The 61,087-nt window shown below is 57.1% G+C and overlaps 3 protein-coding genes across 3 annotated transcripts; all 3 read right to left on the bottom strand.

The window, feature by feature from the left end:
- Window positions 1-3,166: 3,166 nt before the first annotated feature.
- On the bottom strand, window positions 3,167-8,001 carry TRIB3 (tribbles pseudokinase 3). Its single transcript, XM_065414478.1, is given in 5 exon segments — window positions 3,167-3,659; window positions 4,445-4,737; window positions 5,500-5,784; window positions 7,644-7,943; window positions 7,945-8,001. Coding segments are annotated over 5 exon segments (1,428 nt in total).
- A 26,715-nt stretch (window positions 8,002-34,716) lies between these two features.
- NRSN2 (neurensin 2) lies at window positions 34,717-37,345 on the bottom strand. The gene is made up of 2 exons (XM_065415032.1): window positions 37,160-37,345; window positions 34,717-35,166 (listed from the first exon to the last, which is right to left on the bottom strand). The coding sequence occupies exons 1-2, from the start codon at window positions 37,343-37,345 to the stop codon at window positions 34,717-34,719; spliced, it is 636 nt and encodes a 211-aa protein (XP_065271104.1).
- A 16,762-nt stretch (window positions 37,346-54,107) lies between these two features.
- On the bottom strand, window positions 54,108-55,109 carry SOX12 (SRY-box transcription factor 12). The gene has a single exon (XM_065414907.1). The coding sequence runs from the start codon at window positions 55,107-55,109 to the stop codon at window positions 54,108-54,110; it is 1,002 nt and encodes a 333-aa protein (XP_065270979.1).
- Window positions 55,110-61,087: the final 5,978 nt, after the last annotated feature.

Below are 61,087 nucleotides of genomic sequence, written 5' to 3'. Positions count from 1 at the left end.
CCCCACGCACCCAGGCCCTGGCCTGGCACGAAAACAGCCTCGCGGGAAGCGGCGTCTCCTCAGCGCTCTGGGGAAAGGATTAGACCAGCCGAGGGGTGAGTGGAATTACCTTCTGCAGCTTTCACAGCCTGCTCCTCCCCACTGGACAGCGTGTGAAAACTGACTGAGCTGTCTGCTGCAGACGGGAAGACCACTCTCTGGGGCAGAGTAGAGGGACAGAGGGGTCTAAGCACAGCCCTCCATTCGCCCCCCCGTGCTCTCCTGCGCCTGACCCCAGAACCAGCTCTGCCTGCCCAGACATGCCAGGGTGCAAGGGACACTGGCCATCCTGCTGAAGCAGTCAGGCCTGGTGCTGGCAGGGGGCAGGTTGTTAGACTCACAAAGAGGTCTCTTCCGGGGTGGGGGCATTCCTCTCTTCCTGGCTCCATGGGGAGGCAGCTGGCTAGTCATCCACATAGGCCCACGGCCCACCTTGGGTGGAGATCAGCTGGCTGTTGCTACTGAAGAGGGAGTGTTAGATTGGCGATGGAAGGAACATGCTCTTGTACTACAAACACTGGAATTGCCATAGGATCAGGACAATGGTCCACTGGGTCCTTTCTCCAGCAGCAGCCAGTCCTAGCTACCGGAGGAAGGGGTCAGCCCTCCCCTGGTGGATAGCTACAGGCTAACCTGTCCCTGGGGAAGTTTCTTCCTGAGCTCTGCCGCTTTGGGGCTGACGTGCCCTGTAGCACAAGGGTTATGTCCCTATGAATAGCGATCCGCTCTGATGTAACTGCAGCTGTTTCCGCTGTCAATATCAATGCTTAATCCCTTTTCCAGGCCTGAGAAATCCTTGGACTTGGTAACTGTCTAGTAGCAGGGAGTTCCACATGCTAATCATACATAGTATTTAAAATATTTCCTTTTAGCGGTTTGAAATGCGTCGCCTTATTTATTCAGATAGCCCCTGTTCATGGGTTGTGCTACAGGATAACTAGAAGCATCCACTTTCTCTTCTCAACCTGGTTCATTATTGGATATTTCCTTTCTTATTCAACTCTTCTCTCAAATGACACACTCCTAATCTCTCCTCCCTTAGGCGGCTTTCCGACTGTTCCTGCTGCCCTTCGCCAGCTGCTCGACATGTGCCTACACAGTGGGTGAGATGCAGAAAGGCAGGTAGGTGATCCGAATGGCACATGCTATCCCTGGACAGGAGGATTTGGACAATGACATTACAATATTTGCAGGATTATTCTCAATCCCTTTCTACTTACATTCAAACGTCTTGTTTGATTTTTTACCCCCTGCCATTCATTGAGCAGATGTTTTTACTGACCTGATCACAAGGATGGCCAGGCCTTTTTTCTGAGCAGCTACAGTTAATTCAGATCCTGGCCACGTGGATGACTTAATCTGAATACAAGTCCTAGAGGTGCCAGACCAGGAACACTTTATCCAAATCCCCTTGAGCTGCATGGGCTGGGTTCACACGGAGTCAGGAGCCTTTGCAAAGCCAAACCAGAGCCCATCTCTGCTGCACCCGGGGCGCAGAAGTTCCAAGCAGCGCACAGGTGAGGAGCCAGTGGTACAAACCTTTTATTTGTCAAAGGACAGAAAAAGAGACACATGGTGCTGTGTACAAACGAGTCCTGGGCTGGGCCCTGTAGTGTCGACACATGGTTGGGGTACAAAACGCATGCTACGAAGGCCCAGCTCCGGGAGAGGCGAGGCGAGGCCCCGGGCCTGCGCTGGGAGAGCGGCAGGTGCCTGGCTGGGCTAAGTGGGATGGAGCAGGCCGGTCCATTCTGCGCACGCCGGCCGCTCCCCAGAAACCAGCTGCCTCACAACTCCCTGAGATACGTATGGTCAAAGTTCTTCTGGGCTGCTGCCGGCCCCCCGCCCCCTGGCCTGAAGGGATGGTGCAGGGCTGGCCTGGCGCAGGCTCCTGGGGTGGAGCAGAGGGCAGGGTCCCCAGTGGGCAGGTTAGAGAGCCAAGGCAGCCTGCTGCAGTCACAGCACAAGATGGGGCGGGGAGGGGGGGGGGGGAGGCTACATGGCACGATAGTGCAGAGACCTCATAGTGCCCCCCACGCCAGCCAGGGCTCACTCTCTGCCCCACCGGGAACAGCTTGGGCATGGGCTTTATTTGCTCATTGCCAGGAGCCCAAGGGCCATGCCTGGCAAATGGGGCAGGCCGTAGTCGCCCTCCCTACTAGCATAGACCTGTGCCCCACCCCAGCATAGTGTGTCCCCTTCCCCTCTGCTTCAGGGTGAGCACTGCATGCTGGGACTTGTAGTCTGTACAGGCTACAGCTACAAAGGGAAGGGGAGGTGGCCCACAGGGCTACACAGGCTGCATCCAGCTCTTGGGCTCTGCTTTGACGTGACCTTGGACCCCTCCCCCCCCCCCCCCCGTCTTGTTCACGCTCCCACCCAGCTGCATCCCCCTCTCCCTTCTCTGCTCTGCCCATTAACGTCTCTACCCTCCAAGCCCCACGGAGCCGCTGCCCTGGCTGCAGCAAAGCTCACAGTTCCCAGGTGACAAGACACGGAGCTCCTCAAACACCCTCCCATGCCCGCTGTCCTGTGCCCTCTGGGAAAGGGCCCCCCCAACACCCCCACTTCAGGAAGCTGGTATCAGAGCTCAGCCCCCTCTGCACCCATCCTGCTTCTACGTGGCCACAGGGACTGGTGCAGAACCCGGAGACGCCAGGGCCTGCCTCGGTTCCCTGGCTGCTCCCTGCCTCCGGAGCCCCATGTCTGGGAATGGGAAACGCACCATCCCTCTGGGAGGGCGCTGCTGGTGATCAGAGTTTGAACAAGTTCTTTGGCACGAGTAAGTGGGAGCCCCCTAGACCAGGGCTCGCTCGGGGCTCACTCCCGTTTAGTCCCGTCCGCCCTGAATCACCGTGTCAGAGGCTAAGGCACTTTCCCGCTCTGCAGGATTCAGACACGCGCCTGGACAACCACAGCTCCCACTCTGAGGCACTTGGGTTTGCAAGTCCTGGCTCTGGGCCCTGCTGGTGCCGACACAGCCACAGCGTTATCCCGATCTGAGCAGCAGCCCCCCTTAGACAAACAGTCACCAGCCCCAGCTCGCCTGAGGCATCCGACAGTCTAAGGTTCCCTGGGGGCATGGAAGGCCCCTTTTGTAATGCATCCTTGGGGATCCTCTGAATGCTTAACTGTGCAGATCTTCCTCCTCCTCGTCCTCCTCGTCCTTTTGGCTCCAGGTGTCTGGCACAACTTGCTCCATCCCCTGCTCCCCAGAGGGGTTTGTGCAGGAGTCCTCGGAGCCAGCACCACCGCTCGCTAGCCAGGGGTGGAGCAAAATCTCCTGGGCCGTCAGTCTCTCAGCCGGGGTCTTGCGCAGGAGGCATCGGATGAGGCACCTGGCCTTGGGGGAGAGGCCGTCCGGGATGGAGAAGACGCCCCGGCGGATCTTGCTGAAGAGCATGGCAGGCTGAGTGTCCTGGAAGGGGTATCGCCCCACCAGCATGGTGTAGAGCACCACGCCCAGGCTCCACACGTCAGCCGCCTTCCCTGAGTAAGAGTTCTTGGAGCTGAGGATCTCCGGGCCCACGTACGCCGGGCAGCCGTGCTTGTCCGACAGAGAGTCATCCGGGCCGCTCAGAAGACAGGCGTCCTCCAGGTTCTCCAACACCAGCTTTGTGCTGCAGAGAAAGAGGGAAAGTGCCAGTAAATCAGCCTGTCGACAGCTGCTGCAGTCCAACCGTGCTAGGGAGGTAGGCCACAGAGCTAGACCCCAGGAGTCCTGACTCCCAGACGGCAGCTCTCAGCACGAGACAATGGTGCCACCCCAGAAAACTAGGTGGGAACTAACTTCTTAAGTGACCAAGACAGGGATTGGAGGGAGGCGCCATCGGAGGAGGCTTTAGCGCGAAGCCCTGGCGGCTCTGGAAGGATACAAAGGTCTGAATTCCCTGCGGCACAAGCAGACCTCTGTGGAGCTATGCAAGGAATAGGGCCCAGAGCGAAAGCTGAAGCCAGAATGACCCTGAGCTATACTCTAGGGGTCTGCTAGCTCACTGCCATGCCGCTGTGACCAGGGGCCCCGGGGAAACAAAACATGAGGCCCCAGGAGCATCTGCAACATGCAGGGGGCCCGTGGGCTCAGCCTGGCTGGAGAAGCAGGTTTCGAATGGAAGTGAGGCTCCTGCTACGCCCAGGAACCCCTCCCTCCACTAGCACTGATAAGCTGCTGTCTCTCCCTTCCTCTGGCTTTCCTGGGGTCAGACAGCCTGTGTCCCAGCAAGGCTGCTGCAGCCGCACGCAGGGCGAGCTCATTCCAGAGCCTCGGCTGGGCTCTGCACAACGATCGTATGGACGAGGAAAATGGCCCTGGGCTCCCATGCACTGGACCCCGGAGTCCTGCTCCCCATCCAGTCCGCTGCGGGGCCCCTGATGCTGAAGGGTTCAGCTGGACGCCAGCCCTCACCTCTCCCTGTCTACAAAGAGGAACTTGCGGAGTTTGAGGTCTCGGAGGATGACCCCGTGGTCGTGGCAGTGGGCAACCGCCTCGGCCATCTGTCGGAAGAGCCCAGCGGCCTCTCTCTCGGGCAGGCGCTTGCACCGGCGGACGTGGCTGTGCATGTCACCTCCGCCGGGCTGGAAGAAGACGTAGACGTTCTGGTCCCCTTGGATCACCTCGGTAACCTGGGCCACATTGGGGTGGGGCGAGAGGTGCCCGTAAGGGGCTATCGTCTCTGGGTAACTCCTTGCCGGATAAACCTAAAAGAGAAACGACACTGGGCATGAGGAAAAGCAGCCCGGAAAGAAAGGCAGGGGGCTGGTGCGGTCCGGGCCGTGCACAGGCCTCAGGGCAATCGTTCCCTCTTGTCTACAGTCCTGCTGCCGCAAGGGATCTAGGGCTCTGTCTAAGTGGGGGCAGGGGGTCTGCGAGCTGCAGTATCGTACCTCACTCTTGTGTGCCATGCTGTCCAAGGGATCTTAAATTTCACAATGTAGCCACCAGGGGGCAGCACTGCTTGGAGGAATGTGAGGCGCAAGGAGAGGGGACCCATGGACCAGGAACCCACCAGCCCCAGCGTGGGTCTCGTATCTTCCCTGCCCAGCATCAGAGGACCCATGTCCGTCCATCCCCTGTCCGCTCATGGAAGGACGTGGGCGAGAATTGGACAACAGGCTGGAAAGGGGAGTTGATAAACCTGAGGGGGACCCCAGCTGGGAATGGAGAAACTTTCCAAACAACCCCCTTGCCAATGCTGTTCTCTGCAGCCACAGCCCATACTGGCCCTGAGGCCCACCTGCCCCCTTTGCCAGTCTAACAGAGCAGTGCCAGGGGGGCTGGCGCAGGTGTCCTCAGAGAGCTGCCCCCAGGGACATCTCCACCAGGGCATGAAGTGCCGTGGCATTTTCCCATAAACAATCTGAAGCCCACAGACTTCCCCAGGGCACGTACTCTCCAGTAAGACCAGGCTCTGAGTTCCTTGTAGGGGGGAGCAGAGACTGGCACCAGAAACCCTGCTGTACCTTGCAGCTGTACTCCGCCTCTGTGTGCCTGTGCACAGCCCTGTAGGAGCGGCCCCCTTCCCTGGGCTCCAGAAGGATGTACGGTCCAATCTGCAAGACCCTGGAGTCCTGTTCCACGGCACAAGGGGACCGCACAAGGGGCTGCAGGCATGGGGTGAGTCCTGACACGGGACCCAACCGTGGGCGCTTGGGCTTTGAGGGCTCGGAGTCAGGGGTATCCTCGAAGTCCAGCCGTTTCTTCCTCAGTGGAGACGCTACAGGGATCACCTGCACGTTTAGACTCATCTGCAGAACAAGACGATGGAAGGGTTACATCAAGCTGCAGCGCGAAACTAGTCGCTTCAAGAAAGAAAACCCAGGAAATCCCTGCTCTGCCGGGTCTTCTATCTCCTTCCTACAGAGCCACTCTGGGAACCCAGGTTTGTTTTCTAGCATGCTGCGAGCACCCCCAGCTCCTGGTCCATACAGACATGTACTGGGTGCGGCAACTATCTGCCATGCGTTGTCTTTAGCACTCCATTTCCAATTGTACAGCCTTAAGTATTCCGTTTGCATCAGATGCAGTGTTAACATGACAGTCTGCAAAAACCTGAGCCAAAAGCACCTGCTTCAACGCCCCGAGAAGGTTATTTGTGCCACCCTGCTACCCAGGAAGACCTAGGCACTCAGAACAGCTGCTCTGAGTAACTAGAATTACTACAGTGAAGGGAAGAAAGACCCAAGTTAAACATGAGTTCATCCAAAGCCAACTGAGAAGTATTTCTGTCGAAAACTTGCCACCCACTGATGTCCTGTCCAAAGTAGTAAAGGCTCCAGCCAGCCAGCGCCAGCGGGTACGTGTCTGAGGAGGATGTGTGTGTGCATTCACGTCTGATGATGTAATGATACTGTCTCATAGTGTAATAATGGTGAGTGTGTGTCATGATAGCATGGGTTTGTCTCTTCCATAGTGTAACAATAGTGAGTGCATGTGTGTCTCACAGTGTAAGAATGATGGGTGAGTGTGTGTGTCAGTGTCATGACAGTGTGTCTCGGTGTGTAATGAGGATGAGTGTGTGTGTTTAATAGGGCAATAAGGGGGGGTGAGTGAATGTGTGTGTGTCTCCATGTGATAATGGTGGTGAGTGCGTGTGTCAGTGTCATGATAGTGAGTGTGTCTCATAGTGTAACAATGGTGGTGAGTGTGTGTCTGCTGATGGTGGGGGGTGAGCCTGCAGGACAGGTACAGAACAGAGCCCCCGGCCCAGCTGTGAGCTCCCACAGCAGCCAGGTGAGGCCGGCAGCCTGCACTGGGCCTTGCCTGCTCTAGGGGGCAGCCTGGTGCTGTTCTCCACCCTCCCAGCCAGTGCTGCACCATCCTGCTGCGGCTGCCGCTGAGTCACTGCTACACAACGGCTGCCAACAGGGGTGGGGGTGCTGGGCACCCCCCTTCCCCGCAGCACCGGCCACCCCCAGCCTGGCACCCCCCTTCCCCGCAGCACCGGGCACCCCCAGCCTGGCACCCCCCTTCCCCACAGCACCGGGCACCCCCAGCCTGGCACCCCCCTTCCCCGCAGCACCGGGCACCCCCAGCCTGGCACCCCCCCTTCCCCGCAGCACCGGCCACCCCCAGCCTGGCACCCCCCTTCCCCGCAGCACCGGGCACCCCCCTGGCATCCCCCTTCCCCACAACACCGGGCACCCCACCCCACCCCGCCCTCCCAGCCTGGGCCAGGCCAGCCAAACACACCCTCACTCCTACCCAGTGCGCGCTGCCCCGGGGCCGGGGCACCCACGGGCGGCGCTCGCCTTCGGCCGCCAGCAGAGTGGCCCCGCTTGCCGGCCCGATCCCGGGGGGCTCCCCCAGAGCCCGGGCGGGTGGAACCGGAGCGCGCCCCGAGGGGACCCCCGCCCCGGGGAGCAGGGTGCCCTACCTTCGGGGGGGGGAGAGGCGCGGGGCTGGCTGCCGCTCCGGAGCGATCCCCGCAGGCCGATCCCGGAGTCTCAGACACCCCGACCCGCCATTGTCCCGGGCTGCTCCGTTCCGGGGGTCCTGCCCCGGCCGGGGGCGATCGATGGGCAGCGCGGGGCTGCGGCTCGTCTCGGCGGGCGCTTTGTTCGCGGGGCTGGCTCCGCTTGGCTGCGCGCAGCCGGGGGAGGCTCACATCGCCCGGCCCCCTGGCTCCGAGCCCCAGATCCCGGCGGATGATGTAAACCCGAGCTAATCGGGGCTACCCCACCCCCGTGCCGCTCCGCCGCCGCTCGCCTCCCCTCCGGCGCCCGGCGCGGCTGACGCTGAACTCACTCCGGATTGCAACATGCCCCGGCTACAGCGCCGCCCCCTCCGCTTTCCCTGCCGTGACGACACGCGGAGGTTCACCCTCGCAATAACCCCTGCCTCGGCCGAGTGGGATTGCGCCACTCCCGGGCTCGAATTACTCAAACCCGCGGCCGGATTGCAGCAGGCTGACACAGCCCCACCCCCGGCTCCGAGAATGGGGGGTGCCCCCAGCTCTGCTGCATTGTGTCTCCAGCACCGCGTGCCCGCCCGCTGCCCGGGCTCGAGTGGGTTGGTGCCTGGTTTCAAAGCAAAATATCCGGGGTGGGTGCTAGAAAACTCTGTGCCGGGGGAGGGGGGAGACAGGGCCATGTCTGCCCACAGCACTGCCCTATATACAGGCAGAATCAGGATATTACAGCCCAGAAATTCAGTAGTGATCCCTGCTCTGCCCCTCCTCCTGCACCTGTGCAAAATGAGCTGAAATGTGAATGCCCCTCCCCCCCCCGCCTGCTTCCCCATAATAATGTAATAAAAATACTGTAATGATCAATAATAATTAATAATAAATAGCGTGTAATAAGCATGTCATAAAAACAAATTTTATATTTCCAAGATCACTGCTTTTATCTTTTATACTCAGGTAAAGGAGAAAATCCCTGGAAATCTTCATTTTTAGGAGGGGGTTCGCGAGACTTGACATTTTAGTGAAAGGGGTTCACAGGTTGTTAAAGTTTGGGAACCACTGCCCTAGCCACTGGATGTTGGCAGGGTGGACTCAGGGACCGCTCATGTCACCCCCGCAGGTGAAACAGGGAATCATAGAATCATAGAATATCGGGGTTGGAAGGGACCTCAGGAGGTCATCTAGTCCAACCCCCTGCTCAAAGCAGGACCAATTCCCAACTAATCATCCCAGCCAGGGCTTTGTCAAGCCGGGCCTTAAAAACCTCCAAAGAAGGAGACTCCACTACCTCCCTAGGGAACCCATTCCAGTGCTTCACCACCCTCCTAGTGAAAAAGTTTTTCCTAATATCCAACCTAGACCTCCCCCACTGCAACTTGAGACCATTGCTCCTTGTTCTGTCATCTGCCACCACTGAGAACAGCCGAGCTCCATCCTCTTTGGAATCCCCCCTCAGGTAGTTGAAAGCAGCTATCAAATCCCCCCTCATTCTTCTCTTCTGGAGACTAAACAATCCCAGTTCCCTCAGCCTCTCCTCATAAGTCATGTGCCCCAGACCCCTAATCATTTTTGTTGCCCTCCGCTGGACTCTTTCCAATTTTTCAACATCCTTCTTGTAGTGTGGGGCCCAAAACTGGACACAGTACTCCAGATGAGGCCTCACCAATGTCGAATAGAGGGGAACGTTCATGTTCCTCGATCTGCTGGCAATGCCCCTACTTATACAGCCCAAAATGCCGTTAGCCTTCTTGGCAACAAGAGCACACTGTTGACTCATATCCAGCTTCTCGTCCACTGTGACCCCTAGGTCCTTTTCTGCAGAACTGCTACCCAGCCATTCGGTCCCTAGTCTGTAGCAGTGCATGGGATTCTTCCGTCCTAAGTGCAGGACTCTGCACTTGTCCTTGTTGAACCTCATCAGGTTTTTTTTGGCCCAATCCTCTAATTTGTCTAGGTCCCTCTGTATCCGATCCCTACCCTCTAGTGTATCTACCACGCCTCCCAGTTTAGTATGCATCCGAAGAAGTGGGCTGTAGCCCACGAAAGCTTATGCTCTAATAAATTTGTTAGTCTCTAAGGTGCCACAAGTACTCCTGTTCTTTTTCCCAGTTTAGTGTCATCTGCAAACTTGCTGAGAGTGCAGTCCACACCATCCTCCAGATCATTAATAAAGATATTAAACAAAACCGGCCCCAGGACTGACCCTTGGGGCACTCCGCTTGAAACCGGCTGCCAACTAGACATGGAGCCATTGATCACTACCCGTTGAGCCCGACGATCTAGCCAGCTTTCTATCCACCTTACAGTCCATTCATCCAGCCCATACTTCTTTAACTTGGCGGCAAGAATACTGTGGGAGACCGTATCAAAAGCTTTGCTAAAGTCAAGGAATAACACATCCACTGCTTTCCCCTCATCCACAGAGCCAGTTATCTCATCATAGAAGGCAATTAGGTTAGTCAGGCATGACTTGCCCTTGGTGAATCCATGCTGACTGTTCCTGATCACTTTCCTCTCCTCTAAGTGTTTCATAATTGATTCCTTGAGGACCTGCTCCATGATTTTTCCAGGGACTGAGGTGAGGCTGACTGGCCTGTAGTTCCCCGGATCCTCCTTCTTCCCTTTTTTAAAGATGGGCACTACATTAGCCTTTTTCCAGTCATCCGGGACCTCCCCCGATCGCCATGAGTTTTCAAAAATAATAGCTAATGGCTCTGCAATCTCATCCGTCAACTCCTTTAGCACCCTCGGATGCAGCGCATCCGGCCCCATGGACTTGTGCACGTCCAGTTTTTCTAAATAGTCCCAAACCACTTCTTTCTCCACAGAGGGCTGGTCACCTTCTCCCCATACTGTGCTGCTCAGTGCAGTAGTCTGGGAGCTGACCTTGTTCGTGAAGACAGAGGCAAAAAAATCATTGAGTACATTAGCTTTTTCCACATCCTCTGTCACTAGGTTGCCTCCCTCATTCAGTAAGGGGCCCACACTTTCCTTGACTTTCTTCTTGTTGCTAACATACCTGAAGAAACCCTTCTTGTTACTCTTAACATCTCTTGCTAGCTGCAACTCCAAGTGCGATTTGGCCTTCCTGATTTCACTCCTGCATGCCTGAGCAATATTTTTATACTCCTCCCTGGTCATTTGTCCCATCTTCCACTTCTTGTAAGCTTCTTTTTTGCGTTTAAGATCAGCAAGGATTTCACTGTTTAGCCAAGCTGGTCGCCTGCCATATTTACTATTCTTTCTACACATCGGGATGGTTTGTTCCTGCAACCGCAATAAGGATTCTTTAAAATACAGCCGGCTCTCCTGGACCCCTTTGCCCTTCATGTTATTCTCCCAGGGGATCCTGCCCATCTGTTCCCTGAGGGAGGGAGTGAGCAGTGGCGTTATCCGGCCAGCAGCGCACCGGGCTGAGTATAAGGTGAAGGGGAGGCCTAGCTCCATGGCTGCACAATTAGTGCCACAGCGCAGAGCAGCTGAAGGTGAATCAGAGCAGGCACGTCCCGCCAGGCCCCCTGTCTTTGTCTTTCCCTTTCTAAATATTTTCCATGCTTGCCACCCGGCAAAGCCACCGGAGCCCTGAGCTTCCGCTCCCAGCCAGTGTCCCAGATCCCAGCCTTCCGCTTTAGTTGTGCTGACACGTCATAATCCCCGTGGTGAGCCGGCCCGGTGCAAATCACTGTTTATGGCACTACATTAGGACATAGGTTGCTGAAATTTGTTCATGGCCAGTTTATCCCAGTTGTTCTTGTGCCAGCATTGCCCTTTAGCTTAAACGGCTCTTCTCCCTCCTGGTGTTTAGCCCAGTTGTGTTTGTAGAGAGCGGTCAGATCCCCGCTCGGCCTTCGTTTTGCTAGGCAAACCAAGCCAAGCTCAGACCATAGGCCCCCGATCCCCTGACCATCCCAGGAGCCCTTCTCTGCACCTGCCCCAGACTGAAATCGTCTTGCTTGAACACTGGGGCCCAGGATTGTAGCTGAGGCAGAATGCATCAACCCGGGTTGGAATCTGCCAGAATGCCAGGGCAAACCCTCTGACTTTTGTTGAGAGTCTTGTTGGGAGGGAACCCTAAATGCTCAGCGCCTTGGGTTTACATCTCATGTCAAGGCAAGATCAAACTGAATTGGCGGAAGGAGAGACTCCTATCCTCTGCTGACAGCAACCTTGTTTCTCTTTTGATATCTCACGCCAAGGCGAAGCTGTCACGTCTGTTACCAGGCACCCTGCCATGAGAGGTGCAGAAGTCACTCCCAGGGGAGGAACTGGCAGCTCGTTCTCAGAGGCTGCTGCACTTGCCCTATCGGATGAGCTTTGTTATGATCTTTCTTTGTAGAATGCCAAGTAAACGCAAGGCACTTTGACCCAGCCCAGAGCTGCCCAGCCCAGCCAAGCACGATGGGGAACACTGGGGGTTAGTGTCGTCAGGCCCTGGACACCCGCTGGAATCTAGCAGAAGGAGTTTGCTGTGATCATGGAATCACAGACGGAGCAGGACGAGACGACTGGGGAGCCAGAGGAAGCATTTCCTTTCATTGTGCAGAGTAGATCTTTGTAGGTTTCATTCTGACTGTGCCACAATGGGAGGGAGACCCCATCTTTGTTTCCGAGTCCCATTCACTTATTCCCTGGGACAGCAGGAGCTAGGGGCAGATGAGGAGAGAGAGCACATCTCAGCAACCATGCCAGCCGATTACAGGATGACACGGCTGGGTTCCCAAGGGAGCCCTAGCCAGTGCTCCTGGGTTGGGGGGCTGCGGTGCTGTGCATAGAAAGTAGAGGGATGCAGTGTGTGTTTGGGGATCCGCAAAGCCCTGCCAACATTATGGAAAAACCTTCCAGGGTAGATTTAAAATACGCCCAGTGGAAGAGCCGTGCAAGGCACTTCCCTGACGTGGGGGCCGTGGGATCTTTGAGCGTTTCCTATATTGTGCAGTTCCTTTCAGAGGAATTTTGCCTCCATCCTGTACGGTTTGTTGTGATGAGCTGCAGCAAATGGCTGTGTTTCCTTCCGGAAATGTTCCCTTGAATACACGCTGAAAAATAGCAAGCATAATTGGCAAGAGCTGAGCTGATCCCTTAGACAGTTTCAGCGCAGGGGTCAGTTTCCATCGTGATCAAAGTGCCACAAGGTTTCCTACGAGGACGACTGGTGTTGGTTATGTGGTTTGTTCATGAAGCGGGAAAGGGGGGAGCAGTGTGGTGGCAACATATGCAGATGACCCAAAATGATTTAGCTTAGACAAGATCCAAGAAGGTAGCGAGTTCCAGAGGAACAGGAAAGGAGCCAGCATATTCCCAGTGAGGTAAGAAAGAACTGAGGGAGATTCATCTTTAAAAGAGAGGGTACATACGGTAGTGTGCAAGAATTGGGCAGTGTCCCTTTAAATAGTTGGTGAGCCTTCTAGTGGCCGAGAGCGTCCAGAGACCAGGCAGACAGCAGGACGCCTGTTTGCATATATTCAGTGAACCCAGCTATTTGGGACCCAGCTGTGCCCGGCTGGGTTCTCCAGGTTGATTTGATTGTGCAAAGAGCAGGGCAGCACATGACCAAGGCCCTGCCATACAAAAGGCAGCCTGCTCTGTTCAGGGATGTCTCTAGGGGCGGGTGGATGACTCGCCCTGTGGGTGCTGGAGGCTGGTTGGGGACCTGGGGGAGCTCGCTTTGGGGGTGGGGGGGTAATCGTTGGGTGTTTCTGAGAGGCACCTCAGCAGTGTCTGTCTGTCTGTCTTACGCTGTGCCCATCATTGTGGTCTCGGAGCAGATTCCAGGCTCTGCTGGGTTTGGCTGACAGATGAGTGCTTTGGGGGCCTTGGCACCAAGTGCCACCCCAGCAACCTGAAAGTGTCCCCTCTCCTGCTGCTGAGGGGCCTATTGCTGTGCCCACCCCCTCCTCTGGCACTGCCAGTGCCACTGGTGCTCTGCCCTCCACCTGTCCCTCCCTGTGAGCACCGCCCGTCCCGTCAGGCCCCTGTTTGCCTTTGTCCTGCACAGGCTTGGCAAGATTCCAGCAGTTATCGCTGTAAATGGCTGACACCAGCTGTTAACCGATGACACGTGGATTTAGCTCTTATCTGGGGGCAGTTGCCGTGGGGTTCCAAAAGGGCATCGAGCTGTAATGCCGCCCCCCGGCCTTGGGGGAGAAGCAGGGGGGAGATATTAGCACTAAAGTCTAAGGGAAAGTGTCCTGCTTGAGTCGAGCGAGGTGTGACACGGAGAATAGCTCGTGACCACTAACTAGGGTGAAATCTCTCAAGCAACTCTTCTAGGGACGAGAGCAATTATCTGCCGGCCAGAGCTGGTCACCAACGAAAAGCTGAGCATACTTACAGTGGGAGCTTTATTTTAGCACAATCCCTTACTACCATTTGCCATTCTCCTGGCTTTGGAGGATCTCAAAGCACTTTACAACGAGGAAGTTTCTATCCCCATTTTACAGCTAGGTAAACTGAGGCATGTCATGAGAAAGGGACTTGCCCAAGCTCGCACAGCTGGTCAGGAGCAGAGCTAGGAATAGAACCCATGTCTTCGTGTCACCTGCTCTAACCACTAGGCAATGCCATAGGTAACAATCTGACTAAGTCTCCAAGACAAATGAGCCGAACACATCCCAGGATTAGAATAGCAGCACTCGGCACAGTGCACCACTGAAGTACTCCATGAAGAAGGGGAGGGACACTTCGCCCATGGGACAGCTGGGGAAACGGAGGCACAGAGACAGGAAGTGACTTGCCCCGAGCCAGGAACAGAACCCAGGAGCCGTGTCACCAGCCCAGTTGGTAGCTGAGCTGGGATGAGATATGCAAGTGCCTGGCTCCCAGACCCTTATTCAGTCCACTAGACCATGCTGCTGGCCATGGGAAGAACAGGGCTGCCGCTGTGCTGGGGCAGACAATGCCATCCTCCATCACCTGCGCCCACCACAACCCTGTGGAATAACAGGCCTACGGATCCAGCCGTTCCAGCGCCCGAGGGCTCACGCTCCCAGCACCAACCAGTGCCCGGCGGGTTAGTCATGAGGCTTCAGCAGCCAGTTTCCCAGCTGTGTACAGCGCAGCCTCACTTACCCCTACCCCCCAGGGGTCACCAGGTGCCTCTGACCCCGGGTACCATGTGGCCATGCCCCTTTCAGCTGGCGTAGTGTCCGCGCGAGGCTGCCCTTTGCAGGCTGTTCTCGGGGCACATCCCCTCTGGCGTGGCCAGGAGAGTCTCCTCCGAGAGGGAATCCACCACCCCAGGAAGGTGAGCTGGAGGCAGAGATGCAGTGAGCAGCCCTAGGTCAGAGCCGGCTTCCCCTCTCGGTCTGGGCTGTCCGCGTGATTCGCCCAGCTCCAGAAGGGATTAGGCAGGGACTGGGAGCCAGCACTGTCGGGAAGCTCGGACAGAGGAAAGCGTGCTGCTCAGACAGGCTCCTGGCTACCTGCCACACCCTGCGACTTGATAAACAGAGCCCTTTCCTCCCACGGCCCGGCCCCTTCCTGCCATCCCTGGGTGGGCTTTGCCTCCACCTTGGTCCTGAGGGCAGGCGCCGCAGCATGGCTGTCAGACCTTCCGGGGAAGGGAAGTGGGAGGGAGGATGGCTTCCTGTTCAATTCCCCCTCTGTCTTCCCACGACAGCCTCGTCAAAGGCGCCTGGTCCAGCCAGGGTATTGTAAAGCTCCAGGAGGGTTGGTTGTTCGGCTCCAGACCTACCATCTCTGGCCGAAGCGCTTGAATGGAAAGGTAGCAGAGCCCACTAATGCATTTGCTCCCCACTGCTCCCCCTATCCTGGGGCTTGGAGCGGGATAGTTATGCCGGGGCACTTCCCCTGTATAGACGCCCTGCCTTGGTCTCGAGCAGAGCTTGTGCCTGTGCATCTCACCCTGGCTTCCAGCCTCTTCTGATGCAAAACTCCTGCCAGGATTCAAGCCCTGAGACGTCAGCTGCATTTTGCTACATAGCCCACGGGAGCTTCTGAGCCATCCCAGCCGGCCCAGCAGCCAAATCCTGGTGATCACGGTCTCAATGGGGCTGTTCCTTGAGGTAATAGTGTGGTACTGGGCTAGCGCTCTCCATCCATAGACTCAGAGCGCTTTATGAAGGTGGCTCGCTAAGTGTATGACTAGCCCCATGTCTAGATGGGGAAACTGAAGTACAGAGAAATGCAGCCACTTGCCCCAGGCCGCCCTGTGGGTCAATGGTGGAGCCTGTGATAAGCCCGGTCTCCTGCCTGCCCTGTTTGCTGGACCATGCCAGTGGAAGGGCTGGTTTCCTCCAGAGCTTTTGTTAAGTGCTGGACTTACTGTGTACATGGAGAAGCCAGTAGATGCCTGGTGCTGTAGGGGGGACACTGTATTGCAGGTGAAGAACAAACAGATGTAGTGAGTCAGAGAGACGCTTCAGCCGAGGCTTGAAAGCATGTTGGGCAGGGGACGGTGCTGGTGACTTGACTGCAGAACAGCAGCAGAGAGCCCTGGGGACGAGCCGCTTGTGGTTGGCGTCTCATGGCTGCTGCACTCAGCTGATAACTAGTCGAACCCTAGGCTTGGAATCACACAGTGCAGCAGGGAGGGGATTTCCCTTCCCTTTTATCAGGGCTTGCTACCATCTTCCTGGCTAAGCCCTGCAGGCTGTAGGACAGAGGAAACTGGAGATGAGGGAGAGGACCAGCATTTCCAAAGCCAGAAGGGACCTTAGCCAGAGAACTTCCTCAAAATAATTCCTAGAGAAAATCTATTAGAAAAACATCCAGTCTGGTGTTACCACAGCCCTTGGTAAATTGTTCCAAGGGTTAATTACTCACTGTTAAAAATGTTACACCTTCTTTCCCATCTGAATGTGTCTAGCTTCCGCTTCCAGCCATTGCATCGTGTTATAACTTTCTCTGCTAGATCGAAGAGCCCATTATTCAATATTTGTTCCCCATGTCGGTATTTATAGACTGGCATCAAGTCACCCCTTAATTGTCTCTTTCTTAAGCTAAATAGACGGAGCTCCTTGAATCTATCCCCATTGGGCAGGTTTTCTAATCCTTTAATCATTCTCATGGCTCTTCTCTGAACCCGCTTCACTTTATCAACAGCCTCCCTGAATTGTGGGCACCTGAACTGGACACAGGATTCCAGCCGCTGTTATTGTATAGAGGGGCAATAACTTCTCTGCTCCTACTTGAGATTCCCCTGTTTATGCATCCCAGGTTTGCATTAGCCCTTTTGGCCCCAGTGTTGCACTGGGAGCTCATGTTCAGCTGATTATCCACCAGGACCCCCAAATCTTTTCCAGTCCCTGCTTCCCAGGGTAGAGTCCCCCATCACGTAAGTACGGCTGGCGATCTTTGTTCCTAGGTGTGCATGTTTACATTTAGTCACATTAAAAAGTATATTGTTTGCTTGCACTCAGCTTACCAAGCCATCCAGATCTGACTCAGTGGCCTGTCTTCTTTGATATTTACCACTCCCCCAGTTTTTGTGTCAGTTGCAAACTTTATCAGTGATGGTTTTGTCACCTGCTTGATGACCCTGACAAATTAGAGAAATGGCTTGAAATCAGCAAGAAGAAATTCAATAAAGACAAGTGTGAAGTACTTCACTTAGGAAGGAAAAATCAAGTGCATAACTACGAAATGGGGACTAACTGGCTAGGTGGTCGTGCTGCTGAAAAGGATCTGGGGGTTACAATGGACCACAAACTGAATAGGAGTTGTCAGTGTGATGCAGCTGGAAAAAAGGGCTAATATGATTCTGGTGTGTATTAACAGCAGTGTTGTACATAAGACACCGGAGGTAATTGTCCAGCTCGACTCCGCAGCTGGAGTCCTGTATCCAATCCTGGGCACCGCACTATACGAAAGTTGTGGACAAATTGGAAAGAATCCAGAGGAGAGCAACAAAAATTATCAAAGGTTTAAAGAACTTGATCGATGAGGAAAGGTTAAAAATACTGGGCATGTTTAGTCTTGAGAAAAGAAGATCGAGGGGAGACTGATCACAGCCGTCCAATCTGTTAAGGGCCGTTATAAAGAGGACGGTGATGAATTGTTCTCCATGTCCACTGAAGGCAGGACAAGAAATAATCGGCTTAATCTGCAGCAAGGGAGATTCAGGTGAGATATTGGGGGAAACTTGCTAACTCTTAGGGCAGTTAAGCTCTGGAACAGGCTTCCAAGGGAGGCTGTGGAATTCCTGTCATTGGCGCTTTTAAAGACAAGTTGGACAAACCCCGGTCAGGGCTGGTCTAGGTTTGCTTGGTCCTGCCGCAGCGCAGGGGCTGGATTGGATGATTTCTCGAGGTCCCTTCCAGCCTGGCATTGCTATAAGTCTCCATTGACAGTTACATTTTGAGACCTACGAGTGAGCCGGCTGTAATCCAGTCCATGTGCGCCACGTTGATTTTTATCTCACACTTGGGTTTGTCTATCCAAACGTTGTGTGGTCCCAAGTCAAACGTGTCTGTTACATCAATGACCTTTGTCAGCCAAACTTGCAACCTCCACCAAAAAAGATATGAAGTGAGTTTGACAGGCTGTTTTCCAGAACCCCCCGTTGATGGGCGTTAATTACATTACTCTCCTGTAACTCGTTATCAGTCAAGTTCCATTATGTTGCCCAGGATGGATGGGACCTGCTGGAAGAGCGGGAGCTGCTGCGGGCTCATTGTGGACCCAGGAGGGCTGGGAGAGCACAGGGGCAGGGTGCCCAGGCAGAGGTCAGGTGGGGCAGTGGGTGAGAGCAGCAGGAAGCCAGCCTGCGGTGCCAAGCCAGGGCTCACGGACGGTGCACAGGGATGCTAGGTCTCAGGAAGTCGAACTCAGAACACTTCAAACCAACTGGTTTCCTTCAAGTCCCCTCCACCCCCCACCATTATGCTGTCTTTCTACTGCCTTCCAGTGCATGCTCGACCTTTAAAAACAGACATGGGGCCAAGATGTGGATCTTGCCCAGGATTCAGGGTGCCTTGATTTGGGGCTTTGGTCTGGGCCCTTCCCCCCCAAGACTCTGTTAAGGGGCAGGGGGATGCGGCAGGAAAGTGAGTGTCTCAGGTAGCGAGTCTGTCGCAGGTGCCTGGGATCTCTCCTGATTTCTCGTTCTCTTTGCCACTTCCATCGGAGAAAATGTTTTCGCCGCCTCTGGCCCTTACTGGAAAATGGCCTCATCGGGGCTGTTACCAGGAACTGAGCTGTCAGTGGGAAAGTCATCATTCCTCCAGGAGGGGAATCCCACTGGGGAGGGGTGGCAGGAGACAGCAGATGGCTCCTTCCCGACAAAGGAGAGACGGAGCTGGGCTGGCTGCCTCCTCCCCCTCCTAAACCACAAACCTTGCTCAGCGTTTGCCTGTCCTGGGGGGTTTGGCACGGGGTTTCCAGACTCCTCCCCCAGTCCTGGTGCTGCGTGCGGAAGGCGATGTGCTGGGCCCGCATGGATGGTGCATTGCGCGGTATTTCTGTGCGGTTCCCAGCGGCCCCAGGCAGACGCTGGGGGCACGTCTGCCTGCTCTGCCCTGGGCCTCTGGCCTGCCGGGGCACAGCGTTCTAGCCAAAGGTAACGTTGGTGCAGGCGCCTCCAGTCCCATCCCGGCTGGGCAGCTGGAAGTGACTGCGACGGGCTGTGAGCAGTTGGATTCCAGGAAAGTGCAGAAGCATCGCTTGTGCTAGCTGCTGTGGGAGATGATGCATCGAAGGTCTGGGATCACAGCTCATTGCAGGCCAGTGCAGAGGGCTGGGTCTGACAGTGGAAGGCAGCCAGGGAGGGGTAGAAGAGCTGAGGCTGAGGTGTGATTTCTCCGTTCCCTCTCCCGTTCGGGGAAGCAGTGACGGCCTGCCAGGGAGGGCGTGGGCGCAGCTGGGAAACCCCTCAACTTCCTCAAACCTTATCTAGGCTGGCCCACTGCCAGGTTTTGCCACAAATGGCCTCCGAGGCGAGGCAGCTTCTTAAACCCTGGGGAAATCCAGGCTCCCGTCTCATTGCTGGTGAAATAGAAAGTCCCGCTGCTCGGCTCCCCTCCACCCCGTCCTGTGTCTGGAATGCAGCCCGTGCTCATCAAGGAAGCGTCTCTCTGCTGCTGTCGCTCTGTGGCCTCCCAGCGAGTGTGCGCTGTCCGGAGCATCTCCTGCAGGCTCTGCTTTGGGCCACGCTCTCTCGGTGTAGCCAGGCCCAGGAGACAAGCCACTGCCACAAACCGCTGGCGACAATGCCTTGAGCTTGCAGCTCCTGCATGGCGCCACGTGCCCACCCGTCTGCCATCCCCATCGTTCTGCAGGGGGACGAGGTCTCTAGCTCAGGTGGGGCAGAACCAGTGACGCTGACAATGGCCTCATCTCTCCTCTCACAGCTGGATACGGGCCCTGTCAGCACAGCAGCAGTGCGCCTGGTGCAGATGGGAAACCACAACGTTTGCAGGTTCAGCCGCTCGGCTGCTCCCCGTAGCCCCATTCCACAATGCAAACTAGCCCAAACCCCCTGCTCCCAGCAGCAAGGCTGGGCACCCTGGCATAGGCACTGCTGCCAGCACGTGCGTTTCCGAGCACTGCCCTGCCCTGGATGCTGCAAGATCATTGTTGGACTGACCTGAGCAAAGGGGATTATCCAGAGCACACGAGCTAAAGGAGGGGAGACGGGTTTGGTGTAGTCAGAAGCTGTCCAGCTTGCACTAGGTGGGGAGATGCGGACGGTGTGAGCACACGTCTGTGGCACTTCCCTTCCCCACCAGACAGGAAGGGCCGGCCCACTCACTGCCTGAGAGCAGAGAAAGCTCATTAATCCCTTCTGCCCTGAACTGATACCAGCCCCAGCAGGGCCCAGCTACAGGCTAGTGAGTGGGGCTCTCCGGGCTGCCTCGCCCCGCTCCGCCCTGCTTGCAGAGTACCAGCACGTCCCAGGATGCTGCCTGCAGCCACGCGGGCCTGGAAGTGACACTCAATAGACCAGAGGAGAGGCCTTGGGCCCATCAGGTCATGAAGCAGCTGGTTCCTGAGCGCCTGCTCTGCTCACACTCACCCACCCACGGGCTGACTAGTTCCCCTTGATGTGCTGCCATGTCCGTTCTGAAATGGCAACGGGGCTGTAGGGGGGTGATCACCCCGCTCCGGCCCTGGGAGGGTGGAAGCAGGGTAAGAGGGATTAAGAACGGCTGGGGAAGCTGAGTGGGTCGCTGACCACAGTTGTGGCTGGCTTAATCAGGGCCCAGCTGGCCCTTATAAGAGGGCTGGGGCCAGAAGCCAAGAGACACTGTCTCTCTAGCTGTTGAGAGGGAGGGACCTGGCTGCTGGGAGCTGAGCAGGGTACCTAAAGTGGAGCAGGGCTGGGGGAAGGCCAGAGGAGCTGGGGAGCTCCAGCCTGGAAAACCCCCAGGCTCCAGGCCTTGTTAAAGGCCAAGAAGGGGTTGCAGGGGGCAGCCCAAGGGTAGGCAGAGACAGCAGGTTCAAAACCCCCTTGCCGATGATGAGTGGCAATTACACTGCAGTCCACCCCGGTGAGCGGGAGCTAGACGGTGACTGGCAGTAGCCCATGACTGAGGCAAGGTGGGGATAGAGGGTTGAGGGTTCCCTGGGGAGGTTGGGGGTTCCCTGCGGAGGGGAGACCCAGCGAGACTGTGGGGTACTGCAGGGGGCAGAACCCAGAGAGAAGGGGCACTGGGGTCTGGGAGGGGCAGCGGGGGCCAGCGGCAAGGCAAGACACCGGCCTGCAGAGGGCGCGCCGAAGGCTGGTGAGCTAATTCCCTGGACGACCAGCAGGAGGCGCCGCTGGGTGAGCCGTCACCTCGTCACAGGGGCACAGAGCAAACCTCAGGCTTTTCCATCTCCCATTGCCGGGGGTTGGGGGAAACGCCTGCCCCTAAGGGGCACCAGAGATCAGGCTGCTGGCAGTGCCTGCTGCCCCATCACAAGCCTTCAGACCTCTACCCACGGGCAATGCCCACTGCCAGCCCAAGGCTTGGATGCCTAGTAATTGCTTGTGCTCCCTGAACACCCTATTCCGCAATCCCCCCAGGGTAGCCTCGGACGCAGTCATGGGCACGGGTCCATGACAGCCACGGTACAGTGCAGGGCGTCCGGCCTCCTGACTCTGGGCAGAGCAAATGATTCTAACGTTCGGGTCCGGAGCCGCGGCGGAAGCCTGGGGTTTGCTTCAGCCTGTTACAGAGCCAGGGCTCAGCTGCAGAACTTGGCTCCAAATGCCTCCAGGCTTTGGGGGTGTTTGGGTTGGCAGGGGGCTGGTCAGGGGTCCCTCTCTGCTACTCTCAACCTTGGAAAGCTGGGCCAGCTGGCCCAGGGAGAGGGTGAGATTGCCAGCGCTCCTGCTGCCGGAGCTGGGCACAGAAATGCCACACATGCAGGCACTATCATGAGAAGTGGAGTGTCAACGGACAGACAGACAGACCTGCCTTTCTCCTGGTACCCGCCTGGCACTGCCCAGCCCAGTCCCAAATCTGAACATGCAAAGGGACCTACAGAACCCATCTGGACCCTGGAGAACCTCAAACACCTGCTTGGCTCATGCAACGAGTGATGGCTCGGACCCTCATGCCCTGTTCTCACCCCACATCCCTCCAGAGTCCCCAGCCTTTAAAGTTCTGCAGTGGGGAAAGCAGAACCTTAGCATCAGGACAGGCCCCAGGATGGCAGCTCCCATTCCTGTCTCTGGCTCCCACGTACCATAGAAACACTTGTATCTGCCTCAGTACCTCCTGGAAAACGCCCAGGGGAGGGAGGGGAGATAGGGCTGGCTTGGAGGGCCGAAGGGAACTGCCTCTGACTCCCCACCAGGGGAGGAGTCTCAGGCCCAGGCAGTCTGATGCTGGGGTTCGGGAGGGGCTGATTTCAGAAGATTCTCCCATAATCACCGGCAGCCCGTGAGAGGGAACCGAAAGGCCTGGCTTCTGGAGTGCTATCCCTCAGCAACACGGGAGGAGCAGGCACTGGCTGAGATCCTAGGCCTGGCATCTAATCCCAACTCTGCCACTGGCCCGCTGGGGGTCCTTGGGCAAGTCACCTGACCCCTTTGTGTCTCTTCTTCAAAGCAGGGACAATGCTCCTTCCCCCTTCTGGTCGGTGCTGGAATGGCAGGTGCCGAGTGATGTTCTTCGCGTTACGTTTTCCCCATGGCGGCTGCTCTGTTGTGGTTCCCAGCGGTGGGGAGCACGCCCGGGATTACAGTGGCACATTGCAGCGGGAGTCAGAACCGGGTGAGCATGAGGAGTCAGCGTGGCCGTACCGTGCGCTCAGTGGTAGGTGACTGGTAGCACAGAGCACTTTACCCACGGGGCCAAAAGCTCTCATGTAGTTTTGAATCCATCCTTACCGTGGTGTGAGGAGATGAACGCAAAGAGCCAGGCCTCAAGCAGAAACTAGACAGCTCCCTGCCCGGGAAGCCCCTCTTTGTTCAACTCCCCCCGCAACATGACTCCCCACGTACTCAGGCAAACTCCAGCGGGGGTCAGTGGGCGTTTGGCCCACAGGAGGGCTCAGGAGTTATGTCCCGGGGAACATTCTGTCTCCACTCTGCAGCCCGGCAGCGCAATGACCAGTTCACACAGCCAAACCGGAGCAGCCAGTGGTGCCAGGACAGTGGGGCCCAAACCCCAGCCCTGTGCATTGCCCGGATCAGGCTGTGACATTGCAAATCCAATGGCCCCTTAATGAAAGGATAAAAAACTTGTGGGTCAGATTTTCAGCCCCGGTCTTTGATTCTGCACATTCCATGGAGAGCCTCCCAGGAGGGACCATATGCCCCCCTCACTTGTGCAAACCACATGAAACCCAGGCCCAAAGGCAAGCACAAACAGCTGTCCCCCAGAATCAGCTGCACTGATGTCTATTAGTGAGCACCAGCAGGGTGTCAGCAGAGTCCAGGACACCGCATGTCTCCTCTGTACTGAGTGGACTGTCTGCCTGGCCCTATGGCAGGGAGCAGGGAGGGTGAGCTGGCTCAGGTTAGGGGGCGGGGGCTGAGGCTAGTGGCTGTTCGGAAGGGAGCCGGAGTAGGGGCGGAAACCCTTCTGTCTTTCCCAGGGTAGGACTCCCCACTTCCCTCCCCGAGTTTCCCTTTGCCTTCCACTCCCCCGCCCTCCCCGTGCTTTCCCTTCTCCTCTCCGCGCCTGCCCTTTTAAAGTCTCCCTGGGCTCAGCCCGGAGCAGCCCCTCCTCTTCTCCGAAGAGCAGCCAAGCCTCTGCCAGAGGTATGCGGATTGCATCAGGAGGGGTATGCAAGGAGCCAGAGGCGGTGCTAGCCCATTGGATGCGCCCCCCCATAATAAAAAGCAAATGGGGGCCCCCTTGAGCTGCTCGGGGCCCTAAGCAATTGCTTAGTCTGCTTCTGTCTCGCACCGGCTCTGCGAGGAGCGGCTCAGTCTCTCGCACACAGGCCAACGGGCCGGCAGCACTTCGCACCCGCGCCTGCCCCTCCGCACTGCACCGGGGGAGGCCCCGCACCCAGTGGCGGAGACCCAGACGACAGGAAGGCTTTGCTGGTGCTGCTGGGCACTGCTCTGCCCATGAGCACTGTGACGGTGCCCCCCATAATGCTTTATGGAAATATGCTTATGAATGTATCTATGACATAACTGGACTATGTTTCATGCCATGTAACATCTCTCTGCAAAGGTTATGATCTACTGAACATATTCATCCTATTTGTATGCTGTGGTGGAGCGGGGGCTGGGAGGAGCAGTGAAGAATCACTTGTCACATGGAGCCTGCATGCAGCGATGTAGCGAGGCGGCGAGTCACCCGCACTGGAATCCAGGGCACCGGGGCTCCTATCCCTCCCCAGAACTTAGGGGCCAGGATCTCTGGGAACGAGTGAGGGGCTGGGCCCTAGGTCAGACAGCGCCTCCTAGCACCAGGCTGGGCATTGGCTCAGCGGGGAGAGAGCCCCCTCCGGAGTCACCACTTCCGGCAGCACCTGGCTCGTTCTTGGAAGGCATCTCTCTGAGCCTCGACCCGTACAGCTCTGCTCAGCTCCCAGGGCCAGGCGAGACTATACTGCATGGGGCACAGAGCGCTGCACGGCCTCTGCTGCCCTCCGAACCCACAGTCCCCACTGCGGCCTGGGTGGGGTGCCGGCGCCTTTGGGAGCCAGCCCCGGGACCCCGATGGAGCCATCTGACCCATCCCTAAAGCAGACCCGGGCTCCTCCCTCACTCCCCGACAACCAGAACTGTCCATGGATACTGCAAAGCCACCGAGGCAACCCCTGCTGCTCCAGAGAGTGCATGGCATGGCCACCCGGCCTGACACTGCTGGAGCTGCAGCGCTAGGAGGAGCCAAGGCCCTGGACACTGAGCCAGGGGGACATCCGTCTGGGCCTGCACTGTCTGCTGAACAAGCAGCTGAGTGAAAAGAGACAGCAAAGGGGAGGCCGAGCCTGGGCTTCTAGAGTCTTTCCCATCGCAGGATCTCAGAGCTTCCCAAATGGTCCTTCACCAGGCCCTGGTGACACGGTGGCTATTGTGCCCATTTTACAGATGGCAAAACTGAAGAGCAGTGACTTGCCTGAGGTCACAGCTGGATGCAGGACTAGAACCCGCAGCCCCGTCCCCTCTCTGCTCGAGCAGGCGCCTGAGAAGGAAGCAGCTTGCATCACCCTTTCTGGATGTAACCCGAGCTCAGCAGGCGCTGTTTAAACAGGGAAGCCAAAAAGCCAAGCCCCCTGTGCTGCACCAGAACCTCTCAGGATTGTGGCCTGGTTGGCGGATTATACAACCGCGGTTCTGGCACGTGGCCTGGCTCATTTCGCTCAGTGCTTCCCTGTTCTGTGCGACAGTCCCCACCGACTCCTAATCTCAGGCCCTTACCTGGTGGCAAACAGCTGCTGCCAAACACCAGCTCCTCCCAGGGGAGCACTCGTTTCCATGGACACATTCAAAACACACACGTATCCACAGAGGAGTGAGCTCATCACACATGTGCCAGTACATGTAACACCAGCGAATGCACCCAGCCCTGTGTCTACACACACACACACACACACACACACACACACACACACACACACACACACACACACACACACACACACACACACACACCAGGAGCAGCCCTGTGCCCACGTCTATAGACAATTCTGAGCAGATCCATGTGCCGTTATTCGCACCACTCGGCATTCTCGTACTACTGCACCTTTAGTCACAGCCACGTGCACTCCCAGCCACAAGAACAAACTCAGACATTTCCTGCCAGCCATCTGCATAGATGTGATCTCACCCCCTCACATCCTCACAGCTGGAGGGCAAACTCTCCTCCTCGGTGTGATTCTCGCCTGGGATTCCCCCCATGGCTTTCCTAGGGTGCCCATCCTGAGCTGTGGGGTGCAGCTGGCCAGAGTCCACTTTCGTAAGGGGTCCCCCTGGGGATGCTGCGACACACACCCCAAGGGGCTCCACGGCTCTGTTGTTCTGCCAGCAGCCCCGGCTGCCAGTCTGGATCGGGGCCCATCGTGCCAGGCACTGGACACACATGCGCTGAATGATACCCTCTGCCCCAAAGAGCTCACAATAAGGCCTAACAGGTGGGTGAAACCAACATGCAGGGAAGGGGGAGCAGGAGGGTGGGGTAACAGTGACCACAGAATGGTTAAACCCAGGTAGGCTGCATGCCCAGCGGCTTGGTGTAATTAGCCAACGAGCAGCAGCAGCCGCGGTCCCAGCAGCTCCCTCCCCCGGCCCTGCGGTGCCCAGAGCCCTGCAGGCATGAGGGGGAGGGGATGGCTTTGGGGGGGTCCCCAAATCCCGAGGCACATGGGGCAGCATGGGACAAAGCATGAAGGGAGGAGCGGGTGAGCCAGGCTGGCATGGTGGGCAGAGTGAATGGGGAGCTCACCCTGCAGCCGTGGGGCAGACAGGGTGGGCAGGGCTGAGCTGTGGAGGGCTTTGACGAGGAGGCTCAGAAGTTCCTGGTGGAGGAGGGGGAGCCAGGGGTGGGCTTGGGGGGCGGGGGGTATAGTCCGAGGGCAGGGTCTAGGGGGAGATCTGAGCTGTGCGTTCTGGATGGACTCCATGGGCATGCGGCCCAGGCAGCAGGGCCAGTGGGGAGGAGGCTGACGGTGCTGGATGCGCAGGGTGTGGCCCAGGGCCTACTAGAACTGGCCTCACAGCACCAGAGAGGGGGTGGGAGAGAAGCCGGCCCTTGGCAGTGGCTCCCAGGAGGCAGGTTTCCCACTGCACTCCTCGCCCCAGGAGCCAGCGAGGGGCAGAGCCAAGGGGAATGTGAGCCAGCCTGGCGGGGCCCCAGGACAGGGAGCGCATTCCTTAGGCGTCTTCCTCGCTGCGGCTGGAATGCCCCCTCCCTGCTCCGGGAAGTTGGCTCCCACGCCGCCCGCCCAGCCTCCTACATCCGCTTCCCAACGCAGCCCCTGGGACTGCCGCGTTCCCACGCACTCGGGGTCAGGAGCTCACTCCAGGCTCAGGGCAGCAGCAGCAGCAGCTTCTGTTTTCCCCCCTCCGAGGGACCACCGCTCCCCCTGCCCAGCTATTCCCCAGCTCCCAAGGGGCTGGACCTGCTGGCACCAGGGCAGTGGCAGGAAGGCAGCCTGCAGGGCTGTGCCGGGGGCTGTCTTGGGGCTTGGTGTCTCGGGGGTGCTGCTAGGTGTAGATGGAGGTGGGTCTGGAAGCACCCTGCTGATGGAAGTGCGGACCTAGCAGGGAACAGTGGGGCTGGCATCAGGCCTGCGCTGCTGATGCTGCAGTTGCCAGAACCGCTGGTTTCTAAACTCCGACGCGGGCACCATCGGGGTGCAATGCCCAAAGCCTCGCCCATGGTGACTCGGGGCTGGAATCGGACCCGCCTGGTGGTGTGCAGGGGCTGGGGCTGTAGCTGTTGGGGTGACGGGTTTGACTCAGGCAGGCATGGTCATGCGTAGGTGGGTTGGGAGCCAGATGCCTCATGCTGCCATTCCTGTAACTGGCTGATGGGGGTGGGGACTGCCAGTCCCTGGCACGGCCTGGGAGGAGGTTCTTATTGTGCCCAGGGATGGAGAGTGGTACCCAGGCACCAGCTCGCCCAGCTGCCCTGGGCCCAGCCTCGACAGGGCTGGGGCCTGACTCCACCGGGCTTGACACCTCTGCCCTGTGGCACACCGGAGGCATTGCGAAACTGCCAGTGTGATTACGCCATGCGAGTTCGGCTTGGGTTATGCAATCCCCTGGCTGTTCTCCGAGAGGGCCTGGTCCCCTGCCGAGCTGTTGGTGGGACAGGAGCCTTCTGGCACCAGGAAGTTGGGCCTGTCACGGTGCCAGTGCCCTCCCCCCCCCGTGTGCGGCTCGGAGGGGTGTGGGGGTGCTGCAGCGGCACAGGAAGAAGCTAAGCTGTGCAGTGATTTGCAGTGTGCCTGCACTGCGGCAGGGGGCAGGAAATGGGCGGATGTGCTGGCAGTGACCCTGTTCCAGCCTGGGCTGCTCCGGAGTCAGGAGCGAGTGACTCAGGCCCAGGGAAGGGACAGGGGATGGGAACCCCAGCGGGCTGAATAGAGTGATCATAGCAAATGCAATGCACAGCTGAGGCCAGTGGAGGGAGCACAGGGCAGGGAGTCCAGGGGGGCCCAGGTAGACACAAGGTGATGAAGTTGACACATTTTAGCAAGTGTCCTTGACTAAGGGCTCCCCGTCAGCCCTGCAGGCTGCTCGCTGTCTCCTGGGGAATCACAGAATATCAGGGCTGGAAGGGACCTTGGGAGGTATCTAGTCCCACCCCCTGCTCAAAGCAGGACCAACCCCAACGAAATCATCCCCGCCAGGGCTTTGTCAAGCCGGGCCTTAAAAACCTCCAAGGAAGGAGATTCCACCACCTCCCTAGGGAACCCATTCCAGTGCTTCACCACCCTCCTAGTGACATAGTGTTTCCTAATATCCAACCTAGACCTCCCCCACTGCAACTTGAGACCATTGCTCCTTGTTCTGTCATCTGCCACCACTGAGAACAGTCTAGATCCATCCTCTTTGGAACCCCTATCAAATCCCCCCTCATTCTTCTCTTCTGCAGACTAAATAATCCCAGTTCCCTCAGCCTCTCCTCGTAAATCATATGCTCCAGTCCTCTAATCATTTTTGTTGCCCTCCGCTGGACTCTCTCCAATTTTTCCACAATGCAGCTCCTGCCTGGGAGAGAAACATCACCAGGAGTGGGGGTGTGCACACACGCTAACCCTCTGCCGTGCCCACCACCGACGCTGACCCTGGTGCACTGTGGGGTGTGCTTGCTGTGCATTACAGAGCATGGCGCGTCCATCCTCCAGTCACACACGTGTGAAGCCACAGCCCATATTTGCACATGGGCGACAACGGTGGAGTCTGGAGCTGGGCTGCGTCGCTGAGCCACTGCCCCTCTTCAGTCCGCTGGCTTTCGCCACGCGTCTTCAGACAGGTTCTTGGCTCCGTTTGCCAGAGCGGGTCCCCTCCTCCCCCAAGGAGCCTGCCTGAGGCCTGATTCCCAGAGACCCTATTTTCTCTGAAATAGGGGAAGCCTGCCCAGGGGATGAGCCCCTCTCCCATCCTAGCACTCAGAGCTCCCTTCCTGCAGCCAAGCTAGGCCAGGGCCTGTCTGTAATGCTGGAGAGACTGTGAGCAGGGCCCAGGCAATGGAATCACATGATGTGACGAAGTGGGACAGTTCTTAATGTTTCCTCTGAATACTGTAGGGGTGCCTCAGTTTCCCCTATGCATTTCTTAAGTCTCTAGGTGGTGGGATAAAGGCCAGTGTGCATAAATGGCCGACACTCTGTCTCCTGGCAACTAATGGCTGGGGCCCTTCCCTCCTGCAAGGTGATAGTTAAAGGTGTTGGAGAACAAAGGAATCAGGTGACCTCCTGGCCTGGGAAAGGAAAAAGCCCAGAGGAGGAGGGGCTGGAGGGGGAGTCAGTTTGGAGCTGGCTGGGGACGTGGAGTGAGTGCAGACGTGGGTGTCTGGCTCACTGCCCCCCAAAATGGACTCAGCTGAGGGGTCCTGTTCTCTGTACCTACAAGCTCTGTTTTAGACCGTGTTCCTATCATCTAATAAACCTCTGTTTTACTGGCTGGCTGAGAGTCACGTCTGACTGCGAAATGGGGGTGCAGGACCCTCTGGCTTCCCCAGGACCCCGCCAGGGCGGACTCGCTGTGGGAAGCGCATGGAGGGGCAGAGGATGCTGAATGCTCCAAGGTCAGATCCAGGAAGGTGAAGCCGTGTGAGCTTCTTGCCCTGAAGACAGTCTGCTCCCAGAGAGGAGACTTCACCAGAGCTGACTGGCTTTGTAGGGAGCAGTTCCAGAGCATCGCCCGGGGCCTCCGTGACAGAGGGACAGCATGTCTCTGGGGCCGGAGGAGGGGAACAGCATCTCTCCAAAGAAAGGACCCCACCCCGTGCTGTGGGTGACCCAGAAATAGCTCCCTGCTGCCTGTCAGATCTGTTCCCTGCACAGCAGCACGGCCCAAGGTGGGGGGTGCAGGACAAACTGGGGTGTTTGCATTCAGACGGGTGGGCCTTTGACAGCACATGGCAGTGTGGTGGGAAAGGGGGGCCCAGTCGGTTTCGCTCTCTTATGGGCGCCCAGCTTGGCAGTTTTGTCACTGAGGGTGGCAGGAGGCGCAGTCAAGCCTATGTCAGCGTCAAGGCTAATGCCCGGCTTCCGCTCGCGCAGCTGTTGCCATGACCCCGGCTGCTGGGAGCTGCTGGCTGACTCAGCCTTCTCGGTCAGCAGCTCTTTTTATCTTTCCCATTCATCTCAGGCCAAGCTCTGCGTCTGCACCCTCCAGAAGCCCCGTGGCGAGCACCGGCGCCCAAGGCAGTGCGCCTCGCCGGGAGCAGCGTGCACATGGCCGGGATGGCGTAGCGCTGCGGAACCAGAAGTGTGCTCAAGGGAATGGCTGGGAATTCCTGCTCCTTGGGGAGCGGAGAGGAGGGGAGAGCTGCACCTTCCCGCATTGCCAGCCTCTCCCAGCGGGTGGCACTGCAGGGCATGGGGCAGGAGCACTGGCTACAAAGGCTCTCCCAGCTGCATCTCCTCCCAGCAGGCATCACTGCACAGGGTGTGGGTGTGTGTGGGGGGGATCTCACCTCTGCTCCATACCTGGCCTCTCCCACCATTGGCCTGTCTGCAATGATGAAGGAGCAATGGCTGTATTTGGGAGCACAGAGCCGCATGCATGCCCCCACTCCCATGGGGGTCACAGTAGGGAATGGGGCCTGGGAGCTGGCTGTGGAGGAGCGGAGGGACTGGGTTGATGTGACCACGTTTGTTGCATGCTGTGGAAATAGCCCGGAGAGAGCTGGTGCAGGATCTGAGCTGCAGCGGCATTGGGCCCTCTTTGGCTCCTCCCTGGGTAACGGATTGGGGGGTGCCGGGGCAGAAAGCCCTTTGGAAGAGCCGCTGTCAGGGCTGTGCAGCCCTGGGGTCCGTAAGAGCTGGTTCCCTTCCCTCCCCCACTGCCCACTGCTGCGTGTGCAGGAGGAAATGCTCAGCTTCCTTCCGCAGGCCGCTCTCCGGGTCTCCCCCCGATCCAGGCCGAGCCACAGGACGTCCTGTCTGCACGGAGGGAGCCAGACCCTGGAGGGGAATGGCCAGTCACCGCTGCTGCCTCACCCTCCTTCCCCCCTTCCCAGGAGCTGCCTGCCTCCCTCACCCATTCTCCTGAGGGCCCTGTCTGGGCTGTGTGCCCGTGCACAGTGCTGGCACATGCCAGGGGAAGCTCTGAGGAACCCCAGCCTGCTTGGGGATGGCCCTTGCTCTGGATTTCTTCTCCCCTGCTCTTTCTCTTCCAGAAACGATGGGGGGGGGCACAATTTAAAGATTCTGGTGGAATGCAGCAGGGTTCAGGGCAGGACATAGAAACCCTGGCAGAAATCGGGGGCAGAGGGGGAGGGCACGTGACCCTGCGTCTGTCCTGGCCCCCACGTCACCTCTGTTTCTTCTTTCCTTCCCTATTTCACTCACTCCTCCAGTTACTTGCTGCTTCATTCATTCTTTCCCATGCCCTGGAAGTCACCTTCCACTCGCCCTCACACCCCTCCCTCTCTCACTTCCTTCTTCATTCACTTTTTTGTTTCCTCCCTCATTCAGTCACTCAGGGACTAGGCCTGTCACTTTCTCGCCCGGGGGCTCGCCAACCCTGTCTGCACCCTGGGGGCGAGGCTCAAGGGAAGGGAGCTGAAGGCAGGAAATCTGAGATTAGCAGTCCCTCCCGACCTCTGGGCAGGCTCCCTTCCCCTTCCCCCTCAGCAGGCCCGTTCTCCCCACTTTCCTAGCATCTCCCACCGCTGTTTGCAGAAGCCACGATTCATTGCATGCTGCACGGACCCTCTCCGGAGAGCTTGACCCAGATCTTACGGGGCATCGCATGGCCTCTGTGGGATGCAGAGTTTTGCAAAAATGGGATGCGGGGCCCTGATCCTGCCCCCAGTGAAGACTGGGCCCCATGTGTGCCGGTTGCTGGAAGTGGTCCCTGTAGGCTCTGTGGAGACTCAATGAGCACCAGCCAGGTTGTAAGCATCCTTGAAGCTGCCCCACTCCATGGGATCCTTGTGGATGGAAGGGGTGTGGAAGCAAGTCATTAGCATGGTACAAAGTACTTACCTGGGGACCGAGGGGAGGGGCTGCGAGGGCTGGCAAACAGGGCAGGAGGCAAAGGGTTGCCCCAGGTGTCCATATTTACTCCCGAGCAATGAATAAAACCCACCTGCATTAAAGTGACGCTATCGGGGGGGGGGTGCTGGGGGCGGTTGGAGGTGGAGGGATCCAGGTCGGGCAGCACAGCAGTCAGGACTGAATCCATTGCCCCGGGAGGTCAGGTCCCATGTCACAGAGATACTGCGCCTGAGCTGAGCCGACTGGTCAGGGAACAAGGGATAAGGAGCAGAAGCGGGATGTTTCTCCCTGGTCAGGGAGCCAGGGAAGCCTGAGCTGCGAGGGATTTGCTGCTCCCTGGGGTCTGCATGGAGACAGCCCCTGCTCCAGCGTGGTAGCGAGAACTGGGCAGGTAATGGGCCCAGCTGGGCAGGCGTGAGGCACTCCCAGAGCTCAGGGCTCGGTGCACTGGGCAGAGGTGATCTCTGCTGCTCCCTGGAAAGCTGCTCGCAGGCTCTGTGTCCTCAGGAGCCTGCTGTCAGTGAGCCCTGGCACTGCCATTCCTCCAGCCCCGAGCTCTGAGCACACAGCTCCACCAGGCGGTGACGTGCGGAAAAGGAGCTGCCCGGATTCCTGCCTCTGCTCGGGGGAGGCCTGGGAACATGCAGGGGAAGAGCGGCACATAGGGCTGGGCAGTCTGGGGTAGGGGGGGCAGAATGGGGAGGAACGCCTCCAGGGCCGGACATGGCATGGGCGGCTGTGCCCAGCGCGGGCTGTGCTCACCAGGGAGTGCTCACATAATCCTCCAGGGCTCCCTGCCTGCTCATACCCTTCCCTGGTGTGTGTCACGTGCCCCGGGCCATGGATTCCCCTGATCTCTCTGACTGGGGCACTGGCGGCTTCCACGGGAACATCCTAAAAGCCGGCCCCAATCCAGGAAGTGCTGAATGGGGCCTTCGGATCGAGTCTGTTCTTGTCAATTGGACTGAACTCAGCCTCTGAGCTTATCCATGGTGGACAGGGGCTGAACCTGGCCCATTTACCCAGAAGTCCCCGATGAGGGTGGGGAGTTGGATGAATGGGCTACGGGTCTGAACTGCCCCATGGCCCTGCAAAATCAATACTAAATCAATACTTTCCTAAATACTTCATGCCCAGGTACATTACTTTGCGGTAGTCCAGCTGTGAGGTGGCAAAGGCTTGAATCATTGAGGTCAAGTCATTGTCCATTTCCACCTGGACGGGACGGAGTCTCCTAACAAATATCTTGAATTAACCTTGCTGCCAACTCTCATGATTTGATTGCGAGTCTCACGATATTTGGTCTTTTCTTTCAATCCCCAGCTCCTGGAGTCATGTGATTATATGAAACTCTCAGCTTTCACTTGAAGAAAAAAAACATTTATATTCCACCGTTGCAGAGAAAAGCATGCAAACCTGACCCCTAAAGGCTCCGAAACCAGTAAGCAAATAAAAAGAACACAACTTTTTTATTTTTAAAATCCCACGATTTAAGCCGTTCTCCCCATCTTGGGGGCTCTGAATCATGCTTTTTCAACTCCTGGGTAGAGCTGGTCAAGAATTTTTCAAGGAAACATTTTTACCATTTGTCAAAACTGAAACTGTTCCTGAAAGTGGGTTGATTTAGAGGAATTTCCTGTCTCAAAAACCCAACCCTCAGGGTACAGAACAGGTGATGCACATTGAAGGTAAGAGGAATATCAAAGCCCAAGTCATGGGTGCTATTACAAAGGGCTTAAATTCCACTCCCAGTTGTACCAGTGCAAAACTGCTGACATCAGTAGAGTGGCCTCACCATATCTGAGAAAAGAATGTGGCCAAAGTCAATAGCAGTGTCTAACTAGCCCTGCTTGGACTTGTGCTGGAGTCCCGCAGGAGTGTTGTGGGGTTTTCCTTGGGCTCGTCCACCTTCTGCATGTTTCATTCTCCTCCCTAGCAATTAACAGAACCTTATTCTGCATCTGCCTTTCATTAAAAACATATTCTAAACAGTAATTGAATGGCATTTGACCTCTGTAACCATTGATCAGATTAGCCAATAACCCCTTTCAAGTGTCTAAAGGGTGGAAGCTGTGTCAAATGATTTTGTGATCTGATTAAGCATAGAATTGAATTAAGTTGTGGGAGTGGGTGGAAGGTGAAGGGTGCTGTCGTGTGAAACCCAGGGCTCATGGGATTGTGACAAAGTCATGCCGGAAATGACTGATGATGAACCTGAGTTTCTTTGTATCTTTATTGAACCAGCATGGAAGGAGGACATTGCTGGACCGGTACTCAGACACTTTCATCGGTTACAGCTGACCGGGAAGCAGGGCAGAGGAAGGTGGACCACAGAAAAGTTGGGACTTTGTCCATTAGGCGATGGCCAATCACACTCCACCTCTACCTCCGAATGCAGTTTCCTTCTTGCTGATAGGTTGCAGTTGTAGCCCCGCCTCCAGATGATGTGGCATGAAATGATCCTATTGGCTTAAAGGCTGAGTCAGGGGCATTTCTGTTCTGGTTTGAGCCAGGTGGCCTGGCCAGAAGACACCTCCAGCAGTTCTCAGATCTTCTCACATGGGGGCCAGGCCACACTCCTCCCCAGGTTCTGCAGATGAAGCAGCGGGAAGGGATCCAGGGGCTGCACACACCTTCCTCCTGCTAGCGCTGAATGGTGACACGTCGGGGCTCCTTAGAGCCAGGGGCAGGGGGGCTGTTAATCGGGTGTGGCAGTAACGCGGGGGAGACAGAAGAGCTCTTAGCTTCAGGGAGCGGGTGTGGTGGTGGTGGAGGGGGGCAGGAGGGGGAGCTGTGTGTCCCTCTTTGGCTGTATGTTTTGTATCTGCGAAGTACCGAAGGGCACAGCCGGTGATCCTGCTGCTGCCGGCGGCATGATGATGGTGCTGTGCTTCTTCAGGGGGCTCTCCCGCAGAATGGGCGATAGCTGCTGCTCCTCCTCTTCCTCGCCCCCTCGCGCAGCCCTGCCCAGCACGCACGCCAGGACGCCCGCCGCCCCCAGGGCCCCGGCCATGGCGCACAGGACAGTGCCCACCAGTCTGCAGGTCACCAGGGCATGGTTATAGGCCATCGCCTGCAGGTCTAGCACCATAAACTCTTCCTCGCCGATGCCCTCCAGCTTCGGGGGCACCAGGTACCCTGTGGCCAGTGCTGCGGCTCCAATCAGCAAGAGCAGTATTCCCGCTGAGAGACTCACCTGGGGGCCGGGATGCAAAGGGCTCAGTCAGCGTGCTACTAACGAGAGGAAAGGCTCTACCACGGGGGATGGGGACAGAATGGCCTAGGCACTGGCCTGGCACCCCCGAGAGCTGGGTTGCTAGTCCTGGCTCGGCCCTTGGGCACTCCCTCCCCCGCTCTGGGCCTCTGTTTCCCCTCCCACCCTTTGTCTCTAGACTGTCTGCTCTTCGGGGCAGGGACTGTCTCTTGCAGCGCCTGGCACCCAGCGCACCTAAGACAAATTAACAACCTCAGCCCATGGAGAGGACCCCACCATAACCCACTAGTCCATACCCCAGCTCGGAGAGCCCTAGGCAGTAACCCAAGGCCTGTGCCCAGCTGCTAGAGCCTGGACTCTAGATTCAAATTCCCAGCTGGTAGGGCCCCTGAATTAGGCATTTGAGAAGCTGATTAGCGAGACTCATTAAAGAGCCTCTCTCTTGCCCCCCATGGAAAATGTTGCCCGATGAGCTGATTCTGTGCCCAGGGTCCCCACTTTCATTGCAGGCCGGGGGATGGAGCGTCTCTGATTCTGTGCCCAGGGCCCCCGCTTTCATTGCAGGCCGGGGGTTGGGGCGTCTCTAATTCTGTGCCCAGGGTCCCCACTTTCATTGCAGGCCGGGGGATGGGGCGTCTCTGATTCTGTGCCCAGGGCCCCCGCTTTCATTGCAGGCCGGGGGTTGGGGCGTCTCTAATTCTGCAGGGGCACAATGAGGACTCGAGCGAGGGGAGGAGAGGGCCGGGACCATGCCAGCACAGCAGCTGGATTGTATCCAGTGCTGCTGGCTGATTCATTTGGGGGAGGTGTCAGCTGATCTCTGGGCTACCTGCACAGTTGACCTGGTGACCCTGCACCATCACATGACCAGGTGGGGAAGCCCTGGCTTGAAATCCTCCTGAGCGCTGAGCTCCTTCCTCCTCTCTGACTAGCTGGGAAGCAGCGAGACGTTGCACCTTAGGGCTGTAGCGTGGTGGGCAGCTTGCATGCAAGGGGTTGGAACTGGGGGCAGGGAGTCAAGACTCCTGGGTTGCACCCCCCTCTGGCCTGAGACAAGCAGGTCTCAGCCTGTGTGTGCCTCAGTTTCTTCCTCTCTAAAAAGGGGCTAAGGATCCCTCCCTGCCAGGGCTGCGTGCTGGGAAGTGAGTCGAGACCCTCCGATAAAAGGGGAGTTGGGATTGGGACAGCGTGGGGGGGGGGGGGTTTTCTCCTCTGAGTCCCCAGCGGTTCCTAGTGACCAGTGTCCAGACATCGGCTCTTCACTGCCTCATTGAAGCTAGACAGGCGCACGCTTGTAACTCAGCCTGGGAACAACTTACCGAGGGCTGCGGGAATTCTCCCTCAGCAGCCAGCTTTAGATGCGGATTGGATGGTTTCTCCAAGATCGGCTCTAGTTCAAACAGGGATTATTTCGGGGAAGTCCCGGGGCCTGTGCTGGACAGGTCAGACTAGCTGATCACAGTGGCCTTGGAGTCTATGGGTTGAGCAGAAGCCCAGGGCTGGGCTAGATGGAGTTGCTGCTTGCCAGCACGGAGGGGAGAGGTCCTGGGGAGGGGCAGGCTAGGGCTGCGTTGGCTGAGCTGTGAGGGGGAGGCCAGTGCCGTACCTGCCTGCATGGTGCCTCAGCCGGACAACTCTGCGATCCAGAGAGCTGGGTGATCGCTGACGGCTGAACTGCCCGGCATCTCTGGCATGCTATGCCTCATCCTCCTCTGACCCTGGAGGAGGGTGTCTAGCCTCCTAACTGCGGGGCCAGAGAGGGTCCCTGAACAGGACACGCCAGGCAAGCCAAACCGGGGAGGAGGGGAAGGAACCCAGGCTCTTACTGTGGGCTGGAGAGTTTCAGGGGGAAATCCTGGGATGGGGCGTGACCGTCCCAGAGGTGACACCCAGATAGGGTGAGTGACCCTTGACCCCAGGCTCCGGGAGCAGAGCACCTCCCATCAGGGGCTAATGATGCTGACATGGTTCTTACCTTCCAGACGAGGGAGGGCCATCCGCCATGGGCACGGGAGAGTGGGGGTTCGGTCACGTCATCAGCCAGACCGGCGCCGGTGCAGTCCTCGTAGAAGAGGTGCAGGTAGGAGCGGACCCCGTACCACTTCCCACGCTCCACGTTGGGTCCCCGGCTGCAGCCGCACGACTGGTCGCGGGCAGGCATGGGGCCTGGGGAGGGGATTGAGAACGCTCAGCAGGACGTGCCTTCGCTGCTGATGCTGAGCTCGGGGACGTGAACACCTCCAGGAGCGGAGCTAGCCCTGTGCCCCATGGGCACGGCGCATCGGGGATACCCACGAGACACGTCCGGGCCCCATCCCCCAGCCGGATGCCAGGACACGACCTCAGCCAGACATTCATGTTCTGCTGAGCACAGTCCGTTCCTGAGGTGAGTGACTGGGGGGGCACCCAGCAGTGCTCTGCTGACTCCTGCCTTTCCCACGGTGTGAGCACAGCCTACCCCTGAGCCTGTCCCCTGTGTCTGCCTAGAGGGCATCCCCTAGTGGTTAGAAGACAGGACTCCTGGGTTCCAAGCTGTGCTGATACCTAGCCAAGTGGCCTTGGGCCAGTCACTTAATCTCAGTATGACTCAGTTTCCCCAGCTGTGAAGAATGTTCCCCCTGCTCTTTCTGACCGTGCCCCCACCCGTTTTGTGGGGCAGGACACCGCCAAGCTGGGTGCCACCTCCCTCCCATGGCGGGGTGGGATCCCAGAGCCCTCGCCCAGCTGGAGACGCCGGGGAGCAGTTTCGCCTTCATCTTGGTCAGGACGTGATGTTTGAAAGCTGGGGGCAGAGAGGATCTGGTTAGCCAGAGCTGAGGGGTTAATGGCCAGGGCATGGGATAACAGTATCCGGGGGGATGGGGAGCCGAGGGGCAGGCATGGGTACAGGAGTGACAGCTCTGAACCACCACCTCAGCCTCCTGAGAGCGCCTCCTGCTGGTACCAAGGAGACATGGGCATTCTCAGCGAGTCAGGCCTAATATCCTAGGCCCATGGGGAGCTGGACTGGGCCCTTCAGAGCAGGGACAGCCCTTGCTGAGCCAGGGCCCTGCTCCCACGGCTCCCCTGCTCAGCGTCAGGTTCCTGCCCCATTGATATCAAGGAGGGTTTGGCCAGGACCGGAGCCAATCGTCCTGTGTGCAGAATCAGCCTGCAGGACCTGGGAAGGGCCAATGAGATGATTGCTGGGTCACCTCCCACCAGGACGTTGGGGGAACCTGCAGCCCTGTGCTTTGCAAGCCTTGGGGCAGCCGGGGGGGCAGCGTGACCTTCACGTGCCCGCACTCCCTGGCGATCGGTTCCAGAGTCACTGGCTTTCGTGGGAGCTGAGATTGACACCTCTGGTGCACCCACCCATCGGGGGACCCTTCCTAGGTCCCAAACACCGGCCGGCCCTGCCACTGAATGGAGACTGGCTCCATCCTTCCTATGGGCCCAGCCCCCTGCTAGGAGCGCAGTGGGGCTGCAGGAGTTCCACTGCTTGCAGAATTGGGCCCTATATCAGGGTATCCCCAGTTACCCAATCGAGTGAGTGGAGGAGGAGGGGCTGGGAGCACTCGGCTCTGCCTCCTCATGCTGAAGCAATCCCCCCCCCCACACACACACTTTTCCTATAGCGCTCACACCCACCCTGTCCTGCCTTTCCCCACCAATCACCGCGTCCGCCTGCAGTGGGGCTGATCAGCGCAGCCCGGGGCTGATTGGGCATTGCCATGGGAACTGCCTCTCTGGGCCGCAGTCACAGCTGGGGCTGGGCATGCTGACAGCAGAGCCGGTGTGTGGGGAGGGGGTGGAAATGGCAGAGCCTCCCTGCGGGGGACGAGGGGCAGGGAGAAGGGGGACCCCTTCAGTCCCAGGGGGAGGGGTTTGAGAAGGATCTAGGGGCCAAATTCCTCACTGGAGTAACCCTGGTGGAGTCACCGGAGTCGCACCCAGGGGCTGCTCTGAGAGGTGGGTCCCCCCCACCCGCTGAAAGCCCTGTCCCAGCACACTGAGCGTCTGTGTTAATTTCAGGGAGCCCAGGCCTGGCTGGGGCCTTGCCCTCAGCACTGACACATCGCCCAGCCAGAGAAACATGCCACGGGGCCTGGCATGGCGGAGGGTGATCCTGCACCCACAGGGCCTGTCTGCCAGGCCGTGGTGGTTAGCACAGGGTCATCCGAGAAGGCACCTCCCATCCTTGAGGAGCAGCAGCCTGGGAATAACCCCCTGCCCCAGTTCCAGCCAGTCGATCCATCCCTACCCGCCTGGGCTACACCCCGATGCTGGGTTTGTGGCCCGGTTACTGGCACTGGGGCGTTTGTCATTCCTTCCCCGCTCCTGTACCGAGAAGCCCCATGTCCGGGCAAGAGGTGTCTGTGAGGGGGCCCTGTTGGCCCCAGACATCAGAAAATCTCCCCCGCTCCTTGGCTGGTGAGTCACAGGCGAGTAAACGCCACTGTCTGCAACGCTGCATCTCATTCTCACGCCCAACACCCCCCTCCCCGCCGATCACTCCCCCCCTTCCTTCCTGCACTTCCATACATGTCCAGGATTTTAGCACATCGATTTCCCCTTGTGCCCTGCTTGGCAGAGCCGGGGCCCCTGAGCCATGCCAAGCCGCCTCCCCCGTGGTGTAACCTGCGGCAGTTCATGGAGCTGCCCCCGCTGCCCTTACCGCTGGCTGAGCTCCTAGCGCATCCTTTCCCCTCTGGGTTCTGCCTCTGGGGATGGCCCCTTTGCTTGCGGGACGCCCTCCGGACCGAGACCCGTAGCAGGACGACAGATCTTGCTCCGACGGTATCCAAACTGCGACGGGCGCCTCCTCTCTCTGGGTGGCTGGGACGCAGAGGGCGCCGGCTCGTGCCAGGGTTTGGCGGCCGGCGGGAGCTGGAGTTATTTTTCTTCTCCAAAGGGCTCAGCAGCACCCGCTGAATTGGAGGGGGCGAAAGGGGAGGGAGCAGGGCTGCGGGGGGCAGGCAGGGCAGCGAGGAGGGGGCGATGGAGAGAGAGCTGTTTACCTGTTGCAGTGGCCGGCTAGCCCAGCATCTGCCTGGCGTTTCCCAGCCAGCAGAAGCTTGTGAGAGGCTGGCTCCGCACAGCCGTGGAGCTGAGCAGTGTCTGAGTCAGAGGAAGAGAGAGGATGCGGCTGTGTGTGTCAGCGGGTCTGAGGGGATGGGAGCATGTGGAGGAGCCGTCAGTCGCAGCACTGGGGAGTGCGGTGTGCCGGGGGCTGCCAGGCAGAGCGTGACCCCAGCCTGGCGGTTCAGCAAGGGCCCATCTTGGCTGGCAGGGCAGCCGCGTTGGTGGCAAGATGAGAGGGGGAGAGCGGAGAGCCGCTGTCTCCTACGGTTCATGGGCAGGGCAGGCCTGCGGCGTCAGACTCTGCCCCCGGGCAGGATTCAGGTCTCGGAGACACTGGTGTAAACCCAGGTCTAGGATCCCTGAGAGCAGAATCCAGCTCCAGGCCTCTGGGTGTGATGGCTGGTCCAGCCTCCAGGGCATCCGGCAGCCCCCTTGCTGGGCTTCCCAGGGGCATAGTTTTCTCCGGAGAGCCCAGCCAGGCTGGCAGGGATGAGAATCTCCCTCAGCCGTGGAGTTTCACTGACAGCTTGTAGCTTCGAGGGCACGTCCGCAGCTTCCTGTTGTGCCGTCAAATCAAAGGCAGCTCCCTCAAAATCCATCGCCTTCCCCTGGGGCTTGCCCAGTTACCCAGCAGTTACTGACCAAGCACGGCCTCTCTGTAGGAACCACATTGCAAAGGGCAGAGCTGGGATTAGAACCCAGGCCTGACGCACAGCCCCACCCCCCTGCTAGGCAACGCTCCCCTCCCTGAGCTCAGACTAGAACCCTGGAGTCCTGCCTGCAGCCCGTGCTCTAGCTCACTAGCTCTCCAGGCCTCCCTTAGAAGCAATGTTCTAGCATAACCAGGGCAGGCCGCAGGTTTGCTGGCTGTATGGGCTGCGTTTTGGCCTGATTTGGTGCTGGTAGCACCTTCCCCGGCTCCCTGCCCTTGGATGGCACATAATGTTCATTGCTCCCGGAGCCTGCGCAGGGACAGATGGCCCCTAGCTCTGAGCGGGGGAGCCCCAGCATGGCGGGGTGACACAGCAGGGCCTGGCCCCAAGTTTGGAGCCACAGAGAGCCTTTTTGGTCCCAATGGCTTTCTCTCCTGAAGGCCTTGTCTCTGTGTTTCTCCACCCCCTTCTCTCTCCCCGGTTCTTCTCTTCCATTCTCCCCACTTCTGCGCTGTCTCCCCAGCCTGCCAGTCTTCTCTTTCAGCTCTGCTCCTGCACCTCCTCTCCTGCCAACAGCCCCCTTCCATGTTCCTGCCTGGCGACTGAGTGCCCTGCAAAGAGAAATGATCTGCAGCTACTCTCCCTGTGCTCTGATCGTCTGGGGCAGAGCCAGCGCTGGGCAGAGATGGTGCAGCAAAGGGGCACCAGTTGGGCGTGATGCAGCGGTCCATCGAAGGAGCTGTGAGCATGCAGCACATGGCCTCTCAAAGGCTCTGTCGCTGGGGCAGAATTCTGACCCTGCATTCAGCCGATCACAGCGGTGGCTAAAACAACATCCCTACGGTGGGTTTGGAAACTTTCTGTTGCTAACAAACCCGGAGGAAACTGAGCTGCTGCTAGGATGCTCAGGTGAACCCAGGGGTGCGGACGGCACACCCGGGAGTCTACCTCCCATGGCTCTGAGGTCGAGCAATCCTGGATACTGGGCTGTACGTGACCATGGCAGCTGGGACCCAGCACGAGGCTGGGCACCCCAGAGACACTGATGCCTACTGGGAAAGTGGGCACATCATAGGCACAGAGACGTGGCATAGCATTCATGGGGCAGTGAGTGGGGGAGGGATTTAGTCATGGTCGCTGCTGCACTGAGAATAACCCAGTGCCCTTTGGGGCACGAAAACCAGGGCCAAAGCCTGCTGCTCGGTCACCACTGCGCCGCTCCGGGAACCCGCTGTGGGAGTACAATCTGCTCTGGTTGTAGGTCCTGCTGTGTCTGCCTGCGTGCCCCCTCCCTGCACGCCTGGAGCTGGGGGGATGTCGGGAGGGGATCCAGGGAGCAGGTTACGCTGCTGCTCCTGTCACTGTCTCCCCACTTTACCAACTCCCTGCCCGTCTCCCTGCCTTGCTTACAGCGTCCAGCCCACTGGCTTGTTTGTGACACTCCCAGAAGCAGAGGGGCCGTGCCCAGCCCTCCACGCCTGAGGCTGGTGATAGCTGGTCCGTCTCTCTCCACTCAAAGGCGAACACAGAGTTTTAATGCGAGCCGTTACGCTCAGACTGGATGTCTCTAAAAGAGACGGTCTGGCTCAGCCAGCAACGAGGAGCTGGGTGCAGGAATCCCTGGGGGAGACTCTCAGGCCTGTGCTTTGCAGGAGCTCAGCTGAGATGATCCTAATGGGCCCTTCTGGCTGGCAGATCTCTGCAGCTGATCATGGCAGAGCCCGCACAAAAGTTTTTCCAGACTGACCGGACGGGATCATTTGGACCTCAGTTTTCAGTCGCTGCCCAACATCGAGCACACTAGGAATTCAGAACAGAGACGTGCCTTACGCTTTGTCATGGTGGGGATCAAATCTCAAATGTAGGTTGGACCTAACTAGCACCCTTCCAAATTTAGGGCCAAGTTCTGCTTTTGGTTGGAAGGGTGTAATCTGGAGTCACTCTGGATTTAATCCAGTGTGAGATCAGAAATTGAGCCATAGAGAGGCTAACTCACAGGGCTCAACTGGGCTTTGTGGAGAGTGTGGTGAGTGGAAGTTGGAGAGATGGTTGATTTAATTCCAAGTATCTAAAGACCCGTTTCTCCTCATTCTCCCAGTAGGAATTGATGATGGGAAAGGATCTGTGTGAAGTCCAGGGGAGATGCAAGGCACATGAGAAGAAAGGAATAACTGAGGGGCTAGAAATATAAAAGGAAGAGGAAATAACTGGATTGGGGAGACTACAGAAAAAAACTGACCTTTGGGTTGGCTTATTATAACATGGGACGGGATGCAACATTTGGAATCTACTCTTTTCCCCTCCAAAAAAATAAAGTTTTGGGGTATTCAGATGCTGGGGGTTTGATCTGGATCCAAGCTCCCTCAAAACGTAGTGGGGATTTGGTTTGGACCTATCCCTAGCAAACGTTAGAGCCAACCAAGCAGGGACCCTCAGCCCCCTGGTTACGTGTTTGGTCCTGCTGTCACCTTGGTAACAGCTGCTTGGAGAGCAGAGGAGAAGATGAAAACAAGAGAGTTGGGTGTTAATTCCTTCGGGCGCCTTGGAGACAAGGCTTCCGGGGCAGAGGGGTGTATTTGGATCTCGAGTCTCCCGTTGTTGTGGTTGTTGTTGTTGTGCTCAGATTTATTTTACTATGTAAATGCGGTGGGATTAGAGGACGTGGCTCAGAGGCGTGAGCTGCCCTGCAGTTCACCCAATCCTGTAATTCCCCAGCTGGTGTAATAACTTTCTAATACTGGATACAGACAAGAGACCAGCTGCCCGGCCTAATCCAGCCATGAATTTCGGAGCAGTTCTAAAGGGATTTGAATGGCTCTATTATTTCCACATGGGTTTTATCTGCGGCAGGGGTGAGTTTTTTCAATTCTTCCCGGAGCCTCTCGGCAGTTGGCTCAGGGGACGGCTCATTTGCCATGAGTCATAGGCCGGCGCCACCGCCCTGTTGCCACGGAGACAACTTTCGCTGGATGCTGAAGTTGACATTCATAGGCCGTTGGTTCTGGAAGGTGGAGCTGGGAGGCTCTTGCCACCCCAACGATAATGGATGTAGGGGTGTCCTGAGCCCCTCTGGAAGGATGAACATGCAAGAGTTCCTACAGAAGCTGCTCAAGCCATCGGGTCTGGTCCGCTGATGCTTCAGAGGAGAGCAAATAAACCCCATTAGAACCTCCGGCGCCTTCCCCCCATGCGTCTCAGTGCTCTTTGGGGACATTAAACATGAGCAGTTTGCTGCTGGGGGTTAGCTGACTTGCCCCCCCCCAGGTGTGCCAGGCTACACACCGTGTAGGGACCCCCATCCCAATCCACTGATACCCTGACCTGTCGAGTCAGACGTCCCCATCGAAGGATCACAGCGGTTGAAGCTCTGAGCGAAGTGCTTAGCCCAGAAGGCACAACAATGCTGCCTTGCTAGCTAGCCAAGGAAGGGGAGTGTGGTACTTAGTGGCTTGGGGTGAAATCCTGGCCCCACTGAAGTCAATGGGAACTTTGCCATAGATTTCAGTCTAGCCAGGATCTCCACGAGGTCAATGCCAGTCCAAGCTCCACCGGTGTGATCATGGGCAAGTCTCTTACCCTCCCCAGCTGCTGCTTTTGGGGAGAGTGGCTGCATGCTGCAGCGAGGCACACCGAGAACCGGGGAAGCAGGACAGCTGGGCCCTCCCCACAGCCCAGTCCATCCAGGCCTCTCTGCCAAGCCTTGCCCACACGTCGGACTAGCGAGCACTAACCGCAGCGGTGGGTTTTGTGGGGCGGACTGAGAACACCGGCTGCTAGATGGGGGCCCATAAGCGACCTCCAATCCCTGCTGTCACGGGACTGATTTCAGTCGGCAACCCAGGGAAAAGCTCCAGCCCCTCTGCCTCTGGGCTGCCTGTTTCCCTGGACTGCTCTCCCATCTGCCTGGTATGTCCGACGTGTCTTCCGGGTCCCTCAGGCCCCTTTGTGCTCTGGCCTGCCACCGGGAGGCTGAGAGTTACCTCCCTGCCCTTGGCACTACCCAGCCTGCTCTAACCTGGTTGCTCTGGCAAAGCCAGCTCCCAGCCTTGGCGTCTCTCCAGGCTCCGGGGGCTGGAGCCTGTTTTGTGTAACAGGTGAAGGGGGCTGGGCTCGTGTCTAGTACTCAAGGGACACTGATGACAGCTGGGCTGGTGTTTGACACGGATGTTTAAAGGAGGGTGAGTTTTAGGCCTTGAATTGTTACAACAGGACAGGGAAAGTCCAAGCAGAGTCTAAACGTTTGGGGTTTGGTGGGTTTTTAAAATCTACCCTTTCCATGATTAAGCTCTTTCTTTTTCTTTCAAAAAAGGTTTATATTTGTGGTACCCACAATAACCAAGGTATTGTGCCCCCTGCTGGCTCTTTGGCAGCTGCTAACTAGCCAGACCCCAGTGACACTGAGGCCCAAAGGGCGCTTTGGCAGGACATCATGCTTTATTCAAGGGACTGATTTAATAAAATCATCTGTGTTCATTTCAGCTTCGAGCCAGACCTGGTGACTGAGTTCCTGTTTGCCACACACACAGTCCTGCCAGCCGCTGAGTGCCCCCTCCCCTTTACCATGTGCGTGTGTGCATACACGGCACACAGAGGACACCGCACAGACTGCACGCACCTTTAAAGGTAACTCAACACTTTATTCTTCTCTCAGCTCCCAGCCTTCCCCGCAAAGCAAACAATGAACACGTAATTTGCTATTTTAATGGGAGAAGCAAATCCCAGACATTGTCTCAGGGGGAGAATTTGCTGTTTCACTATATTAAAAATGGGGCATGTCCCGGAGTTCTGGCAGTTAAGAGTGGAGGGACTTTGGGGCTGAGGGTTGAGTTTTAAGTGATTCTGTTGGGCGGCGGCGCCGTCGGAGCCTCTGGGACATAAAGGGCCCTGTGACCTGCTTCAGGTTCTAGTTTCCTCTTCACTCCCCCATTTCCTTGGGTGGAGGGTTGTTACCGTCCCCCAAGGTATCGTCCTGTCAGTAGCTGCTACCCCCGCTGGCCAGCAGCTGTCTCCGTGAACCACACAGCAGCAGCCTTGTTTCCTGTCTGTTGGTCTCCTAGAAGCGTGGGGGGACCCTGCCCTGGGCTGCTGTGATGCCAGAGAAGGAGAAGAGGAGACTAGAGGCAGCTGGGTCCCTGTACAGTCTGGCTCCCTTGAGACACTTGTAACGCACCCTCTGCCCCGTAGGACGGAGGCTGGTGGTGGGTGCAATGCAAAGGCTGCGTCACCTTGCCTGCGAGGTTTCCATACACCCCTGTGTGTTGATGAATCACGCAGAAAGAGGTAGCAGGTCCCCGGGGAGGGCCTAGTGACCTGAGCCTCGGGTCGGAAACACCTGAACTGCTGCAAGCACAGGCCTGTGTCCATGCAATTTCCTGTGGCACAGAGAGAGGTGCCTCATCAGAGACTGAAAACCAAGGTCTCGTCTGATTTGTGTGGGCATGAAAGAATTCCCGGCACTGTTCCAATGGTTTCCTTGAGCAGAACTCCCCCCAACCCTGGCTGAATGCCAGCTCTCTGTCTGTCTGCTGCCCTATACCCCAGAGGTGGCTGCATTTCCGTGATGCTGCATATAGTGGTATGAAATACTGTTGGATGAAATGCACCGTATGCATGTGAAAGGGAACTTCACTTTCCCTGCCTGTCAGAGGGGGGGATACTAATTCCTACCTGCCTTTGGAAAGTGCTTTGAGATGCCAGGATGAAAACGCTGTGGAAGCACTAAGTTAGGGGACCATGGTGCAAGCAGAGGCTGGGAATGTGGCTCTCTGCTCCCTTACTCTGGTGTGGAGGTCTTGTGAGAAGGGGCATATTACAGCTGTACATGGGGACATTCAGGGATAAGACAGGAACAGAGCATTTAGCTCTACTGAACTACTCTGAACAGCTCCAGGGAGGGAATGAATGGGGACTGGAGACGGTCGGCATGGAGAGCGGGGAGGAAATTTTCCACAAAAAGGGAATTTTGACCCAGAATCCAATGAAATTCACGAAAACATTTCTGCGAGATTTGTAATGTATTTGGGGGGGGGGGATTTCTGTTCTCCCAGCTTTCCGGGTGTGTCTGTGGAGGGTTCTAGGGCACTGGTGCAGTCAGAGCCTGGGGATTTGCCCCATCTACATTGGAAGTAGCTGTGCAGCAGAACTACAGTGAGAGTCGCCCTTTTCGGCCGCAGCGGTAGTAGCTAGGTGGTGCCTTGTGCTGAGCAGAGCTGGGCTTGGCTGGTGTTTGGATGGGAGACCGCCACGGAAAATCTAGCCACTGCAGTTGGTGGCAGTTCACTAGCTGGTGCTTTCCCCCCCAGTCAGTAGTAGATCAGCGCAGGAGTCGTTGGGCCCTGCATTTAACCCTGGAGCCTCTTAGAATGGGTAGTGAGTCACGTCCGTACTGTTAGCTCGGCTAGTAGCCGTGATGACGTCTCGGCGCATGCCTGGGCATGCTGAGACTGAGCTGAGTGCTCATGTGGTTAGTAAAAAGGGCTGGCCTTTCACTCCAGCCATCAGCCTTCTGAGTGAGTTACAACAGTGGTTTTCAACCAGGGGACACGTACCCTGGGGGGACGCAGAGATCTTCCAGGGGGACATCAGCTCATCTAGAGATTTGCCTAGTTTTACAACAGGCTACAGGAAAAGCACTAGTGAAGTCAGTATCAACTAACATTTCAGGCAAGGACTTGATTATACAGCTCTATATGTTATTCACTGAAATGTAAGTACTGTACTGTATGTATATTCCAATTGATTTATTTTATAATCCTATGGTAACAATGAGAACGTAAGCAGTTTTTCAGTAATAGTGTGCTGTGACCCTTTTGTGTTTTTATGCCTGATTTTGTAAGCAAGTAACTTAGTGAAACTTGGGGGTACACCACTGCGTTACAGTATCCCAGCCAAAGTCCAAGTCAGGCCATTACATGCTGCTTCCTTACACTTCTCCATTGAGCTTTCAGATGGATAGTTTTCTTCTTCGCTCCCTGCCCTATGCGCACACGCGTGTGTGTGTCCTGTTTGTAAAGCCCCTGGAGGTGATGGCTCTGTATGAATGGATGGTGCTATTTGGACTCGTAAGCACATGGCTTGCAGGATTTGGCTGATTTTGTGGTGTCCGTGGGGCTGGTAAACCGGGGTTCAGCTGGCTGGATCAGAGGAAGGGGCAGGCTATTCCTAGGGGTTCTTGTGCAAAGAGAGGGGGGATTGATTCTGCTCTCACGGCAGTGTGAATCAGGAGTAACTCCGTTGTAACCAGTGGTGTAACACTAGTGTCAGGCTGGCAGTGTAGGTGAGCTGAGTCAGAAACAGAGGCACAAACCGAGTGAGAAGAGCACCTGAGGCAGACCAAGAATACACTTTATTCCATAGTTACAACAATCAGTATAACCATTAGCTGAGCTTTCACATAACCAGTCCGGGACATTTCACACACACTGTTCGGATGTACCAAGTGCTGTTATGCCCCTCATCTAAAAGCCTATTTCTCCAAGACAACAGATACAGGAACCTCGTCACTAACACAACAATACAAAAGAAAACCCAGAGCGCTTGTAGCACCATTTGCAGGCTGGAGTTTTTCTCCATCGACACCTGCTGACAACTGTAAAGCGTTGGGAGGAGGTTTGGGAAAAGGGCTGGGGGTTGCATCCCCAGAGCCCTGCTGGCCACAATCCGTGGAGTTTGTTCCTGAGACAAGTTTTTATTTATCTATATCGATGACTCGAATGTGTCACACACACACACGCGCGCACACGGCAGCAGGGACGCGGGGAAAGGATCGTCACAGCAGAAACTAGCCAAGCGATAGAATGAGAGAGAAGTCAAAACGCGGGGGCGTCTCTAAAGCACTAAAACCACATGTCACAGCAGTTCACCATGGTTCACAACTCTTTCTCCTCTGACACAGGAAAACAAGAAAAGCCGACAGGAAGGGGGAGCGGAGAGGAAGCAAATGCTCTTTGTGCTTAAAGTCAGGAGGAAGGAGGCTGAAGAGTAGCATTTCCCTCTCTCCACCGTCCCGCTTACTCCTTCCGGGCCCGGGCTCTGCCGCTATGATCAGGCCCCTGTAGAGAGGATCCTACCTGGGGCCTGCTCCTGAGGAAGGTTTAGCCTGATGGTTTGTAAAGTGACTGGAACCAGAGCCTGCTTTTCCCTGGGGGATCTCTCAGGCCAGGCCAGGGAGAGCCCAGCATCCCCCGCAAGGGGCAGAGAGAACCTGCTCTATCAGGGGTGGACAGGGCAGGTTTGGCCTGTAGCTCTGGGGGCAGCCCCTGAGAGGAAGAGGCGAGCCTGGCCCAGGACAGGCTCTGCTCTGTGTTTTGCAGTAATCCTTCCAGACTGGAGTTCCCTCTACCTGAGCCCCCCCCCCCCCCACAGAGTAGGGGGAGGGGTCTGCAAGAGGGCATGCGCAGGGACCCAGCAGAGTGGCTTCCTACCATGCCTTGGAGCTGCGGGGATGGGGGAGGGGAAAACAGCTGGCCAATGAAACCCACCTCTTCCTACACGCGAGAGGGGTGAGGACGCAGCCCCCACGCCCTGTCCATTCTCCTCTCCCCTTCCCGACAGGCCTTCTGAGCCGCTGGGCTGGCAGAGAGCAGAAGATGCTCTTGGTGAGGCGGGACGTGTATCACATACTCTCCCCAGCACCCACACGCCCAGCCAAGCCACCTCAGCCCATGCACCTTAGGGTGGCACTGGTTGAGTCTCTGTTACTGCCCCCTGCAGTGCTCGTCCCTAGTCGGGGCTGATGTGCTCCTAACCCTGGCTCCTGTTACTGGCTAAAATGTCTTCGACAGACGCAGCCCATCAGCCCCATGTTTTCTTATAGCCCCCACTGGCACAGACCTGGGGGCTATAAGAAAACATGAGATCCACGGGCTGGCTGCGAGGCAGATGCTGTGTGTTCGCTGGTTGCACCGCACCTGCTGACTGCCCTACAAACTACTGCCTCCAGCTGGTGTCACCTGCTAGCAGCTACCCCTATTCGTGCAAATACCCCTTACCCAGCACACCCCCAGAGCCCCTCCGTGTACAGCCTTTCTGGCCACACTTATCTCCGAGCGTGCTGCTGCTCTTCGGGTGTCGCCTGCCTTGTGATCTGTGACTCAAACCCCTCAGGCCAGGCGGGGCCCCATGACTGCACCAGAACGGCCTGCTGGTGACAGTCACTGCATGCACCTGCCAGTGGGACATTCAGAACGCCAAGGCCCCAACCCTGCAAGTTGCTCCGCAAGAGAAAACCCCCATGCAGTGGGGCTCTGAATGGATACGGGGACCTGCCTGTATGGAAAGCTTGCAGGCTGGGGGTCTCAGAGGACAGCACCGGTCATGGGCAGTGGTGGTGCTGGCAGCAAGGACAGTTCACAGCAGAGCCTGGGGTTTGCGGGCGTATTCCTGAACAGTCAATGCTCATTTTAAAAGTTACCCTCCGGGCCACGGCCATTGTTCTAGGGACTGGTGCATGGGAAGTGTCTGATCCCTACAAGCTAAGAGAGTCCGTGGTCCATGCTCTGGGGAGTGAAACACCCAGAACCTGCATCCCACCGGCTCCAAAAAAAGTGGTCCACTTCCCTGGGTCGCAGGAAGGCCCTGCCTGGGAGCACTGTACTGGCAACCCTGCAGTCCCTGCCACGAGAACGTGTTGGGAGCTGAAAGCACCCAATCGCTGTGAATATCAGCCAACACTTCCTCCTTCCAAACAGCCAAGTCCGAACCTGTTCCCACTGAAGGCCGGGGCTTCACTGGGACAGGGCCAGCCCCAGCACCGGCTGTGTTCAGGGGATATGTTACTTTCTCAAGTTGCTTACTTGCTTTCCTCACCTTGGGAGGGCTGACGCCAGGGCAGCCAGGCTGTGGATTCTGGTGACATCTGGAAGCAGGCTGGCAGAACCAGCCCCATAAAGGTCCATTTAGAGCACTGGGTAAAGACCCGGCTGCCTCTGACTCAGCCCAGCATAGGGCCCTGCAGGCAGCATGGCGCGCCCGGGGGCTGCCACTCCTGGGCAGAGCTGAGTCACCACCAAGGGTGTCTCATGCCTTGCTTGGATGCAGCGCAAGAAAAGAGACAAATTCCAAGAAGGCCCCTAGATCCTAAAGGATTCTGGGTGTCCAGGAAAGCTCTGGAGGGGACAGACCCTCCTGCAGCCAGCATGTGTGGAGGGCACTTCAGCGGCTGGATTCCTGAGGATCAGAAGTGATGGTAGAGCCAGTCCCCCCAAGTCCTTTAAAGGCAGGCCCTCCTCTGTGTGGGTATAAAACCCTTGGGGATCATTGACCTGCCAGGTGCCCTGCTGGGAAGGGAAGGGAGGTGGGGTTTTCATTACAATGGGCCAGTTTGGCCTCTGCCTGGGGGGGAAGGAAGCTGCGGGGGAAGAGCTCTGCATTAGAGGCTGAGTGACGCAGATGGGCTGTAGTGTCCCCGCCTCATGCCACTGCAGGTGAATGGGCTGCCTTGAGCAGGGGATCTCGGGGAGCATCTGTAATTCGTGTGGCTTTCCATGGGTTTATTTGATTTGCTATGGTCTGTTCACGGCATTGTATTTTAACGGTTTGCATGCCTTGGTGCGGGAGAAGGAAAGGTGAGGCTGATATGGGAAACATTTGTTCTGCTCAGTAAGGATCCCTTGCTTTTTGCATATTTGCATTATGGTCTCAGTGCTCTTTAAACCTAGTTTATAAATTTGAATCCATATCTACACACACACATATCTATAATATTTCTCAAACGTATCCCGAGAGCTCAGCTGATCAGCTGGGGAATAGGGGGTTGGAATGTCCTTGGGAAAGGACTTCCTGAACACACCCACTTGTCCCCGTTCAAAGTCTAACATCTGGGCCATTTAAACTAAAGCCACTTAGATCACGGGTTGGGATCGCGGGTTGACTCAAAAGCCAACAGTGATCTCCATGAGGCCCTGCACAGGACCTGATTTTCAGAGGCACCACTCACCCATAGCTCCCAGCGGAGGTGGTAGGTGCTAGGCATCTCTGAAGATCATGTCGGCATTAAGAGCCTGGACTTTTGGAATCATGTTGTTTCATACGGCTAGACAGTTTCCTAGGGAAGGAGATCCCATTCATACCCGAGCGACTCCGGACTCTGAGCTTCGGCCGAGTGTGAATGGAAATCCTCCCAGCTGTGGGAACTGGGGAATTCTGACCTAGAGTCAAGCGGCCACCCGAGAAACAGCCCTAGGAGCCCAGGACAGGTGAGGCAGAGCCGCTGAGAAACAAGGGGACAAGCCCTGCCCCGAATTCTGCAGCAATATGGCACCCCAGCCTGGCTGTGTTCAGGGTGCTCCCCTTCCTGAGAGATGGCCGAGGGGCTGCCTCACTTTGGGGTGGGATCCAGGGCAGAGGCTGCGTAAAGCAGGAGTTCCCTGGCGAGCCGAAGGCGGATAGCTGTGGGGTGTCTTCAGGGCTAAGTCCCGTCCCAAGCCACCAACAGCACAGCGCGATCTCAGACCTGCCCCGCCCCCTCACCCTTTCCAGCCAACTGGGATTTCATCTTGCTTGGGGACCCGCTTCCTGCAGCACCACCCCCCAATCTCAGGTTGTGGCTAGGGAGCAGCGCGTGCCCTTTCTAGGGCCACTGAACAAAGCACATTCATACCTGGGCAGAAAGGTTCCTTCCTTCTGCAGCATTGTACCGTGCCTTTAAATCCGAGCCTGCCATTGCAGCCATATGTTTCCAGGCAGCAGCAGGAGGAGGTGGTTTTACTGCAGGAAGCAGACATTAGCAAAGGCAAGGAAAAACCGAGCCAAAGAGCCCTTCAGCCAGGGCATTCCCTGCCAGGAAGCCCCAGGTCACTAATCTGCAGGGAAAGCTGCCCTAAGGCCCAGCGCCACAAAAGGAGGCAGGCACTGTGAATTGTGAAGCATCCCCATGCAGCATGCAGGACAGTTTTATTCGACCTTCAGTTACAGACCCGGCTCAGCCAGGCATCTGGCTCTGTTGTTGTTGTTGGTCCCTTTTGGGTGGTCGCTTAAGGCAGATTTCCCTGTGGCTTCCCCTCCCCAGCAAGCCCTGGATCGGCACACTGCCTGCAAAGCCGCCTCACCCTGGGCAAGTCATCAGAACGGGGCATGGGCGAGACCGGCACCGCTGGCCAAGACCAGACAGGAGCTTGAGCCTGAGTCTTGAGCAGTGCCAGGCTGGTGTGGGCGAATTGCCAGCAATGCCGGGGCTCAGGGCTCAGCCACTCGGTGCTAAAATCGGGGTGCGGCCAGAAGGAAGCAACATGTGCCCACTTTCCCTGCCTTTGGCTCACGTCTCGTATTAACAGGGAACAGGGTCCTTCCGCGGAATGGGCTCCCCGCACGGCGTAGTTGCCTGCACGAGAGTCTGGAGAGAGGAACAACAGCCTCTCGGATCCACGTGCAAATCACGTGCGTGCAACTTCGCTCTTTCCCAAAGTGAGTTGCGGGGAGCGTGCGCGCGCCGTTGCAACTAGGCAGGGACGGAGGCTTGTCCCGCCGGAGCCCCAATAAAACTGGGTATCGGAAGGGTGGGAGAGCGTGAGCTGTACGTGCTCCCTGACATCCCTATAAACCCGGGGATGGGCGGACCCGGCTGGGCTCTCTTCCCAAGGGCTGTTCGAAGGAAGAGGAGAAAAACGAAGGCAGGTTTGACAATGCACTGAAATAAAAGCAAAGGAAACCGGTGATCCCCAGACATGCAAAGGAGCGGGGAAGGAGGAAAGGGGCATGAAAATTCATTGGGAGGGGGTAGGTGGCCTCTGCTAGCAAGAGAGGGCAGGAGGGAAAAATCTGGGGTAGAAACGAGATGGAGTGGGGGGAGTGTCTCTCAGCAGTGGAAGGATGGATGGCGGCAGAGCGGAGCAGCAGCTGGAAGCAGGGGTGGGGGAAGGGGAGACGGGAGAAGAGAGGTTCACAATGAAAACCTGATTAGACAGTCACATTTCATGGCAAAATAAAGGCCGTGTCAAGCCCCGTCCTCCCCAAGGCTTCGGGAATGGAAGGTGATGGCCCAGCCCAGCCACCGAGCTGCAGCTCCCGTGGCTCTGGACCGGAGCAGGGCGACTGTACTAGCGCTGGGAGAAGTGGGTGTGTGCAGCGGGGGATGGGGTGATCGGGAGTGTCTGCCTTTGAATGTGTTCAAGGCAAAATACCTGATTCCTGCATGTAAACAGCTGGTTTTTCTTCCTGTTTTTTGATACGACCTGATTGTGGAAAAGAGTTACCTGCCGAACGCGGGACTCAGTACGTAAAGACCAAGTCCGAGATGCTGGACATCAGCCAGTCCCCAGCAATCATCTCCGTCACCTCCGGAGTGCAATAGTCCGGGAACTCAAAGTGAGAGGTGACTCCCAAGGGGAAAAGGTCGAGGTCTTTGTCGAAGACTGACCAGTCCAGGGCTCCGCAGGCTGCGCTCGGCTGGGCTTTCCCGGGCAGGACACCCAAGAGCTCTTCCTCCAGCTCTTCATCAGAGGAGGAGAAGGAGGAAGGCGGGGATGCAGTTGACATCGGGGAGGGGGACCCGCTCTCTGGGGAGCTCACCTGCTCTGGGAAGGGCTGCGCGGTGGGTTCTGGGTCCTTCGGCTGGCGGGACTCAATGGAGTCATCTGTCTTGCTCCTTTTCTCCCCAGCCGCCCGCACGGCAGGGACCATGTGCCAGAACTCCTTGCCGGGTGCCTTCGGGCAGTCCTCAAAGGGCGTCTCCGACAGCCGCACCTCTAGGAGGTCCTCTTCCATCTTGAGTGCGGAGTCTCCCATCTGGCAGCTGGAGTCATGCTTGGAAGGCTGCCTTCTGCTGGAGGTGACCCGGCTGAGGACGGATGGTTTTATCTTCACGGGGAGCCTCGGCCGGGACTTGCTGGCCCCTATTTTGCCCTTTTTCCTGGGCCGGTACTTATAGTCTGGGTAGTCAGCCATGTGCTTGAGCCGCAGGCGCTCCGCCTCCTTAACGAAAGGGATCTTCTCCGAGTCCTGCAGAAGCTGCCACCTCCTGCCCAGGCGCTTGGAGATCTCGGCATTGTGCATGTCCGGCCACTGGTCCATGATCTTCCGCCTCTCATTCTGCGACCACACCATGAAGGCATTCATGGGCCGTTTGATGTGGCCACTCGGCGTCTTGCACCAGGCAGGCTCGCCCTTGGTGCTGGCTTCCTTCAGGAGCAGGGAGTCTTTGGTGGCTAGCTGGGGACACACCTCCCTCTTGGACTCGATCGCACGGCTCCTCATGTTCCTCTGCTGGCCCATGCTGCTGCTGCTGCTGGTGAAGAATTGCTCCCAGATGCTAAACGCCAGTCAGGGTTATTTTCATTGTCCGGAAGAAGAGGAGGAGGAAGAATCTTCTGCTTGCTTAGGGCTGGGGAAGGTTCTTCAGCCCGTCCGCCCCCTTTTAACTCGGTCCGTCAAAGCAGCAGGCGAGGAAATTGATGGAAGTGGCTTGGCACCTTTACAAAAAACTGCCCTGCCTCCCTGAGATGTTTCACTCCGCCGGCCGGCCGGCCGGGAAGCGGGCTTTGCAAAAGGCAGGCTGGCTCCTGAATCAATGGACTGTGAGATTAACGCCAAGCTGGTCTCTCCTTGTGCTACACACCGGCTTGGCACTGCACCGGAGCGATGCAGGGGGCCCAGCAGCCTGCAGCACACGAGCCCCCCAGGGCAGGGGGAAGGGGATCGATACAAAATAAATTGGTCAAAAGAATGCTGGCTCTTTCTTCCTATTCTTTCCCAGCCAGTTGCCTCCCTGTGCCTGCTCCTTGTCTCGCTGCACCCTAGCGCCTGCCTTGCTCGCCAGCTGGAGCCAATGCCTTGCACTGCATGCTGTCTGCACGCCCTCCCCGTCTCTCTCTCTCTCTGGTGCCTTCTCTTGCAGCTCTGCCGAGCTGTCAGCCAGCGCTGGCTCCCCCAGACGCTCTCCGCCCCTCGTGTGCAGTCTGGGGGCTGCACCATCAGACGCCTCTAGTGTAAACACCCAGGTGCTTATTCTGTCAATGGGAGGCTCCGCCCAGGCAGGCGCGTCATTGGTTGCAGGGCAGGAATGAAGGATTTGCATCCCCCAATAGGCTTTCCCCGAGGAAGGGGTTGCTAGAGAGAATGTCAAACTTTCTCCTGATCCCACCCCCCGCCCCCCACATCACTTACCTGGGATCTGAACCAACCCTGGGCTGACATGGCCGCAGGCCTGGGGGACACGGAGCCCCAAATTCATGGTGCAGCCTGGCGGGCAATGCCCAAGCCTCTATTTATACAGCGCTGTGCGCCGGGACCCTGCTCTGGGGGGAGGGAACAGGTGAGAGAAGAAAGCAAGCGAATTGCCCTTGTCGTCGCTGGCGTCCCCTCCTTGCGACTCGCCGCCTCCTCCTCCTAACGTGGCGTGGCTCTTTCCTGAGATCAGAAACCCGCCCGGTCCCTGCCCCGAAGAGCCTACCCTCCGCCCCAGACAGCGAGGACACCGGGCAAAGGAGGGAGGTCAAACCAAACCACGCCATCGCAAGTTGGGTTCTGCTGGCAAAGCACTGACCCATTCTGGGGCCTGGGGCAGGGGCGGACGGCCCGGAAGAGGAGGGCGGTGGCGGGGAGCGAGGTGAAAAGAGTGGGGTTTCAGAGGGCCTGGGAGAGCGATGTCATCCTGGTCTCTTGTAACTCTCCTGGTGTGAGCGGGGCAGCCCTCAGCACAATCAAAGCAGCGGGTGCTCAACCCCAACACGCGCTCATAGCGCTCGCTGCTTCCCGTGTGCTGAAGATCTCGAAGCACTTGACAAACCATGCCACAGGCAGGCCCACCCCACCCTCTGGGGGAGGTCTTACTGGGACACACGCACGCTGGGGTAATGTCACTGCAGCCAGTGAGTTACACCACGGCTGAACTTGGCCTGTCGTCATTTTACAGATGGGGAAACTGAGGCGCGGAACAGGGCAATGTCTTGCCCAAGGTCACACTGTGAGTCTCTGGCAGAGTGAGGACCTAAGGCCGTGTAGCAGCCTATCAAGGGCCGCGGCAGGGAGAGAGTGTATCCCCACTTTGAACTTTAGGGTACAAATGTAGGGGCCTGCATGAGGACTTCTAAGCTTAACTACCAGCTTAGTTCTGGTCCGCTGCCACCATTCCCTACCCTGGGAAGCTTTTAGAAACCTCTCACCAATTCCCTGGTGAATACAGATCCAAACTCCTTGGATCTTAAATAAGGAGAAATTGACCCTTCCCCCCTCCTTCCTTTCACCAACTCCTGGTGAATACAGATCCAAACCCCCTTGGATCTTAAAACAAGGAGAAATTGACCCTTTCCCCCCTCCTTCCTTTCACCAACTCCTGGTGAATACAGATCCAAACCCCCTTGGATCTTAAAACAAGGAGAAATCAATCAGGTTCTTAAAAAGAAGGCTTTTAATTAAAGAAAAAGGTAAAAATCATCTCTGTAAAATCAGTATGGAATATAACTTTACAGGGTAATCAAACTTAAAGAGCTCAGAGGACCCCCCTCTGTCTTAGGTTCAAAGTACAGCAAACAAAGATAAACACTGTAGTAAAAGGTACATTTACAAGTTGAGAAAACAAAGTAAATCTAAGACGCCTTGCCTGGCTTTTACTTACAATTTTGAAATAAGAGAGACTTGTTTAGAAAGATGGGGAGAACCTGGATTGATGTCTGGTCCCTCTCAGTCCCAAGAGCGAACAACCCCTTAAACAAAGGACACACACAAAAGCCTCCCCCCAAGATTTGAAAGTATCTTGTCCCCTTATTGGTCCTTTGGGTCAGGTGTCAGCCAGGTTACCTGAGCTTCTTAACCCTTTACAGGTAAAAGGATTTTGGAGTCTCTGGCCAGGAGGGATTTTAGTACTGTACACAGGAGAGCTGTTACCCTTCCCTTTATAGTTATGACAACTTGTTATTTACAAAGAGGCCGACGCTGCAGAGTCAAGATCCGGATCTGAACTCTCCGATCCAGAGTTTGGGCAGTCCTGGCCCAGCCCTGGTGTGACCAGGCTTGCATCGGTAGTAGTGGTGATCAGACCTGGCTGGAAGCCACTTGCAGCCCCTGGCCGCCCTCCTTCGCCCAGGGATGGACCCAGGCACAGCGTGCAGATGTTGGATGTCATTTGCAGGCGCTGCCCAGCCCAGCCCCAAGGTTTGGCCTTTACCAGTAGGAGCCCTAAGAACGTCTTGTTTTTAGGCATCGTGTTGAGAAACAAGCTCAGTCCATATTGAGGCTTTAGGCCTCTGGAGTTTTAGGTGCATAAAATGGGTGTAACCAGCATTGCCAGCCCCAGCTATTCCAAAATCATGCGTCAGGCCTCAGGGTCACGAGACTGGCTTAACAATCACGAGCTTCCAAACGGACTTAGCGTTAGGTTCTTTGGCTTTGCCTCCAAGGTTCTGGGGTTTGTGTGGTCAGGCTTTCCTCTGCAACCGCAAAAGAGTAGAAACTGACTTTTTAAAAATAGTGACAGCTGAGAGTCTCAAGTAATCACCTGACTCCAGGAGCTGTGTCTTTCAGGAAAACACCCGCTGTCACTAGACATGCAATAAAATCACTAGTGTTGGCCCCACTGTGTAACCCTCTGGCAACCCAGCCCACAGAGTGTGAGGGTCGCAAGCGGTGAGACGTGGGAACACAGTGGACCAACAGCCACGTCTTCAAATGTAGGTTCAACAAATGTACCTGAAAATCATACGTGTGACCATTTGGCCAAATCCATGCACAGCGTAACACCACAGCTTCAGTGCAGTTAGGCCACGGATGAATTTGGCCCATTGCTTTTAGTAAAAAACATTGCCTTTGTATCCACTGCCTCTCGGTTACACATGCAAATTGGGTAACTCTGGGTGCAACAGGACTATTTGATTGCAGCTCAATTAGTGTAGCTCCCTGGATGTTAGGATGGCAGCCCCGGTGTTTGCAGTGCATGTAAATGTGGCAGCATGTTTGGCCAATTGAGCATTTAGGAACATATCCCGCCTGCTTTGCACTTTATGCAACAGAGCAACTGACGTATCAGCAACATGCTTTGTTCATGGGCAAAGCTTTACGTGGAGCAGCAGGGGCAGAGCCCACCTGTCTGAAGGCTCCCTGGCTCGTTGATTGCCCTCCTTGGGCTTTGAACCCTTCCTTAAAGCACTGTTTGGTGACCCATCCACTCCGTGGGTGAGCGTGCGTTCACAGTGATGGCTCCAAGAATAGGACCGACCTCCTGCTAGAGGCTCAGTTTGGGCGCTGTTCCCTCCTGGTCTTTGAAGAAACCTTGGCACCACATTTTCAAGCAAGTTGAACATACAGTTTAGCATGCAAATGTGTGTGCAATTGTGCACCCAGATTGCATGCTCAATGAGGGCTGTTACACTTGCAGATTGGAAACGTGCTCCTGCACTTGGACAGTTCCCTTCATTTCCATGGGAAGTGACCAGATTTGCACGTGCATAATATGCTCACAATTACACGCACATCATCAATGCACAATTGCCTTGTGGAATCCTTTGCAAATCTGCCCTGTATTGGCTAATGTTGTGTGGGTGGAGGTGCTGGAGGGACCGATGGGCGGTTGCGTTAGGGAGTTTTTATCAGTCACTGCTTGCATTCTGTGATTGCGCCTCAGCCTGAGCGCTCAGGTGGGAGGGTGTCTGATACATATTTATTACCATTCCCATTTGCATATGGCAATGCTGGTCTGCTTGCAAAGACAGGCTTTGTGCAGGCAGCATGGCTGCCCCGTTGCAGCCTCCTTTGGCACCGTCCCGTCCCCCCCCCCGAGTGTATGTCGCCGAGGTGCAAACGCTGTGCACAAGTCCAGGTGCACGCTGGGCTGTGGGGAGGACTCTGGCTGCCAGTGAGCTCTTAACCCATCAGCTGCAGAGCCCCCATCCTCCAGTGGAGAGCCTTCAGCACAGGCTCCCGGCTGTAATTGCAGCTTTTTATGGATCTGGGAGCGTGACTGGGGTATAATGAGAAGTTGGCTCCCCCTCCCCCACCTGAGAGAGGCTAGTGAGTGATTCCAGAATTCCCTGCTCTGCTCCACGTGGAGACCAGAGGAAAGGGGCCCAGTCCTCTGACAAAAAGGGTCTGCCAGTGACGTGTTCTGCTGCACGGTTCCCCAGGAGCTGTAGGCACACAGGGGCTAATTCCTGGGAACAGAGGAGCGCTAGCTTGTTGTGGGTCTCGGACCTGGGGCTTGGGGACTTGTGACAGTGCTGCCGGGGAGGCGGCCGTGTGCCCACAAATAAGGTGCTGCTCTACAGCTTAAACAGTGGAGTGGGGATCAGGACACCTGCTTCTTTCCCAGCTCTGCCACTGACTCAAGATGTGACCATGAGTGAGCCACTTAGCCTGTCTCTGCCTCAGTTTCTCCATCTGGAAAATGGGGATAATACAATTGCCTCGGTCAAGTAAGGGGCTTTGCGAGCCTTGGATGAGGCTGTTAGGTATGTGCACAATGTTTGTTGTTTGTAATATTTATCATGACTAAGGCTACGTTTTAGTCATGGGTCTTTTTAGTAAAAGTCATGGACAGGTCACAGGCAGTAAAAAATTCACAGCCCATGACCTGTCCATGACTTCTATCTACCCCTAACTAAAATTTGGGCCGGAGGGCTGTGGGTGCTCTGAGGGGGCGGTCAGGGGGCGCTGCGGGTGCTGAGGGTGGGGGATGGGTGGCAGTGTGCAGCCCGGGACCCCTGCTGGTGCTGGGTGGGGAGGGTTGGCGGGACTGGCAGGCTTCCTACCTGGCTCCGTGTGCCTCTGCTGCTTCTAGGGGGAGGGAAGGCCAGGGGGGCTCCATGCGCTGCTCCCGCCACGAGTCCAGCTTCGCAGCTCCCACTGACCGGGAACCACAGCCAATGGAAGCTGCGGGGGCGGCGCCTGTGGGCGGGGGCAGCACGCAGAGCCCCCTGGCCCCTCCGCCTAGGAGCTGCAGGGACATGCCGGCCGCTTCAGGGGAGGCCCCCCCAAGGTAAGCGCCATCCCGCACCCCAACCCCCTGCCCCAGGCCTGAGCCCCCTCCCACAACTGAACTGCCCCAGCAGCGGCCGGTGCAGCTGGCCATGGGGCTCCCTGAGCTACTCGGGCAGCCCCAGAGCCAGTCGCACCAGCCTCTGCAGAAGTTACAGAGGTCACGGAAAGTCACGGAATCCGTGACAGACACGCAGCCTTAATCATGACAAACCGCCCACCCCGGGAATGTGCTGGGGCTGAAAGGAAAACGGGGATGTTCCCAAGGCACCTGCCTATTGCAGGAG

The sequence above is a fragment of the Emys orbicularis genome, chromosome 12 (assembly GCF_028017835.1).
Source record: "Emys orbicularis isolate rEmyOrb1 chromosome 12, rEmyOrb1.hap1, whole genome shotgun sequence".
Lineage (NCBI taxonomy): Eukaryota > Metazoa > Chordata > Testudines > Emydidae > Emys > Emys orbicularis.
Note: the sequence above shows the minus strand (reverse complement) of the source record. Positions and strands in the feature narration are given on the sequence as shown.

What these genes read in the sequence shown, in the direction of transcription:
- NRSN2 (XM_065415032.1), bottom strand. Translation starts at nt 37,345, where the DNA reads ATGCCTGCCCGCGACCAGTCGTGCGGCTGCAGCCGGGGACCCAACGTG. An exon ending in GGCCCTCCCTCGTCTGGAAG is followed by an intron (nt 35,167 to 37,159) that starts GTAAGAACCATG and finishes CCCGGCCCCCAG; the next exon opens with GTGAGTCTCTCAGCGGGAAT.
- SOX12 (XM_065414907.1), bottom strand. Translation starts at nt 55,109, where the DNA reads ATGGGCCAGCAGAGGAACATGAGGAGCCGTGCGATCGAGTCCAAGAGG.